The sequence below is a fragment of the Camellia sinensis genome, chromosome 3, assembly GCF_055761805.1.
Source record: "Camellia sinensis isolate YWXY chromosome 3, ASM5576180v1, whole genome shotgun sequence".
Lineage (NCBI taxonomy): Eukaryota > Viridiplantae > Streptophyta > Magnoliopsida > Ericales > Theaceae > Camellia > Camellia sinensis.
Window position 1 is genome coordinate 129355580 of NC_138963.1, and position 72089 is coordinate 129427668.

Genomic DNA, 72089 nt, shown 5'->3' on the forward strand with positions numbered 1-72089 from the left:
CCCCCAACCTCTATCATGGTTTATCAAGGGGCAAGGAATGTATGCTTAAATCTATGCAACCTAGACATGTAAGCAAGCTAATGCAACATGAACATGCAAACAAACAATGTTGCACAAGGTAATTAGCATATGACAATATGCAAAGATAAGCATGCAAACAAGCATGTGACTTCATTCAATCATATGACAACATGTGAGGCAAACATGTAACATGTTAAGCAATGTAAAACCAAATGAATGCAGGCCAAATGCACTATCGCTTAAGCATGTGTGAACGCGCCCCTGTGGGCTTTATGCTTTTCCACAGTTCGGACTCATTTGTCACGGTTCTGAATCTAATCCTGCAAAGTGCAATGCGAGACCAATAAATCACCAAAGAGTCCAAATCCGGCAAATTGTTTTGAAAAATAGATTTTTAGAAAGAAGTGCCAAACATGGACTGCTTTGCCAGATACAGAGTCACTCCCTAAATATCTTATTTAGGGGAATTTAAGAAACCCTGACTCGTGCCTAAGGCCACGTGTCCGTCATCACCAAAGTTGCCTCGGCTCGGGAACTTGGGTATGATTGGGGAAGGTCAGCTCTGAGCACCCCCGCTCGCCCGATCAAAGATCGGCCTCTACTAACCATGATATCAAGTTTTGAAAACATATGTGCTCTTATTCCGGTTATTAGCCTAGAATTACTATGTGATGCACACAACACACAAGTATAGACTAGATCGCCAAATTTGGAATGAAACATCGCATACTCATTTTTTGAGAAGTGGTTTGAAGTTTGCTACTTGCAAGTAGGCTAAAACGCAGATTTCAACAAATTATTCCAATTCAAGCAATCTAACCTTCACCCACAAGCATTCAGGCAGTTATATCACATAAGCAATTAGCCTCATGGCAAGCATACTGTCATGTTAACACTTACACACATGCAAGATGCTAAAGCATAAACATTCACAGTGTACTCCGAGCCAAAACAAGAACATGTTAGTAATCAAATGTATGATCCAAGTCCAAGTTAAGATGGCTAATGCATTGCAGGCAAAATGCAACTAGAATAGGCTTGGCTAATCTAAAGTGGCATATGAGATGCGACAATTCGATACACGTATTCAAGTTGGAATTGAAATACTATGCAGTTAGTATGATGCGACGAGCCCGGTGCATGCAATACAGATGAATGATGCAAAGATGCATAGCATGAGGATGCTAATTGAAACGTGCCCTAGAACTAACCATCGTAAGCGGTTAAGTAAAAGGGAGAAAGACGTGGGGTTGGAAGACATTCACACAAGCACGCACGCTTATTACACAATTGTGCCCTCTCGAGGGAGGGACTGAATAAATAATACAAATCAACTAAGTAATCAACTAACAAGCTAATTAATTAATTATACAATATTTAGCTAATTAAGCAAATTAATTAAGCTAAGAAAGCAGTAAAGAGGCCTCGGGAAGAGGGATGAATGCATGCACGCTCGGAAATCCATCGCCATACTCTTGCTGCCTCTGTTTATACTACTTTGCACCTTTAAAAAAAACTTTGCAAGTATCAAGGATGCTTCCGAATCACCTCTTGAGCATTACGGGATGTCACCGGCTAAAATTCAAGGCCACCGACCAAGAGGAACTGGTCACCGACCATTTGTGGGGACCTCGGCTAAAAATTAATGGCCGGTCGACATTGAAGATGGTCGACCGACCATCTATTCCTGCAGAATATTGTTTTGCTGCAGCAGAGGACAGACAGAACATGGCGATGCATTTTCAAAGCAATGTTTGCACCACCACCCTCCTTATCATGTTTGAGACTCAAAGGAGTATGGTTCTCGACCCTCGGGCCATCAATCACGCATTTCAATGCATGGTGGCACAAGGTGCCAAGTATGCATTTTAATGTCAAATGAAATGCACACAAAACATATGGGACCCCAACCTCTATCATGATTTATCAAGAGGTAAGGAAATGCACACTCAATGCGATGTAACTTAAGCATGCATGCAAGCACGCAAAGAAACCAAGCATGCAACAACATGTGAGGCAAACACGCTACTAATATGCAATAGGCATACAACCTAAACATGTAAACTAGTATGGCATGCAACAAAATGCAATGGGGTTAGCATGCAACAACATGTAATATACTAAGTATGCAACAAGCATGTTATGAGCCAAGTACACAACAAGCCACAATTGAACTAGCACTCGACAAAATGCGATTCATCAAGTATGCGACAAGTATGTGACAACATACAAGGCAAGCATGCAACAACATGCGTGGATGGACTTAAACCAAAATGGACAGCTTTCGAATAGGTCCAAATCAGCGGCCAAAATACCAAAACTAAGGCATCAAAAGGGCAAGGCACACATGCACACATATTGGTCCACAAACTTGGCAATAATGCACAATCCTCAATCATGAGCAAGGCATGGTAAACATGAGAATGTAGCAATGTGATAAGCTCTGAAATCACATGAGAAATGTTGCCAAATCAACTAAACAAGGCAAACATAGCATGTTAATGGACTTAAAGCTCAAAGCTAGCCAAGGGACTTACACCATGGCCATGTCAACCAAGCCTCAAAGGGTCAAGATGACCCAAAACAGTCCCAAGGTTGACCAAAACAAGGCTAGAACACGCATGGGATGTGGCCAAAACATGTTATAAAGGCGACCACGAAACAAGATGCATACAAGGCCCAAAAGGGCAAATGCACTACACCTACTATAAGCAATCATGGCATGAATTAAGCCAACAAAATCAGAGTTGTAATATGCCAAAATAAGCCCCAAAACCAATGAGAAGACCTCCCAAAGACCTAATCAGGGAGGCACATACAATGGAGCACAAAACAACAACTCTTCAAAGCATTGAAAGGATGGTAAATGCAAGCATACAAGCATGGAATGTGGACTGAAATATGATGACAAGTGATGCCAAATCACTGAAATAACCCAAATAAAGCATGCTAGAGGATTCAACACTGAAAGCCTGCAAGCTAGATTGCATGGTAGCTATACAAAACAAGTCATGGATGACCAAGACAACCAAAATCAGACCTCAAGCATACCAAAACATGGATAAAATCTTCTTGAAGTCGGGCCAAAATCATGCTAGAAAGACATGTTACAACATGATGCATGTTAAGTCCAAATCACGAGATTACAAGACAAGTGTATGAAGCATACATGGCATGTCTAAACCAACTCAAAACAGAGGTATATCATGGCAAAACAAATCCTAATACATACTAAAATGAAGCTAAAACAAACTAAACACATATGCTACCTCATAAGCTATTTAAGCAAGCATTAAAGACAACAACGAGAGGGGATGACCCTCTCCTTTTCAGGACCTCAAAACCACCTCTCCACCACTAAAAGTCCTATGGATTTCAGTGGTAGAGAGGTCATGCAAAGACTAAAACAATGGCCAAAGGGGATGGCCTAAAACGAGGCCTAACAAGGCCTTGGAGGGGGGAGACAACCCCAAACCTCAAAGTGACCTTAAACAAAGTTCTAAAGTACACAAAATCAAAACTTTTATCAGTTATAGTCGAAGCTTAAAACAATAAGCAAGATAGGTTAAAAGCTTGTGCAAAAATGGGGAATAAAGAAGATAGGTTCTCACCTTTGAAGAACCTCTTCAAGAACACCACTCCAGCACCTTCCTTGGATCAAAACCAGTGCAAGAACCCTAACAACAACTCCTTGGAGCCATAACAACCGAAGGATGGTGTAACACTAGGTGTTCTAGTGCAAAAATAAGACAAAAACTCACTTTTGGGCACAAAATAGGATCAAACAAGGGAGTATAGATGCAAAACTATATCTCACTCTTTAACCCTAATTTTTTTTGAACCCTGGAGGAGGGAGGAGGGGCTCCCTCTTTATAGAGGCTCAAATCCTCAAGCTTCCAAGAGAAGCTAAACAAGAGGCAAATCCCTCCGTACACGTGCATGGAGGGGAATAATTGTGCATGCCAGCTGTGCCAGCTGGCACTATATATCTGCATAAAGTAGATGAACAAGGGTCGGCCGGCAGAAATGGCCAATTGACCAACAAAAATGGCCGGTCGACCCAAAACATTGCCGACCGACCAAACAAATTGCTCGGTAAATAAAACAGGGCCGGTGACCTCAAGGCAAGGCCTGTGAGGTGTGGGGATGGCCAACAAGCCATTCCCTGCCCTCATAAGCAAAAACATAAGTGTTTGGTTTACAACCAAGCACAAAACAAACAAGTCGAGAGGTCTTGAGGCAAGGCGCGCGATCGAAACCTCTGAGAACTCAGGACGAACACGAACATGGATGATCATTGAGTGTTCAAACGATGACGTCCAAGTCTTGAGGACGGTCAAAATGGGGTGTCTATAGTTACCCCTCTTTGACAGAACTCGAAAGTCATAACAATGACGGGAGTGAGTGTCAAAGCCCAGAGATGACCCATTTTTGACAAGGCCGAAGACTTAGACAAAGCATACAAGCTAGCAAGATATGTGCCCGTAGGCAGGGGCAAGATGCAAAGAACATGCATAATGCCGAACATAACTTTTGATCATGCAAAGAGAGCTGTAACGAAGCAAATACATACAATAAATGCAACAGTATAAGCAGTCGGGTACAAATCTAACCACATTACATGCAGAAAGGATGTAAGAGAATTATTCAATTCTCGCTACGTCTCACGCGGAGAGCACAATACCTGTCTGGTTCGTCTGGTCGTGCCAGCTTCAAATGAACCGTACATACAATATCGTGCCTGAAAAAGAAAGAAAACTTAACAGGTACAATATTGTTAGAAACATGCATAACAATGAAAGTGAGAAGTGCGTAACAACGCAAGTGAAGTGTGCATAACAATGCAATGCACTAACAAGCGCAGATAGTGTGATGCACAAAATAACTCTATTGAAACGCATGCAAAATGCAATGACGTGCACAAAATAGTGCGATGCGCAAAATAGCGCGATTGAAATGCATGCAAAATGCAATGAGGTGCACAAAACAGTGCGATGCGCAAAATAACGTTATTGAAATGCATGCAAAATGCAAGTAATGTGCACAAAACGGTGCGATGAGGTGCGCAAGATAGCGCGATTGAAATGCACGCAAAATGCAAGTAATGTGCACAAAGCAGTGCGATGAGGTGTGCAATATAGCATGATAAAATGTATGCAAAATGCACATAATGTGCGCAAAACAATGCGATGAGGTGCGCAAGATAGCGTGATTGAAATGCATGCAAAATGCAAGTAATGTGCACAAAACAGTGTGATGAGGTGCGCAATATAGCGCGATAAAATGCATGCAAAATGCAAGTAATGGTCACAGCTCAAAATAGCGCGATGCGCAAAATAGCGCGATAAAATGCATGCAAAATGCAAGTAATGTGCACAAAACAGTGCGATGGGGTGCGCAAGATAGCACGATAAAATGCATGCAAAATGCAAGTAATGGTCACAGTGCAAAATAGCGCGATGCGCAAAATAGCTCGATAAAATGCAAGTAATGCGCACAAAACAGTGTGATGAGGGGAGAAAGGGGGTTAGTAAGAGTTAGTTATGTCCACACGCGGCACGTGAATGGAGAAAAAGTTAGATACGTCCACACGTGGCACGCAAGTGGAGAAAAGGTTAGATACATCCACACGCGGCACATGAGTGGAGAAAAGTTAGAGATGTCCACACGCGGCACGCGAGTGGAGAGAAGTTAGAGTATCAGAATATGTTCCGAATGCTCTTAACCAAAGAAAGGGAAACATAAGGACATATCTCGATGTTCCAAAAATAAGAAGGGGGGGAACATAGGGACGTATCTCGGTGTTTCAGAGAAGGAATGTGCAAAACAATGCAAGTTAGAGAGGTGCAAGACAATGCACATGAAATATGCAACAATGCGAGAGATTGACATGTATGATAATACAACTGGAAGGTGCATGACAATGCGAGTTGTTCGAAATGAATGACAATGCAAACAAGAGATGCATGACAATGCACGTTATTTGAAATGCATAACAATGCATATACTGAATTGCATGATAATGCATAAGAGATATGCATGACAATGCATGCTAAGGCAATGCATGATAATGCAAGAGAGATATGCATGACAATGCATGGTAAGGAAACACATGACAATGCATGGACGAGAATGCATGACAATGCATGAACTGAAATGTAGATGAAAGATGCATAACAATGCGTGTGATTGGAATGCATGACACAACATGATTTATTGAAATGCATGACAATGCGTACTATTGGGATGCACGACAATGCAAATGAACTCGAATGGCAATGTATGGACGAGAATGCATGACAATGCATGAACTCAAATGTAGATGAAAGATGCATAACAATGCGTGTGATTGGAATGCATGACGCAGCATGATTTATTGAAATGCATGACAATGCATACTATTGGGATGCACGACAATACAAATGAACTCGAATGGCAATGCATGGACGAGAATGCATGACAATGCATGAACTGAAATGTAGATTAAAGATGCATGACAACGCGTGTGATTGGAATGCATGACATAACATGATTTATTGAAATGCATGACAATGCATACTATTAGGATGCACGACAATGAAAATGAACTCGAATGGCAATGCATGGATGAGAATGCATGATAATGCATGAACTGAAATGTAGATGAAAGATGCATGACAATGCGTGTGATTGAAATGCAAGACAATGCAAATGAACTCGAATGACAATGTAAATGAGACATGCATGACAATGCATGGATGAGAATGCATGACAATGCAAATGAACTCAAATGCGTGACAACGCACATTTGTTTTTTGAAATGCATGGCAATGCAAATGAACTCAAATACGCGACAACGCATATTTGTTTTGTTTTTGAAATGCATGACAATGCGAATGAACTCAAATGCGTGACAACGCACGTTTGTTTTGTTTTTTTTTTTTTTTGAAATGCATGACAATACGAATGAACTCAAATGCGCGACAACGCACGTTTGTTTTGTTTTGTTTTTTTTTTTGAAATGCACGACAATGCAAATGAAAAGTGCATAACAATGCAAGTTGTGCGCATTACAACACGTGTAGACGTGCATAACGATGCAACCTATGTATATTTATCGTAAACAAGGCAAAACCTTATAATGCAACGCATTTTTTTGAAGCGGTTATTGAATCTCGCAAGATACCAACGGATATGAAAAGGATACACCTTGCGCGTACTGAGCATCGCATACATGAAGCATGGTTCGAGGTCAACACGAAGCCGGTTAAACTTCAAAAGTCCACTTCCTTGCACTATTTTGAGTAATGGAGCTTCCAAACCCCATAAATGACCTAACCAAGGGTGTGGGAGGTTCACCGATCACCGGGGAAGACCACCGGCCATCCATCGGCCACGAAATAAGGTCACCGGCCAAATATTTGGACGACCAGCTAACAATTTGGCTAACCGGCCAAAAATTGCTGTATCGGGGCAGTTTTGTCCTTTGGCTACGGGTCTTTAAATATGGGGTTCCAAACCCCATATTTTCACTTCTCACAAGCTCGAAAACCCTTCCTCCTTCTCTCTAGGTGATTTTCCCACATTCAATCAGAGTTTTTACCGTGTTTTAGAGCCCTTTTCGTCGTTCGATTCGCGAAAACCTCCCCGTTTCGCATATTTTGAACCGAACAAATCTTAGTTTCGGCGTACTTTTCTCGATTTCCACCACTTGGGGTTTGTTTCCCTCGAGTTTACGTCGATCATTGTGCTTTTCCACACCCCGACCTTTCTGCCCATTTTTCACCCTCTCAGGGTTGACTTTTGGGTTGACTTTTCACATTCTTGCCCGATTTTCACACTTTCGGCCATTTTTGCACTCTCTTTGAGATGGCAGACGACATACCACAGGGTGGGGCTCCCCTAGAGATGGATGCGGGTCCTGAGGTCGAGCTCTCACCTCTTTATATCCGGTCGTTCGATCCGGCGGCCTACAGGTTGGCGATACACGTGCTTCCTCCTGACAGCCTGCGCCACTTCTGGAGCCATGCGCCAGGCACGACACCGGAGCTTTTGTTGCGTGAGCCAGAGTCTCACCTGTCCTTCGGCGCTTCTGAGGTACACTCTTCTTTGTTTCATTTTCTATAATGTGGAACACATAACTGCGATAGTCGATTCTGTTCTTTAACTGCTTAACTCATGCCCACTAGTACATTACATGCTATATTTGATTGCGAGCAAACCCGCACCCGATATCTGTTTGAATCTGAACACGTGTACACACGCTGAATTTTCCACTGAACCACTCAAACACATTGACACATCATATGCTGTATTTCACTGCGAGCACACCCGCACCCGATATCTGTTTGAATCTAAACACGCGCACACACGCTGTATTCTCCACTGAACCACTCAAACACATTGTATATTGTAACACTGCTTTGCAACTATTTATTTTGATCACAGGGAGATTCCCATGCCTTCCAGGGGTATGGGAACACTGCCGCCAGAGGTTGGTACATGGAGCTACTTGACGCGGTTCGTCGTATCGTTGACCGAGCTGGCTTTGGGACTTTTTGCATTGGACTCTCGCGCCTCACTGCGAGTAGGCCCCTCCTTGTTGCTCTGGTGGAGAAGGTGGGACACCACCGACTCCTTCCACCTTTCTGCCACCGGGGAGATGACGATGAGTCCCTTCGACTTCTCCATGCTCATAGGCATCGGAGTGGGGGGTGATCCGATCCCCTTTGATACAGACATGGACGAGTGGGACGCCGCTCAGCTATACCTGCTCGGCATTTAGTCTACTATCGCTCTGGCAAGGTTCGTGCGATATTCATGGTTCGAGGATCATTTCTAGATCCAGGCGCCTACTACCCGGGAGGAGGAGGAGCAGTACGCTCGTGGTTTTATTATGTTCTTGCTGGGGACCACGCTGTTCTTTGACCGGGCGAACACCGTCGCCCTCTATTTGCTGAGTGCGCTTGTGGATGTGACACAGACCCGCCGCTACGACTAGGGTGGCGCGGTCTTGGCCACTCTTTACAGGTACATGAGCTCATCTTCCCGCCTCAGCGGGCAGTTACTTGGAGGCTAATGGCGAGCCTGGGAGGTACACATTCTCTTCCTGTCTTTTCAATTCTGCCTTTCATTATCTGTACACCATGCACACTGCGCACACGCAATCTGTTCTACACTAGCTGTACATTGCACACACTGCACAACACACCGCACACATTGTACAATACACTGCACACTGTTCTCTGATTTCTGCTTTTATCTGTATACTGCTCTGTCTGATAAACATACATATGTCTGCTCTGTTACATTCTGTAGTTGTGGGTGTATGCCTACTTCCCTAGGCTTGCCCCGGTACCAGATGAGGAGATGCCCCTTAGCGTCCCATTTTCTCATCGTTTTGACATAAGGTGCGAGTGGAGACCACGGGAGTCTCTCATGTTCTTCCGCCGCTACTTTGATACCATCACCGCAGCCGAGGTATGTCAAACATTATAGTTTATTTAAGCTTCGCTTTACATTGTTCTTTCAATATCAGTAGGTAACAAACCGTGTTTTATTTGCAAATCACCTAGCAGCCTTGGGCCCCGTTGCCTGATGCAGTTCGAGACCGGTATACCGGTGCTCGGGAGACTGCCCGATTCAGAGTTCTGCTAGAGCGCCCAATCTGCTCCGCTTGGTACTTGGGTGAGCGCTTCTTGCGGCAAACCCTTGGCTTACCGGAGCAGGTAGTTCCAACACCTCCTCCTACGACTATGAGGCAGACCGAGAGGTACACCCCGTAGGAGATGGCCGATTATACGATTGGTTAGGACCCAGAGGGCTTTAGAGACGAGGGCGTCTACACCGAGTTTATCCAGGCCTATTTGATGTCACCTCTAAGTAGTGCTCGTCAAGCTGAGAGGGAGAGGCCTGTGGCGCCAGCGGCTGGAGCAGGAGTACCAAGGGTACCTCCGGCTCGAGGCAGGAGTGGATCCCGGAGAGGGTAGGGAGCTGGGTGGTCTGAGCTGCCTACTATGATGACATGCCGAGGGCAGGGTGGGGAGACTTACCAGATCCCCATCGCTCCCCCTTCCGCCTGATCACGAGCTAGTCGGATTCCACGGCTTGCCTCCGGCATTTATTACTGCATTTTGTATCTTGTACAGTTATTTCATTTTATTTGTCTTGATATTCTGTAGAATACTAATGTTTCTAACACTCTTGCTGACTTCTGCCGAGTACACTCGCCAGTCTTTGGAGTTGGCTGTTTTCGTGATGGGGATGTTACAGCGGAGCCTCGACCTGCTGGCTATTTACAGTATCCCGGTAAGCTCTTTCAACCACAATCTGAAACTGTGCATAATCTGTTTCACGCATAATCTGATGCATCACACTGTCAACAGGGCACTTGATACGCGGTCCTCGCGGCTTTGATATACTGTAACCCACAGATTGTTCACAGTATTGCTCATGGCATTCAATGCACTGCACCCAGTCACTGCATCCTGTACTGACACACTGTCCACAACATTCATACCATGTACTCATACACTGCATTCTGTTCTAATACACTACTCACAACATTCATACCATGTATCCATACACTGCATTCTGTTCCGATACACTACTCACAGCATTCATACCATGTATTCATACATTGCAATCTGTACTGACACACTGTTCACAGCATTCATACCATGTACTCATACACTGCATTCTGTATTCATACTCTGCTTTGCGTAGCATAACTGATGTATTTACCATTTTTCCTTTTTAGCCCCCATTCCAGATATCGACTGAAGGGGGTTCCAGTAGGACCATCTGTGTCTGCCCGAGGAGAAGGGAGAGCAGGACGAGGGACCACAGCACCCCCCTGCACTAAAGTGGGGCGCACTCATGTTGAGAGCAGCTCACGGGCACCGATTCTAGATGATGATGAGTCTGAGACGGAGGCGGAGGCAGAGGCAGAGTCGTCCGAGGATGAGACTGGAGATGACCCGGGCTCGAGCTCAGATGGTGGAGCCGGCGACAATGCTCCTGGACCTTCGTCCAGGAAGAGGATGAGGACAGAGTCTCATGCCTGAGACTAGTTGACGTTGATCTAGACTTTTGCTGCTTTTCTCTCTTCTTGTTTTATTTTCCTTTTAGCTAGTAGTTTGAGCATTTTGTACTGCCTTAGGCAGCGTTTATTTTCCTCAAAACTATGTATTTGAAAAGATAATGGAATGAAACAAGCTTTTTGTTTGGAAAAGAGTTATATTTGCACATTTTATTCATCGCATCGCATCACTTTACACAACAATGTAAATGAGATTGAACTTTTGTCTGAAAATTAAACACTTGTATCGTAATAACCAGGTAGTGAACCGACTAACAAGAAAGCAACTCACACAACATATTGCTCATTCTGAACACACGGCTCATAACACAGCGCTGAGTTCCTTCGGTACACAGCTCATACACACCGCTCACACAACGCACTGCTCATTCTGAACACACGGCTCATAACATAGCATTGAGTTCCTTCGGCACATGGCTCATACACACAGCTCATACAACGCACTGCTCATTCTGAACATACAGCCCACAACACAGCGCTTAGTTTATTTGGCACACAGCTAATTCGGAACAAACAGTTCAATCCGAACAGACGGGATGCAAAGATGGGATAGGCAGAAGTTGAAACATACTCAGATGCTCCAAATGTGGAAGAACAAACGTGGAGAATGGCACAGCAGTCTGAGCACAAAACGATTCATTTTGAAAATCGAGAAATGAATTCTCAATCGGGTATTGAGCCTACGACTGAACTACAGTGAAAAAAAGACTCAGCAACAGAAAACAAAAGGTATACAATGTAAAGACAGACACCTGAAACGACTCAAGACAAGAATCGAGACAAACAAAACAAAAGACACGACACTTGGATGTGTTACAAAGTGAGAGGCCTCTCAATTCGCGAGGAGCCAGTTTCTCCGGGTATCGTTTCCCACCCTTTCTCATTTGTGATTCTCACATCACTCTGGCACTCAATCTCTGTTTTTCTTGAAAAAGCCCTTTTCTCACTTTTTGTCTCATCGCACATCTCTTTATTCCTCAATCTCTCATCTTTCATCCCTCCCCTGGGTGGTTGATAGATAGACAAGAAGTTGTGGGTTCATCCCCCAACACTACCAGCTCACGACTATTTCTTCTGGTGGCATTTAGTCGGTGTCACGGATAAGGAAGTGGAGTATCTTGATCCTTTCCAATTCGCGCTTCGCACTTGGCTTGACACCTCGCTGCTCGGAGGATACAAGAGCTTTCGACCCTTTTCTGTTAGCTTCCACTGTGCCCTTCTCTGGCAGGTAGAATGCCCATTCTGGCAAATAGAGTGCCCTTTCTGGCAAGTATGTTGACAACGGGGGAAAGACAGAACACCTGACTCAACTGTGCCCCTAGTTCATCATTTTGACCATTTTTTTGTTTTGGTTTTCTACTAAAACAATTTTGACCAATATGAAAGTTAGATTAACATACTCGTTCAACTTTCTGATTTAAAATCATGTAAGTTAGATTGTGAGCACTGAAAATTTTCCCCCTTTTTTTTGGTTCAAGAAATGGTCCGATTTTGGAAAAATGGAATAATTTTCGAGAGAATTAGTCAGCCTTAGTAAAAATTCTCAAAAACTATTTTTGCAAACGGCCACTGCTCAACGAGCACGGAACCTACTCTCAAGATGCGCAACCTCGAATCGGAAGCAATGGAAAATTGCCCCTTGTCTGAAGGACACTGCACGGCAACGGAAAGTTGCCCCTTGTTTGAATATCACCGCAGCACCCTGCATGGCAATGGAAAGTTGCCCCTTGTTTGAATAACGCCGCAACATACTGTAAACATTTCTCATAGTGATGATCACAACCGAACTCTCGGATACAGAGAAGACAAAGATGATCAAAACCATTACATGGACATAGTCGAATTGGAAGTGTTTATGGTTGGACTTCAAAATGAAGTTGCCTACGTATCCCAAACATAGGAATCAAGCCTTACGTAGTTCGGGGTTAATACCCGAGGCCGCCCTTTCGGGGTTTTCAACCTTGCGAGCTTTGTTCTTCTTTTCTTTTCATTTTCTTTTCTTCAATCTTTTCAAGATTTTTTATTTCTTTTTCTTCATCATTTTTTTTTTCATTTTTCTTTTCTTTTTTCTTACTCTAACTTTTGCCTGGGTCGCTCTTCCGGGTTTTCGGCCCAGCGAGCCTCTCAAGGGTAAAAGTGTAGCTTTGTCCATGTCAAATGGTTTTGAGATCTCGAAGCCATCTGAATCCAAGAGAGCGGCTGCTATTTGCTGGTGATGTCAGAGTCCATCCAATGGGGGCTGAATTTGCCCCTAGCTGTTGTGGATAGGAACTCGGTTGTTCTCCGGTAGTATTTTCTTCTTTCCTCCCTTCTAGGATTCGGCATTCTTGCCGATCTTCGTTTTAGACTCTTCGAGTGCATTATCTGACGTCTTTTGCCCCTTGTTCGAGAGGTGCTTCTGATCTGGCCATACAAGCCTCACATTGCGCTTGATCATTGAACATTCTAAATGCAAGTCCAATTGTTTGAAAGCAAAAGGGGGTCGAGTCTCGAGGCTGAGAGCGATCCTAAGCTGCACGATCTCAAAAGCGATTTCACACAGGACTTCGCAGGACTGCGCAAAACATTTTTTTGAAAAATTTTAAGAAAGCGACTAATCGCTCGTGCTGAAGATAGTGTATAACCAATCTGGATCAAGTCCGGATCCTTCTCAGTACCCATATTAACAAACATGATCTCAATCATTAAGGGCTTAGCATGCACCTCTTTCTCTCAATTGATCAAATTTTGCAAATCCTGAGGAATTCCTTCCTCTTTGTTTTCATCACAACGTTCAAAAAGTTTTGAAAAACGCAGGTCAATGCAATAATTTCAAGGCACAGAAGGGCAGGTGAAGTGTACTGCCATTTTATTCTAAACTTGCTGGCATAACAGGCTCAAAGTAGCAATAGGCACAAAAACATGATAGTCACAGCTGTTTTGTTCAAATTTCCTAATTACAACTAGCTCCACAGCAGAGACAGACTCAGAAGAAAGCAAAAAGACAAACACAAAACAAGCAAATGATGTCTGAGATAACATCCCCGGAATCACCTGACTTCTATGCAACAGGACTGACTCGATACAACAAGACAGACCCGACTGACATAGTACAAAAAGACTGACTATATACAAGACAACAAAACTGACTGAACTTTGCTACTCGAAAGTAGGCTAAAACACGGATTTCGACGAATTATTCCAATTCAAGCAATCCAACGTTCACCCACAGGCATTCAGGCAGTTATATCACATAAGTAATTAGCCTCATGGCAAGCATACTGTCATGTTAACACTTACACACATGCAAGATGCTAAAGCATAAACACTCACAATGTACTCCGAGCCAAAACAAGAACATGTTAGTAATCAAATGTATGATCCAAGTCCACGTTAAGATGGCTAATGCATCGCAGGCAAAATGCAGCTAGATTAGGCTCGGCTAATCTAAAGTGGCATATGATATGCGACAATTCGATACACGTATTCAAGTTGGAATTGAAATACTATGCAGTTAGTATGATGCGCTGAGCCCGGTGCATGCAATACAGATGAATGATGCAAACATGCATAGCATGAGGATGCTAATTGAAACGTGCCCTAGAACTAACCATCATAAGCTGTTAAGTAAAAGGGAGAAAGATGTGGGGTTGGAAGACATTCACACACGCATGCACGTTTATTACACAATTACGCCCTCTCGAGGGAGGGACCGAATAAATAATACAAATCAACTAACTAATCAACTAACTAGCTAATTAATTAATTACATAATATTTAGCTAATTAAGCAAATTAATTAAGCTAAGAAAGTAGTAAAGCGGCCTCGGGAAGAGGGATGAATGTGTGCACGCTCGGCTCCGCTCGAAAAATCCATCGCCATAGTCTTGCTGCCTCTGTTTATACTACTTTGCACCTTTAAAAAAAACTTTGCAAGTATCAAGGATGCTTCCGAATCACCTCTTGAGCATTACGGGATGTCACCGGCTAAAATTCAAGGCCACCGACCAAGAGGAACTGGTCACCGACCATTTGTGGGGACCTCGGCTAAAAATTAATGGCCGGTCGACATTGAAGATGGTCGACCGACCATCTATTCCTGCAGAATATTGTTTTGCTGCAGCAGAGGACAGACAGAACATGGCGATGCATTTTCAAAGCAATGTTTGCACCACCACCCTCCTTATCATGTTTGAGACTCAAAGGAGTATGGTTCTCGACCCTCGGGCCATCAATCACGCATTTCAATGCATGGTGGCACAAGGTGCCAAGTATGCATTTTAATGTCAAATGAAATGCACACAAAACATATGGGACCCCAACCTCTATCATGATTTATCAAGAGGTAAGGAAATGCACACTCAATGCGATGTAACTTAAGCATGCATGCAAGCACGCAAAGAAACCAAGCATGCAACAACATGTGAGGCAAACACGCTACTAATATGCAATAGGCATACAACCTAAACATGTAAACTAGTATGGCATGCAACAAAATGCAATGGGGTTAGCATGCAACAACATGTAATATACTAAGTATGCAACAAGCATGTTATGAGCCAAGTACACAACAAGCCACAATTGAACTAGCACTCGACAAAATGCGATTCATCAAGTATGCGACAAGTATGTGACAACATACAAGGCAAGCATGCAACAACATGCGTGGATGGACTTAAACCAAAATGGACAGCTCTTGAATAGGTCCAAATCAGCGGCCAAAATACCAAAACTAAGGCATCAAAAGGGCAAGGCACACATGCACACATATTGGTTCGCAAGCTAGGCAATAATGCACAATACTCAAACATGAGCAAGGCATGGTAAACATGAGACTGTAGCAATGTGATAAGCTCTGAAATCACATGAGAAATGATGCCAAATCAACTAAACAAGGCAAACATAGCATACTAATTGACTTAAAGCTCAAAGCTAGCCATGGGACTTACACCATGGCCATGTCAACCAGGCCTCAAAGGGCCCAGATGACCCAAAACAGTCCCAAGGCAGACCAAAACAAGGCTAGAACACGCATGGGATGGGGCCAAAGCATGTTATAAAGGCGAGCACGAAACAAGACGCATACAAGGCCCAAAAGGGCAAATACACTACACTTACTATAAACAATCATGGAATGAATTAAGCCAACAAAATTAGAGTTGTAATATGCCAAAAAAAGCCCCAAAACCCAATGAGAAGACCTCCCAAAGACCTAATCATGGAGGCACATACAATGGAGCACAAAACAACAACTCTTCAAAGCATTGAAAGGATAGTAAATGCAAGCATACAAGCATGGAATGTGGACTGAAATATGATGAAAAGGGATGCCAAATCACTAAAATAACCTATATAAAGCATGCTAGAGGATTCAACACTCAAAGCCTACAAGCTAGATTGCATGGCAGCTATACAAAACAAGTTATGGATGACCAAGACAACCAAAATCAGACCTCAAGCATACCAAAACATGGATAAAAGCTTTTTGAAGTCGAGCCAAAATCATGCTAGAAGGACATGTTACAACATGATGCATGTTAAGGCCAAATCACGAGATTACAAGGCAAGTGTATGAAGCATACATGGCATGTCTAAACCAACTCAAAATAGAGGTGTATCATGGCAAAACAAAACCTAATACATGCTGAAATGAAGCTAAAACAAACTAAACACACATGCTACCACATAAGCCATTTATGCAAGCATTAAAGACAACAAGGAGAGGGGATGACCCTCTCCATTTTAGGACCTCAAAACCACCTCTCCACCACTGGAAATCCTCTGGATTTTAGTGGTAGAGAGGTCATGCAAAGACTAAAACAATGGCCAAAAGGGATGGCCTAAAACAAGGCCTAACAAGGCCTTGGAGGGGGGAGACAACCCCAAACCTCAAAGTGACCTTAAACAAAGTTCTAAAGTACACAAAATCATAACTTTTATCAGTTTTAGTCGAAGCTTAGAACAATAAGCAAGATAGGCTAAATGCTTGTGCAAAAATGGGAAATAAAGAAGGCAGGTTCCCACCTTTGAAGAACCTCTTCAAGAACACCACTCTAGCACCTTCCTTGGATTAAAACTAGCCCAAGAACCCTAACAACAACTCCTTGGAGCCTTAACAACCCAAGGATGGTGTAACACTAGGTGTTCTAGTGCAAAAATAAGACAAAAACTCACTTTTGGGCACAAAATAGGATCAAACAAGGGAGCATAGATACAAAACTATATCTCACTCTCTAACCCTAATTTTTTTTTGAACTGTGAAGGAGGGAGGAGGGGCTCCGTCTTTATAGAGGCTCAAATCCTCAAGCTTCCAAGAGAAGCTAAACAAGAGGCAAATCCCTCCATACACATGTATGGAGGGAATAATTGTGTGTGCCAGCTGTGCCAGCTGGCACTAAATATCTGCATAAAGCAGATGGAAAGGGGTCGGCAGCAGAAATGGCCGATTGACCAACAAAAATAGCTGGCCGACCAAAAACATTGCCGACCGACCAAACCAATTGGCCGGTAGCAATAAAATAGGGCCGGTGGCCTCCAGCCAAGGCCGGTGAGGTGTGGGGATGGCCAAAAAGCCATTCCCTGCCCTCAGAAGCAAAGACACAAGTGTCTGGCGTACAACCAAGCACAAAACAAATAAGTTGAGAGGTCTTGAGGCAAGGCGCGCGACCGAAACCTCCGAGAACGCAGGACGAACATGAACATGGATAATCATCGAGTGTGCAAACGATGACGTCCAAGTCTTGAGGATAGTCAAAAATGAGGTGTCTACAGCATGCAACAACATATTAATAGGCCAAGTATGCGACAACATGCAAGGCAAGCATGCAACAACATGCGGGAATGGTCTTACACCAAGATGGACAGCTCTCTAATAGGTCCAAAACCGTGGCCAAAATGCTAAGGGATAAGGGACAAAACCACATACAAACATGCATGGTAATAACTCATCACTTTAAGCATAAAAGGGCAACCTTTAAGCACACTTAAAAGGAATGGAAAACATGCAAATGTGACAACATTATATGCTCTGAAATGAAGCTAGGAGTGATGCCAAATCACATAAACAAGTTAAGCATGGCATGCTCAAGACTGAAACCTAAGACTAGTCGAGGGACTTGAACCAAAACTACACAAAACAAAAGGCATATGGCAAGTATGACCCAAAATAGTCCTAAATCATGCTAAAGTAAGCCTAAAACATGCAATGACCAAAGCCAAAACATGTTAAGACAAAGGGGCAAAATCATGAGGCATGCAAGGCCATCAAAGAGATGTTACACTACACCTAATGCAACCAAACATGGCATGATTTAAGCAACCCAAAACAGAGTTATGACACGTCAAAATGAGCCCAAAAACCCACTTAGATGGCATCCCAATGACCTAATCATGGAGACATCCACAATGGTCCAAACATGGAACACAAAACAACAACTCTTCAAAGCATTGAAGGGATGGCAAATGATAGCATACAAGCATGGAACATGGACTGAAATAACATTCTAACTGATGCCAAACCACTGAAATGATCCACATAGAGCATGCTAGCAACTTGGACACTCAAAGCTAACAAGCTAGATTGCATGGTGGCTATACAAAATAATGCAAGCATGACCAAAACAATGAAAAATAGAGCTTAAGCATGCTACAACAAGGCTAAAAGCTTCATGGAGTTGAGCCAAAATCATGTTAGAAACACATGTTACAACATGATGCGTATTAAGGCCAAATTGTGGGATTACAAGACAAGTGTATGAAGCATACATAGCATGTCTAAACCAACTCAAAATAGAGGTGTATCATGGCAAAACAAAGCCTAATACATGCTAAAATGAAGCTAAAACAAACTAAACACACATGCTACCACATAAGCCATTTACGCAAGCATTAAAGACAACAAGGAGAGGGGATGACCCTCTCCTTTTTAGGACCTCAAAACCACCTCTCCACCACTAAAAATCCTCTCGATTTCAGTGGTAGAGAGGTCATGCAAAGACCAAAACAATGGCCAAAAGGTATGGCCTAAAACAAGGCCTAACAAGGCCTTGGAGGGGGAAGACAACCCCAAACCTCAAAATGACCTTAAACAAAATTCTAAAACACACAAAATCAAAACTTTTATCAGTTGTAGTCGAAGCTCAAAACAATAAGCAAGATAGGCTAAAAGCTTGTGCAAAATGGGGAATAAAGGAGGTAGGTTCTCACCTTTGAAGAACCTCTTCAAGAACACCACTCCAGCACCTTCCTTGGATCAAAACTAGACCAAAAACCCTAACAACAACTCCTTGGAGCCTTAACAACCCAAGGATGGTGTAACACTAGGTGTCTTAGTGCAAAACTAAGAACAAACACCCCTTTAGGGCACAAAATAAGACGAAACCAAGAAAAATAGATACAACACTATATCTATCCTCCCTAACCCTATTTTTTTGAACCCTGGAGGAGGGAGGAGGGGCTCCCTCTTTTTATAGAGGCTCAAATCCTCAAGCTTCCAAGAGAAGCTAAACAAGAGGCAAATCCCTCCATACACGTGTACGGAGGGGAATGATTGTGCGTGCCAGCTGTGCCAGCTGGCACTAAATATCTGCATAAAGTAGATGAACAGGGGTCGGTCAGCATAAATGGCTGATTGACCAACAAAAAATGGCCGGTCGACCAAAAACATTGCCGACCGACCAAAATATTTGGCCGGTAGTAAGAAAACAAGGCCGGTGGCCTCAAGCCAAGGCTGGTGAGGTGTGGGGATGGCCAACAAGCTATTCCCTACCCTCAGAAGCAAAAACACATCTGTTTGGTGTACAACCAAGCACAAAACAAACAAGTCGAGAGGTCATGAGGCGAGGCGCGCAACCGAAACCTCCAAGAACTCAGGACGAACACGAACATGGATGATCATCGAGTGTTCAAACGATGACGTTCAAGTCTTGGTGACGGTAAAAAATGGGGTGTCTACAGATAGCCTAGTGAATAATATCAAATTACAGAGTTATAGAAACGGTATATAGAACAACATGCTTCAAACGGCCTTGGGCCCAATTCATATTTCCATTTAACATATATATATACACAATTTAAGTCAAGTGACTGTGGTTCCTAACATACTGGCCTTTGGCCCATTTATCTTCCATTTGTCAAACTAGCCTTTGGCGCATTCAACTTTCATTCATGTCAAAATGGCCTCTGGCCCATTCATTCTTGTCAAATTGGCCTCTGGCCCATTCATGCATGTCAAATTGGCCTCTAGCCCATTCATTCATGTCAAACTGGCCTCTAGCCCATTCATTCATGTCAAACTGGCCTCTGGCCCATTGATGCATGTCAAACTGGCCTCTGGCCCATTCATTTATGTCAAACTGGCCTCTGGCCTATTCATGCATGTCAAATTGGCCTCTGGCCCATTCGATCATGTCAAACTGGCCTCTGGCACATTCATGCATGTCAAACTGGCCTCTGGCCCATTCATGCATGTCAAACTTTCATTTGTGTCAAAGCGGCCTTTCAAACTTTCATATCAAACTCTGTCCACCATTCAAATTAATGAACTTTGCAAAACTTTCATAGAAGTAAGCAATTGGACAATAACGTATTTCAGATATTACTCATAGTGATCGGCTTGTGGATTTGCCTTGGAGCTTGACCCTACATATCACATAACACATATGGGTCACAAATAGTTCAGTCCATTCTTTAATTCACATATTCCTCTTTAGGCTTCATTCTTATATTTTTAATTCAATTACAGTGCTCAATGTATGCCTAAGAGTACTTGGAAATGAAAGGGAACGGAAAACAGAACACCGAATGCATTTTCAAAATTCTAGAAAATAGGGACCCCACTCGAGCGTGGACTCTTAAGGCCTGCAAAAGTGCTGGTTAAGTCGAATTTATGCTCGAGCGTTCTTTCTGGCGCTCGAGCGGAAGGCCTCTCTACATGGCTCCCCGCTCGAGCGTCAACTTTCCCCGCTCGAGCGGACACCATGTCCGCAGAAAATACTGGGAGCCCGTTTTTCACGCTCCAGCGGCGGTTTCCCCGCTCGAGCGAGCACCAAATTTTTTGGGTTTTCCAGAATGTGTTCTTGAGCTTCAACTTGATATTCAAAGGTTCAAATGCATGTTTTTGGCTCAATCTTGACATATACATATACTAACATGGTATGAATACCAAATTACATCATTATGAAGCTCAATTTCTTGTATTAGTTACGTGCATGTCCCAAATTAACCCAAATTCATCACCAACACATCAATTCAAACATGCAAAGCTTACACTTTCATGATTTACACTTGCATGTGGGAGATACATATTATTCTCCACTTAATTGGTGAAGAGATGATCAAACTGTAGACGTCCCCGAACGTCCCGGGAGGGAATCCCGTTCTGTTCATTTGGGGTTCACTATAGTTCGGACTCAAATGTCACGGTTCTTAATCTGATCCCGCAATGTGCAATGTGAGACTGATAAATCACCAAAGAGTCCAAATCCGACAACTCATTTTGAAAACAGATTTTTGAAAGAAGTGCCAAACATGGACTGCTTTGCCAGATACAGAGTCGTCACCTAAATATTTATTTTGGGGGGATTTAGGAAACCCTGACTCGTGCCTAAGGCCACGTGTCCGTCATCACCAAATTTCCTCGGCTCGGGAACTTGGGTACGATTGGGGAAGGTCAGCTATGAGCACCCCCCCTCGCCCGATCAAAGATCGGCTACTACTACGATGATATTTTGTTTTTGAAAACACATGCATTCTTATTCTGATTATTAGCTAGAATTTACTTTGTGATGCTCACACCACACAAGTATAGACTAGATCGCCTAATTTGGAACAAAGCATCGCATATCCGTTTATTTGGAAAATGGTTTGAGGTTTGCTACTTGCAAGTAGGCTAAAAACACGGATTTCAATGAATTGTCCTAATTCAAGTAATACAACCTTCACCCACAGGCATTCAGGTAGTTCATCACATAAGCAGTTAGCCTCATGGTAAGCATGCTATCATGGCCGTCACTCATACACATGTAAGGATGCTAAAGCATGAAAGCTTACCTAGTACTCCGAGCCAAAACAGAAACTAGTTAGTAATCAATGCATGATCCTAGTTCATGTTAGCAATGACTGATGCAACGCATACAGAATGCAGCTAGAATAGGCTCGGCAATTCTAAGAATGGCACATGAAATGCAACAACTCGATACACGTATTCAAATTGGAATTGAAATACAATGCGGTTATCATGATGCGCCGAGCCCGGTGCGTGCAATACAAATGAATGAATGCAAACATGCGGAGCATAAGTATGCTAATTGAAACATGCCCTAAACTAACCTCAAAAGCAGGTAAGTAAAAGGGAGAAAGACGTGGGGTTGGAAGACATTCATACACTCATGCACACTTATTACAAAATTCGCCCTCTCGACGGAGGGTCCGAAAGAATAATACAAGTTGAATAAATAATTAACTACTCTAGCTAATTAATTATTACAGACCAATTAGCTAGTTAAGCAAATTAACTAAGCTAATAAAGCGGTAAAACAACCTCGGGGAGAGGGGCAAATGCACGCATGCTCAATTCTGCTCAGAAATCCATCGCCATACCATAGTTGCCTCTGTTTACACTGCTCTGTACCTCTGAAGGCTGCACAAGTCCTAGGTATGCTTTAGAATCACTCCCTGATCACTGTGGGATTCCACCGGCCAAGAGGAATGGTCACCGGCCATGTAAAAATGGTCATCGACCAGTTGTGGGGTCATCGACCAATTGTGGGGCCATCGGCCAACAATTCATGGCCAGCCAGCACTGAATGTGGTCGGTCAGCCATCTCTTCCTGCAGAACCCTATTTGACAGCAGCAGAGGACAAACAAGACATGGCAATGCATTTCAAAGCAATGTTTGCCCCACCACCCTCCTCATCATGTTTGAGACTCAACGGAGTGTAGGCCTCAACCCTCGGGCCACCAATCACGCATTTCAATACATGATGGCCAAAGGTGTCAAAGGTGCGTGTTGATGTAAAATGAATGCAACAAAACATATGAATGCCTAGAACTCTATCATGCTTGGATCAAGAGCGTCGGCGACCGAGGATTGAGGTATGTTTCGTCACTTCAAGTACGAAACATCCCTCGGTCCTCGTGTTTGGTTTGACACCCCAAACCAAACACAATGCAAAACATGCAATTAATGCAATGCAATATGAACAATGCAACTTAAAATGCAAGCAAGATGGTAATGCAATAGGCATGTGATACTACCATGCAATCTTGGTATGTAAATATATCGATGGATAAGCACGTGACAATGACACTAACTGACAAGGATGCGACAACATGCAATGCAGCAGGCTTGCAACAATGCACTAATACATGATCCATGGACTTACACTAAGGATGGATAGGCCTCAGCCATGTCCAAAACAGTGGCCAATAATGATGTAACAAAAGCACGAATCACACATGCAAGTATGCATGCACCAAGGCCCATCACTCAAGGCATAAAAGAGGCAATTCCAAGCATACTTAAAAGAGACAAACATGGGCATTTTACAAACATGCTGAGCTCTGAAATCATGCTAAAAGGAGTGCCAAATCCAAACACACAAGTGAAACATAGCATGCAAAGGGGCCTAAAGCTTGCGACTAACCAAAGGGTTCAAACCATAGCCATACCAACCAAGCCTCAAAGAGCCAAAATGACTTAAATCAGTCCTAGGGCAGACCAAAACAAGACTAGAACATGTGTGAAACATGGCCAAAACATGTTAAGAAATAGGCACCAAAACAAAGGCATTCAAGACTACAAAGAGAGCACTCCATTACAACTATCACAACCAAGCATGGCATGGACTTTTCAACAAAAAACATAGTTATAATATACCAAAAGGAGCCCTGGAACCCACTGATATGGCAGCTTGAAGACTTAAACAATGAGGCATGCACAATGACTCATTTTAAGGCACAAAAGAGCAACTCTTCAAAGCATTGAATGGATGACAAATGCAAGTATACAAGCATGAAACATGGACTGAAATAGCATGATAAGTGATCCCAAATCACTGAAATAGCCCAAATGAAGCATGTTCATGACTCACACACCCAAACCTAGCAACCTAAAATGTAAAGTGGCTATACAAAGCATGGCAAGCATGACCCAAAAGACCAAAAACAAAGCTTAAGCATGTCACAACATAGCTAAAAGGTTCATGAAGTCAAGCTAAAACATGCAAGCATGGTAGTCTAAATGCATGATGCATGCTTAGGCAAATGAGGGGATTGTAAGGCAAGTGTATGATGCATGCAATGGGCCACCAATCCGACCAAAAACAGAGATATAATATGACTAAATAACACCAAAAAAAACTCTGGAATGGAGCCAAATAAAGCTAAGCCAACATGCTACCTTTATGAGCCCTAAATGCAAGCAAATGAGACACAAAGGGAGAGGGGTGTCCCTCCCCTATACATGACCTCCAAACCACTTCTCTACCACTGAAAATCCTCTAGATTTCAGTGGTGAGAAGGCCAAAACAAAAGGGTTACAAAGCCCAAAAAAGAGGACACAAAAAGAAGCCAAATAAGGCCTAAGAGGGGGTGGATCACCCTCAACACAAAAGTAACCTTAATGAAACATCTTAAGCATGAAAATATAGAACTTTTATCAGTTATACACTAAGCTCGAAACAATATGCAAAATGGTCTAAAGCCTTAAGCAAAAATGGGAAATAAAAGGGTAAGTTCTCACCCTTGAAGAACACTTCAACAACAGCAACTTCAGCACCTCATTTTGATAAAAAAAACAACTTAAAAACTCTGAAACCAGCCTCTTAATACCTCAATAACCGAAGTATAGTGTAACACTAGGTGCTTTAGTGTAAAACTAAGAAGAAAATACCCTTTTGAGCACTATTTTTTTTTGGTGAATAAGACATAGATAAAAAAAAAAAAAAAAAAAAAAAAAAAGAAAAGAATACACAGCTACAAGGGGCATACCCCAGGACCTAACATAAACTATACAAGAACAGAGGCAAGAACCAAACACCTACCCAACAAAGCATATAAATAATGCTCAATTTGTGAAAGAAAAAAATAGCAAAGCATATAAAATCTTAACCCAAAAAAATATGTTCATGAGCCGCATACCATCGAATGAGGACCATGAACACATCCAAATAACAGCCCATAACTGTAGCGAAGCAAAAACCCACAATACCAAAATAATCCAGTAGCACACACAACCAAAAACCAAACAAAACGAACAAAAGGCATGCACAACCCACACGTATAGGCCAAAAGGAATGAGGACACAGCAAAACATCTAAATTCCAAACACATAACAATTAACATAAATAAAGGAAAGACAAGTTTTAACAAAGACGCTCCGAGCAGCCAACACACCAAACCAGTGAGCATCAAACACAATCTGCCCAGCAACGGAGTGCCATCACAGCAACAGCCATCAAACGAATAGCACATATCCCTTTCCATGCAACCACCGCAGAGCTTAAACATTGTAGTAAACCTTGTAGAAACAGTCATGAATGAGTACTTCCAGCAGTAACAACAAGGACATAACATAGTAACAGTACACTCAATGTAGGATCTCTTATCACTCGGCCCACACTTTAGGGGCTCACACCACTCAAAATTATCATCCTTAACCTGCACATAAAAATTTACAATATATAGGCATTAGCAAAAAATATGATGGCTAAAATCACTCGACCCACATGTAAACTGAAAGATATGATAATAACTCTCATCACTCAACCCTCAAAGATAGATAGCTCCACATAAACCACCGGATTACACCTGCAAAATCCAAATAAATTAGAACCCTCCTTTAAGCTCACCATCACTCAACCCACATATAGTGAACTCACATCACTCAGCAGCCCTCTCATATCTGATGCTATGGGGCTTCAAAATTGTCTCTGGCAAATTCCATTGAGCTAGAAACCAGCGGTCACTAGTGGATCTAGGAATATTCTTAATAGATAACATTTTATTTCTAACCATTTGGATAACAGATTTAATGACCACCTCTTTCGGTTTAAATTCTTTGTTAAAAATTCTGTTATTTCTTTCAATCCAGATTAAGTAAACAGAACATAAGAATGAATTACTAATGATGTTGACCCTCAATGAGTTACCCTTGGTCTCCTTAGTAGCATAAGTGACAATGTCAGGCCAACCTAAAACAGGCCACTTAATGTTACAAACAGCGTCAGTGGCACACCAAACTCTGCTAGAGAAGATGCACTTAAAGAATAGATGCGAATGGCTTTCCTCAGGGATGAGGCAAAAAGGGCATTGAGAGCTTGTGGCCAGGCCAAACATATGAAGTCTATCACCAGTATAAAGTCTATTGTGAAGAGCAACCCAGACAATAAAACTGACTTTAGGAATTCTATGAGGGCCCCACACAAGCTTATGCCAAACCACTTTATCAAATTTCTTTCGCCAATGATTCCAAGCTGATTGAATGGAAAACTGACCATCAGTAGTAAGTTTCCAAAGAGCTGTATCACTACTAGAAGGATTGGGTTTACAGCCCACAGGAGTAGAGGAGATTAACTCCTAAATTTCCCAAGAATTGGGAATAGGCCACTTCTAGGAAGAACCATCAATGATTTGACTGACTTTTGTTTCACTGTTAAGGGCAGAATCATAAATAATTCTATCCCCAAATTTGTTCCACAGCGGACCAAGAGGGTGCCAATTATCATACCAAAGGAAAGTAGCATCCCCACAACCAATTTTATGCTTAATCAAAGGGGAAACCCAATCTCTAAGAGACAATAATTTCCTCCACACCCAAGAAGGATCATTAGGAACCTTAACTTTCCAAAAACTCTTCCCCTTTAATAAGTAGGATTTGACCCATTGACACCACATCGATCCCTCACCCCCAGAGAACAAAAACCAAATGTGTTTAGCAATGGTCGCTCTATCTAAAGATTTAAAGCCCAAAGCCCCCTCATTTTTAGGAGCACACACAGAATCCCAAGCAATCTTGGGACTATGTGTTTTAAGATCAGTACCAGACCAAAGAAAGGATCTAAGAATACTATCAATCTCCCTAATAACCTTCTTGGGAAGAATGAAGAGAGAGGACCAATACACTTGCGTAGAAAAGAGAATGGATTGAATGAGCTGGCTTCTACCAGCATAAGACAATGCTCTATTGGTCCAATTCTTCACTTTTTTGGTGATCCTATCAATGAGAGGGACACAATCAGAGGCCCTCAACTTAGTGGTAATCAAGCGGACACCAAGATACTTAACAGGAAGAGTACCTTCAGTAATTTAGCAATCTCAAGAATAGAAGCTCTCAACCCCATATCACAACCAGAAAAGTAGATGTTACTTTTGCTGGGATTAGGAATTAGGCCAGACAGGGATGAAAATTCCTCAAGGCCTTCCATAATAAGCTTAACAGTAGAGGCATCTCCTCTGCTAAAGATCATGAGATCATCAGCAAAGCAAAGATTGATGATTTTCGTCTTCTCACACTTCCAATGAAACTTAAAGAGTGGATGCTTAACTTTCTCCGCCAAGATTTTGGCCAGAATTTCCATGGCCAAAACGAATAAATAAGGGGACATAGGATCACCTTGTCTTAATCCTCTAGCCCCTTTAAAATAGCCATGAAGGCTCCTATTGATACAATTGAAAATGAAGGGCTGGTGACGCAGGCCTTGATCCAAGAAACCATGACTGGAGGAAAGGCCATAGCCTTGAGAATATCGATAATAAATTCCCATCTCACACTATCATAAGCTTTCATGATATCCACTTTCATGGCACACTTCGGATTAGGGGACTTTCTATGATACCCCCTCATAAGCTCTTGGGATAGGAAAATATTGTCAGAAATTCTCCTACACTGAACAAAAGCTGACTGAACAGGGTCTATAAGATTAGGGTGAACAGATTTAATCCTGCTTGCAATGATCTTGGCAATGCGTTTGTAAATAGTGTTGCAGCAAGAAATGGGTCTGAAATCACCTACTCTGACAGGGTTAGGGACTTTGGGGATTAGAGCAATAATGGTACTATGGACTTCAGACAGAAGCTTACCAGACTTAAAGAAAGTTCTAATGGCTTGAATGACATCTCTCCCCACAATATCTCAGGATGTCTTAAAAAAACCAGCAGAGAAGCCATCAGGGCTAGGGGCCTTATTGGCTTTAAGAGACCAAAAGGTATCCTTGATCTCTTTATCAGTTAAAGGGCTAGCAAGCACTAAAGATTGGTCAGGAGAGATTCTGGACTTAACAAGCGACTGAATTCCATCATAACCATTATACTGGTCATCAAAAGGGGTACCAAATAAGCCTGAGAAAAAGTTGGTAAAAGCATTCTGGATGTCCTCGGATTTAGAAGATTTTTGGCCATCCATCATCTCAAGATTTAAAATTTTGCCCTGTAGACACCCCATTTTTGACCGTCCTCAAGACTTGGACGTCACCGTTTAAACACTCGATGATCATCCCTGTTTGTGTTCGTCTTGAGTTCCCGGAGGTCTCGGCTACGCACCTTGCCTCAGGATCTCTTGACTCGACTGTTTTGTGTTTGGGTTTGCACCAAACACTTGTGTTTTTGCTTTGGAGGGTAGGGAATGGGTTGTTGGCCATCCCCACACCCCACCGGCCATGGCTTGAGGCCACCGGCTGTGTTTTGTTGCCATCGGCCAAATGTTTGGCCGACCGGCACTCTAGATGGTCGACCGGCCATCTATTTTGGTCAAATTGCATTTTTGGCTGGCCGACCACTGTTCATCTGCTTTTGCAGATATTTTTATGCCAGCTGTGCTAGCTGGCATACACTTGGCTCCCCTTCATACACATGTATGGAGGGATCCCCCTCTTGACTAGCTTGTTTGGAAAGCTTTAAGAGAGGGATTGTCTATAAGAAGGAGGCACTTCTCCCTCCATTAGGGTTACAACAATTTTCCAGAGAGCTCTGATATTAGGGTTAGAGTTTGTATATATTCCATCTCTGTATCTCTTTCTCTTTTTTCCTTGTGTGCGTGTTTAGTCTTACTATTGCATAAAAACACCTAGTCTTACACCTTTCCATAGTTGCTGAGGCATTGGAGGGTTGATCTTGGACTTTTTGAGCTGGTTTTAATCCAAGAAGAGGTCTGGTCTTGTGATCTTGGGAGTGTTCTTCAAGGGTGAGTGTTCTCGCCCTTTATTCCTCATTTTTGCATCGCTTTTTTGACTATCTTGCAACTATTTTTAGGCTTTGCATATAACAATTAAAAGTTCTGTTTTTACCTACTTAAAATAGTTGTTTAAGGTTGCTTTGGGCTTTGGGGTTGTTTGACCCCTCTTAGGGCTTGTTTGGCCCCATTTTGTGCCATTTTGGTTGAGCTCCGGGACCACCTTGTTTGGGCCTCCTCACCACTGAAATCTTGAGAGATTTTAGTGGTGAGGATGGTGCCTTGAGGTCCTAGGAAAGAGAGAGCCACCCCCTCTCCTTGTTGTCTTCAAAATGTGCCATTTAAGCCTCATGTGTGAGCACCATTTTTGAACTCATGTTGGCCATGTTTCCGTAGGTATTTGTTAGTATTTTGCCATGCTTTACCTCTGTTTTTACTTGGTTTAGACACACCATGCTTGCTTAGCATACATGTCTTGTAATGCCATGAATTGCCTTAACATGCCTTGTGCTTTGAGCCTTGTTTCTAGCATGCTTTTGGCTTAGCTTTGTGAAGCTTTTATGCTTGTTTTAGCATGCTAAAGGTTTGTTTTTGGTCATTTGGGTTGTCCATGCCTTGCTTTGTATAGCTACCATGTAACCTCTCCTGTATGCCTTAAGCGTTGACCCCTCTAGTATGCCATCCTTGCATCATTTCAGTGGTTTGGAACCACTTGCCATGTCATTTCAGTCCCTGTGGTGTGCTTGTATTCTTGCATTTGATATCCTTTTAATGTGTTAGAAGTTTGGTGTTTCATGCCCCATGTTTGTGCTATTGTGTATGCCTCTAGGATTAGATCATTTAGATGCCATCTAAGTGGTTTTTGGGGCCTACTTTTGCATGATTTGAGACTATTTTGATTCACTTTGATCATTTGTTTCATGTGTCACATGATCATGGTTTAAGTCATTGGGCTAATCCCAAGCTTTTATGCATGCTTTGCTTGTTTTGATTAGTTGGTTTGGCACCTCTTTTTCATGATTTTCAGAGCTTATATTGCTTGCCATATGCCCATGTTTAGCCTCTTTTAAGTGTGCTTAGAAGTTGCTTCTTTATGCCAAAGTGATGAACCATGTTTGCATGCATGATTGTATGTTTAGATACTTGGTTCATGACATTTTGTTGCATGCTTGAATGATGTTGCATTTGGCATTCATTTCTTGCGAAGTTGTCTAACATGATATATGCCTTGCATGTGTGCCTGTTGACATTAAACTTTGCATGCTTGTTAGTTGCATCCTTGCATCTTCATTTACATGCTCATGTTGCATACTAGCTCACATGCCTAGGTTGCATTGCATTGAGCATGCATGCCTTGTCTCTTGATCAAGTGATAGAGGTTGGGCCTTATGTGTTTGTTTGCATTTCATTTGAAATCAAAATGCACAACTTGGCCTCTTTGGCCATCACGCATTGAAATGCGCGATTGGTGGTCCGAGGGTCAAGCACCGCCCTCCTTTTGAGTCATAAACATGATAAGGAGTGTGGTTGGTGTAAACATTGCTTGAAATACATTGCCACGCCATGTTTTGCCCTCTGCTGCTGTCAAAACAGGTTGCTGCAGGAAGCTTCGGCCGGCCGGCCATCTATACTGCCGATCGACCAATTATTGATGGCCGAGAGCTCAACAAATGGTCGATGACCATCCAGACATGGTCGGTGGGGTTTCCACTTGGTCGGTGGTGATCCACAGTGTCCATGGAGTATACCTTGGGATTTGTGCAATTTTCAGAGGAGCAGAGCAGGGGAAACAGAGACAACTTGTGCATGGCGGTGGACTTCCGAGAGGAACCGAGCGCGCACGCATTGGGCCCTCTTCCTGAGGCTGCTTTTAATGCTTAATTAGCTTAGTTAATTTGCTTAACTAGTTAATTGTTTGTAATATTTAATTAGCTTGATAGTTAGTTAAGTTGTATTATTCTATCGGTCCCTTTGAGTGATGGCAAATTTGTAATAAGTGTGGGTGCGTGTGTGCATGTCTTCCAACCCCCACTTCTTTCTCCCTTTTACTTACTTGCTTTGATGGTTAGTATTAGGGCATATTTAAATTAGCATACCTTATGCTATGCATGCGTGCATCCATACATTTATCTTGCATGTACCGGGCTCGGCGCATCATACTAACTGCATTGTATTTCAATTCCAAGTTGAATACGTGTTAGTGGTAACATCTCACATGTCATTCTTAGAATAGCTGAGCCTATTTCTAATTGCATTTTGCATGTGTTGCATTAGTGATCTTAAGCATTAACTAGGGTCATGCATGATTACTAACTAGTTCCTTGTTTTGGCTTGGAGTACTCGGTAAGCTTTTATGCTTTAGCATCTCTCATGAGTGTGAATGTTAACATGATAGCATACTTACCATGTGGCTAGATGCTTATGTGATATGAACTGCCTGAATGCTTGTGGGTGAAGGTTGGATTGTTTGAGTTCGGATAATTTATTGAAATTCGTATTTTAGCCTACTCGCGAGTAGCAAAATTCGAACCATTTTCCAAACAAACGAAAATGTGATGCTTCGTTCCGACTTAGGCAATTTAGTCTATACTTGTCTTACCGTATGCATCACATAGTAATTCTAGGTTAATAACCGGTATAAGAACACATAACGTTTTCAAAATTGGATATCATGGTTAGTAGAGGCCGATCTTCAGATCGGGCGAGAGGGGGGTGCTCATAGCTGACCTTCCCCAATCGTACCCAAGTTCCCGAGCCGAGGCAACTTTGGTAATGACGGACACGTGGCCTTAGGCAAACGAGTCAGGGTTTCCTAAATTCTGCCATTAAAAAATATTTTGGTGGCGACTCTGTCTCTGGCAAAGCAGCCCATGTTTGGCACTTCTTTTCTAAAATTCTGTTTTCTCAATATGATTTGCCGGATTTGGACTCTTTGGTTCAGACTAAGAACCGTGACACAAGAGGAAGTCCGAACTGTGGTGGCATAAAGCCCGAGGGCACGTCCATAGTTTCTGGTGACTCTGTTGGGGACTTAGAAAGCTTGACTCGAACTCGTGATATCCTGTTTTGATTTCACTTATGTGTTTCTTTGCATTGCATGTACATTGGTGCGCCTAGGACACAGTGTTTGCCATCTGCCATTCCTGAACGGTTTGCCGGAGGCTTGTCTTGTCAAGACATGACCATAAGGCTGACCGGTTATGGGCTCTGACAGTATGGAAACACAAACCCCGGTTTTACCGGAGCACCCTTTTGACCATTCGACCTAGTGTATATTCGGAATCCATAGTGACCATTCCAAACTAAGACAGGTTGCTTACCCGATTATAGGTTGTTTGAAACCGCTGTGTGCATAGTGAAACCCTAGCTCCTGACAAAATAGGATAGGGAAACCCTACCCCAACATAGGGTTGTTTTGACTCTCACTTATCTGCTATGTGCTTTAGAGTGTATCTCTACAGGGAATGTGCATATCAGTTTGCAAGTTTGAGTACCAGGCTTGAGGGCATCAGTATCAGTGTTTTGGGGAATCAGTTACATCTACGGGTATCAGACTCAGTTTTGGGACAGCGATTTTTGAGGAACAGTGATCAGTAGTAGAGTACAGTTATTCAGTCATGTCTGTGTCTGTTCTGTCTGGGCTGAACTACTGCTTGTTTTCCCTTTCAGTTTAGAGATTTGGGTTCAGAAACTTGGTGTTCTCCTTCGCTGAGACAAGACAGATATCTAATCCGTCAATCATCGTTCAATTCGGCGGACTTATGATGACCCAAAGTTCAGAGGAAATTATGGTTATGGCAGCCGCGTTAGACCAAGGGATCATCTTGCAGGATGAGACCAATGTTGATGTACCGCATCCGCCCAGTTCGCCTGCTGCACACCCGATCTGGACCCCCCAGTTGTATCAGGCTCGTGAGCCCACCACGTTTCAGTTAATGGGAATGATCGGTGACCTCCAGAGATTTGTGGCCGATCTGGTCTATGGAATGTCGGCTTCGCCACCAGCCACATCATATGCCGGGAATTTTGTACCACAGGAGCCCCTGCTACTGGGGTGGATTGTGATCGAGCTCAGCCAACCAGAGGTTGCCTCCAGCTACAGCAGCGACGTGTCAACAATAACCGGGTTTCGCTCTGATATAGTAACCCAAACCCCTGATGAGGCTGAGGCTACTTGTAAGAATAAAGTGGGAACAGATGCTGATCCCGTTGAATAAATACTGTGGGCAGTCAAGGCTTTGAAAGCTGCGGGGATGAATAAGCAGCAAGTATTTGCAGTCATGACTAAGATTGTGGATGATGCTTTCCCTACTCCAACCGAATGCAGTTCAAGCCAGGCGAAAAATCGGGATAGGCCCCGTCAGGCCAGGACAGTTCCTTCCGCTCCCAACCCTGCACCAGCAAAAGGTCAGAAAGCCAAGGCAGTGCCTGCCGACCCTTTTGCTAGTGCGTCTAACAAGAACCCTCAGACTTCGAAGTACCTGCCTCGAGGGCGCAGAGTCTTTCATGCCCTCTACATGCCTTTGTCAAGGGCATTTCAAATTTTGGCTAAAAAGGGGCATCTTAAACCCCTCGAACCCCGACCTCTCCCAAAGAATCTCCCTCTTACACATGACGCCGCCTTGTATTACGCGTACCACCAGCAAACCGGTCACAGCACCGACGGTTGTTTCCGCTATCGCCATGAAGTACAAGATTTGATCGACAATGAGGTCATCCTCCCACCTACCTCAGCAAAGTTTGTTACCACTGCGTTGTTGGACTTCGAGGATATTGCAAGTATGTGATCAGGGGTTGGACAACCTGCGGGCAGCGCTCAGTGTACTTCAGATGTGGTGTTTGGCACGCACTGTCGGGAGCATTTGCGAATGCAGTTTTGTAATTTCTGGCTTGGGTGTCGAGTCAGTTCTATGTTTTGTTTTGGGTCTGTCTCATTGTCTTGAGTCATCCTTTTTGCTTAAGGGTCTGTCTTGTTGCGTCGAGTCAGTCCCAATGTATAGAATGTCTAGTGATTTCGGGGTTGTCGTCTTGAACACCCTTTTGTTTTGTGATTACCCTTTTGCTTTCTTTTAAGTCTGCCTCTGCTGTGGAGCCAGTTGCAACCAGGGAATCTGAATGAAACAACTGCGGCTGTCATGTTTCTGTGCTTACTTCTATTTTGAGCTAGTTGTGCCAGAGGATTTGAATTGAATAGCAGTACATTCCACCTGCTCTCTTGTGCCCTGAAAATCATTGCATTGACCTAAGTTTTTCAAAACCTTTTTGAACACTGCGGTGAAAACAAAGGGGAAGGAATTCCTCGGGATTTGCAAAACTTTGATCAAATTGAGAGAAAGAGAGGCGTGCTAAGCCCTTAATGATTGAAATCATGCTTTTCAGCGTGAGTACTGAGAAGGACCCTGGCTTGATCCAGACTGGTTCCACACTATCTTCAGCGTGAGCGATTTGTCGCTTCTTTAAAAACTTTCAAAAACAAAATGTTTTGCGCGGTCTTGCGAGGACCTGTGTGGAATCTCTCTTAAGATTGTGCAACTTAGGATCGCTCTCAGTCTCAAGACTTGAGCCCTTTCTTTAAAACCTTGAACCACAATTCAGAGTGTTCAACGATCGACCATCAAGAGAGGCCTGTGTGGCCAGATTGGAAGCAGCCCTCGAGCAAGAGGCACCAAAGTCAGATCAAGAAGATCAGATCTCATCAGAAGAACCTTGTGAAGCTAGAACAGAAGCACCCCTCCAACTAGGGGCAAAAATGTCTGATGTGCTCGAAGAGTCGAAGATGGGCCCTTCAGTAAATCAACACAGCAGTCATTTTCCTAGATTCAGATGACTTCAGAATCTCAAAACCATGTGGCATGGACTTGTTACACTTTTACCCTTTGAGAGGCTCGCTGGGCCGAAAACCCAGAAGGGCGACCCAGGCAAAAGTTAGTGCAAGAGAAAATACAAAAAAAAAAGAAACAAAAATGCAAAAGAAATGAAAAGAGAAAAATAAAAAAAAATTAAAAAAAAGAAAAGAAAAGAATTGAAAAAGGAAAGAAGAACAAAGCTTGCAAGGTCGAAAACCCACAACGGGCGCCTTGGCAAAAGTTAGAGCCTAAAAAGTAAAGGTTAATACCCGAGTGTACCTTAATCAGAACTACGTAAGGCTTGATTCCCATGTTTGGGATACATAGGCAACTCCATCCTGAAGTCCAGCCCCCAACACTTTCATAGTGATTAAGTCCATGTAATGGTTTTGATCATCCTTGATTCTCATGTTTGGGGTACGTAGGCAACTTCATCCTGAAGTCTAGCCACCAACACTTTCAAAGTGACTGTGTCCATATATTGGTTTTGACCATCTTCATCTTCTCTGTGTCCGAGAGTTCGGTTACGATCATCACTAATAAGGACTGACTACAGTTCGCTGCGGCGATTATCCAGACAAGGGGCAACTTTCCGTTGCCATGAGTCGCCATTCAAACAATGGGCAACTTTCCGTTGCCATGCAGCTCTCTTCAAGCAGAGGGGCAATTTTCCATTGCCTCCGATCCGAGGTTGCGCATCTCAAGAGTAAGTTTCGAGCTCGCTGAGCATTGACCGTTTGCAAAAATAGTTTTTGAAAATTTTTACTGAGGTTGACCATTTTCTCGAAAATTATTTTATTTTCCAAAACTAGACCATTTTCTTGGACCCAAAAAGGAAAATTTTCAGTGCTCATAGCCTGACTTGCATGATTTTCAAATCAAAAATCGAACAAGTATGTTGATCTAACTCTCATCTTGGTCAAGACTGTTTTAGTAGAAAACCAAAAAATGGTCAAAATGATGAGCTAGGGGCACAGTTGAGTCAGGTGCTCTGTCTTTCCCCCATAGTCAACATACTTGCCAGAAGGGCACTCTATTCGCCAGAAGAAGGCACAACTGAAGCTGTCAATAAAAGGGCTGAAAGCCCTCAACCTCCTCCAAGCAACGAGGTATTAAACCAAGTGCGAAGCACAAATTGGGGTGGGTCAAGATACTCCTTTCCCTTGTCTAGGGCATCGACCAAACGCCACCAGAAGAAACAGCCGCGAGCTAACCGTATCGGGTGTGAACCCACAACTTCCTATTCATTCATCAAACCCTCCGGGGAGGGATAAAAAAATGAGAGAATAAAGAATAGAGAGGTGTAAGTTGAGAGAAAAAGTGAGCCAAAGGGTTTTGAGAGAAAAACCGAGCCTGAGAGCCGAGTGATATGAGAATCACGCAAATAAGGAAGGGTGGGAAACAATACCCAGAGAAACTGGCTCCTCGGGATCTGAGGTCCCCCGTCTTCGTTAACACGTCTGTATGTCGTGTCTTTTGTTTTGTTTACCTCAACTTTTGGTTTGAGTCTTTTCCGAGTGTGTCTCGTTGTGTTTAGGTTGTTTGCCTTTTTATTTCCGTTATTGAGTCGTTCTCGCTATGTCCAGTTGTAGGTTCGCTACCCCAGTTTGAAAAACCCTTATTCAATTTCAAAAATTAATCGTTTTGTGCTCAGAGTGCTGTGCCATTTTCCACATTTGTGCAAAAACATGATTTGGTTCTTTTATACAACTGCAGGGCCCACCCCCGATAAGTGTGAATAGAAAAACCCAGGCCTCTCTGATGCTTTTGGGTTTCAGATTGCATCTGAGTGTGTTTCAACTTCGGCCGATCCCACTTTTTGTATTCCGTCTTTTCAGATTGGACTGTTTGTTCAAGATTCGCTACATGCAGATTAAGCCCCAGCAAAGCATGAGCCAAGGGTTCGGACTGAGCAGTGGGTTGTTTAAGTTGTTTTGCTGTTAGCTGGTTCATTACCTGGTTATTACGATACAAATGTTTGATTTTTCAGACAGGAGATCAATCTCATTTACATAGAGGTGTAATATGATGTAATGCGATGCAGTGTATGAAATGTATCAATGTAACACTATTTCAGATAAAAGTTTGTGTTATTTCATCATCTTTTCAAGTACATAGTTTTGGAGAAAACAAAAACCAGCCTGTGGCAGTACAAGGTACTCTAGTTACCAGTCAAAAGGAAAAGCAAAAAAAAAGAGAAGAAGAAGAAAAGCAGCAAAAATCTGGATCAATGTCAAGCGGCCTCAGGCCTAGGGGTCTGTCCTCGTCCTCTTCCTGGACGAAGGTCCAGGAGCATCGTCATCAGCACCGTCATCTGAGCCTGAGTCAGTGCCATCTCCGGTCTCCTCCTCAGATGACTCCGCCTCTGCCTCCGCCTCCGTCTCCGCCTCGAACTCATCATCGTCAGGAACTGGTGTCCGTGAGCTACTCCCAACATGAGTGCGCCCCGCCTTGGTATGGGGGTATACTCTGCCCTCTCCATCTCCCTCTCGAATAGGAACGGATGGTCCAGACGGAACACCTCCTGCAGTAGGAATCTGGAAGGGATGCTGAAAAGTACAAATGGCAAACGCATCAGTATGCTGCAGAATGCAGTGTATGAATACAGTGTGAATACTGTGAGCAGTGTATCAGTGCAGAATGCAGTGTATGAATACAGTGTGAATACTGTGAGCAGTGTATCAGTGTAGAATATAGTGTATGAATATAGTGTGAATACTGTGAGCAATGTATTATTGCAGGATGCGGTGTATGAATGTAGTGTGTGAATACCGTGAGCAGTGTATCAGTGCAGGATGTGGTGTATGAGTACAGTGTATGAATGCCATGAGCAGTGCTGTGAACAGTCTATGGGCTATAGTGTGTTAGATACCGTAACGGCCGTGTATCAAGTGTTGTGTCGTGCATCAGATTGTGTGAAACAATTTATGTATGGTTTGAGACCGTGGTCAGAAGAACATACCGGAATACTGTAAATGGCCAGAAGGTCGAGGCTCTATTGAAGCATCCCTATCACCGAGGCGATCAACTCCAGGGATTGGTGATTGTACTCGGAGGAAGCCTGCAAAAGTGTTAGAAGCATCAGTATTCTACGGAATATCAAATGAATTGAAATGAACTAACGGTGCAAAATGCAAAATGCAGAAGTACATACCGGAGGCAAGTCGTAGAAACCGACTAACTCGTGATCAACCGGAGGAGGAGCGATAGGGATCTGGTAAGTCCCCCACCACGCCCTCGGCATGTCATCGTCACGGGCAGTGCTGGCCAACTAGCCCCCCGTCCTCTCCGAGCTCCACTCCTGCCACGGACTCGAGCCATCCTCGATGTCCCTGCCCTTGCTCCAGATGCTGGCGCCCCCGGCCTCTCTCTCTCAGCTCGACGGTCGCTGCTCAAAGGCCAATTGATATATGTCTGAACGTACTCTGAGTAGTCGCCTATGCCTCTGAGGCGTGTCGCATCCCAGCCGATCGTATAGTCGGCCATCTGCTCAGGAGTGAACCTCTCGGTATCCCTCATATGCTCAGGAGGGTGAACTGGGACTATCTGCTCTGGCAAACCCAGGGTGTGGCGTAGGAAACGCTCACCCAGATACCAGGCCCGACAGACCGGCCCCTCCAGCAAAATCCTGAAGCGTGTAGTCTCCTCAGCACCGGCAAATCGCTCCCGCATCGCAGCTGGCAATGAAGCCCAAGGCTGCCAGGTGATCTGTATGTGGCATGCAGTTTGTTATCTACTATTATTGAAAATATAGTGTAAAGCGAAGTTTAAATAAACTCTAAAGTTGAACATACCTCCGCGGGGGTGATGGTGTCAAAGTAGCGGTGGAAGAAGACGAATGTCTCCCGTGGTCTCCGCACGCATCTCACGTCGAAGCGTCGGGAGAATGGAACGACAGGAGGGGTCTCCTCGTCAGGCATTGACGCAAGCCTCAGAAAGTAGGCGTAGACCCACAACTGCAGAGTAAGTATCAGTATGCTTATCAGATAAAGCGAAATGCAAAATAAAGCAGAAATCACAGAGCCGTATATTGTGCAGTGTATTGAGCAGAGTGTACAGTGTGTGCAGTGTACAGTCAGTGTAAAACAGAGTATATGTGTGCCGTGTGTGCAGTATACAGTCAGCGTGAAGCAGACCGCAGTGTGCGCTGTGTACAGAGTACAGAAAATGTAGAGCAGAAATGAAAAACAAAAGAAGAAGACATACCTCCCAAGCCCGCCAATAGCCCCCGAGCAACTGCTTGCTGCAACGAGAGGCTGAGCTCATGTATCCATACAAAGTGGCCAAGGCAGCGCCGCCCCAGTCGTAGCGCAGGATCCGTATGACATCCACTAGCGCACTCAACAAACAGAGAGGCACGGTGTTCTCTCAATCGGCAAAAATGGTCGTCCCCAGCAGAAACATCAGGAAGCCACGGGCGTACTGCTCCACCTCCTCCTGGGTCATCAGTGCCTCCACAGCCAAGGCTGGCTGAACCCTAAACTGGACCTCGAACCATGAATATCTGACGAAGCCAGGGCATGCGAGAGGCGGCATCTCGCCCAGCAAGTAAATCTGAGCGGTCTCCCACTCGTCCTTGTAGGTGTCGAAGGGGATCGGATCACCCCCTACCCCGATGCCGGTGAGCATCGAGAAGTCATAGGGAGTCATCGTCATGTCTCCCGCAACCGAGAAGTGGAATGAGTCGGTGGTGTCCCACCACCTCTCCACCAGAGCGGCGAGAAGAGGCCTGCTCGCAGTAAGCTGGGAGAGTCCTCTGCAGAAGGCGCCGAAGCAGGCCGAGTCTACGATGTGACGGACCGCACCTGGCAGCTCCATGTACCAGTCCCGAGCGGCAACGTTCCCATATCCCCAGAAGGCATGGGAATCTCCCTGTGTTCAAGTAAAACAGTTACGAAGCAATATAAAATGTACGGTTTTGAAGAGCATTCATAATTGGTGACAATATAGCGTGTGTGCACGTTTCAAGTTCAAACAAACATCGGGTGCCGGTGTGCTTACAGTGAACTACAACATGTGATGTGCCAATGTGTTTGGGTGGTTTAGTGACAATACAACATGTATGCACGTGTTCAGATTCAAACAGATATCAAGTGCAAATGTGTTCACAGTCAACTACAGCATACAGTGTATCGGTGTATCTGAGTTAAACAATTAAAGAACAGGATCAACTATGGCAGTTAATTGTTCTACATTGCGGAAAATGAAACAGGGAAGAATATACCTCGGAAGCGCCGTATGATAGATGCAACTCCGGCCCGCGCAGGAGAAGCTTTGAAGGCACCGTCCTGCCAAAACTCCTGAACTGGCGAAGTCCGTCAGGAGGAAGCACATGAATCGCCGGTCGGTAGGTCGCCGGATCGAACGGGCGGACGCTTAAGGGGAGGAGCTCGACCTCTGGATCCATCTCATGCTCTGGGGGAGCCCCACTGCTTGGAATATCATCTGTCATCTCAGAAAGAGTGTGAAAATGACCGGGACTGTGAAAATCAGGTGAGAACACGAAAAGTCAACGGAAAGTCAACCCCGAGAGAGCAGAAAATGGCCAGAAAAGCCGAAGGGTGGAAAAGGCACAGAAATCAAGAAAAACTGGAGGGAAACAAGCCCCGAGTGGTGAAAATAAAAAAAGAGACACTGAAACAAAGTTTTGTTCTGTTCAAAACGTTCGAAACGCGATGGTATACGCGAATCGAATGACAAAACGGGCCCTAAAATCGAGAAAAAACGGTGAATAGAAGGGAGAAAAATGCTCTAGAGAGAGAGGGGAAGGATTTTTGCACAAATGGGAAGTGACAAAATAGGGTTTGAGGCCTTATTTTAAAAGACCCGAGGCCAAAAGACCAAACTGCCCCGATTCAGGCATGTTTGGCCGGTCGGCCACACTGTTGGCCGGTCGGCCAAATTTTTGGCCGGTGAACCTTTTTGGTGGCCAATGGATAGCCGGTGACCTCCTACAATGGCCGGTGAGCTTCCCACACCCTTGCTTGGGTCAGATGTGTGGTTTGGGGCCTTCATTGCTCAAGACAGTGCAAGAAAGCGCATTTTCGAAGCTCAACCGGTCTCCGTTTTGACCTCGGACCGTGTCTTCTGTGCGTGGCACTCGAGTACGGGTGCGATTTATCCTTTTGTATTCATCTGTCTTTTACAAGATTCGAAAGTTGCCCTACATGTGTTGCTTTACAACGCTTTGATATGAACGCGCGTTGGGACATATGTCGTTTCATTCACATCGTCATGCACATATCTCGCATTGTCATGCACGTCATCATACTTGCATTAGTATGCATATTCTTTGGGTCGGGTCGTCAAGCGTACCTCGTTTTCATTATCATGCATCAAAAGCCGCTTGTTGTCGCGCATTCAAGTTCACATGCATCATCATGCATTTGCATTTCAAAAAAAACACATGCGTCATTTTCATTCCAAAAAAATGCATCGTCATGCATTTTCCCTTTCATGCATTTGTCATGCATTTCAAAAATTTTCAAAAAAATACAACAAAACAAAAACATGCATTATTGTATATATTGCATATGTCATGCATTATTGTATATGTTGCATATCTCATGCATCATTGTAAATAAGTGCATGTGTCATGCATCATTGTATACAATGCATATGTGATGCAATCCATTGTATGGACTGCATATGTCATGCATCCACTGTATATATTCCATCCATTGCATATTGTAAATATTGCATTGTAGTCTGCATGCATTCACTGCATCACCCCCACCTATGGCTTGCGCCTTTCCATGTTGAGCTTGGTCTGGTATGTGCCCGTACTTTTTGCGTTGAAACATAGATCTAAGACTTTCGTGTACGCGCCTATTCTACGCTGGTACGTTGGTTTGAGGGTTGCGGCACCGTTTCAGTGTTAAACGTTGGCTTGTATGTGTCCATGCCTTTCCTAGGCGAAATACGGTTTGGCCTCGTGCCTTATCCGCTGTGAATACTACATTTGCATCCATTGCATTTCTCCCCAGCAGATTGCATTTAACATACATACATTCCATTGCATATTGTAAATATTGCATTGTAGTCTGCATGTATTCACTGTATCACCCCCTCCATATATGACTTGCGCCTTTCCATGTTGAGCTTGGTCTGGTATGTGCCCGTACTTTTCGCGTTGAAACACAGATCTGAGACTTTCATGTACGCGCCTATTCCACGCTGGTATATTGGTTTGAGGGTTGCGGCAACGTTTCTGTGTTAAACGTTGGCTTGTATGTGTCCATGCCTTTCCTAGGCAAGATTTGGTTCGGCTGCATGCCGTATCCATTGTATATATTACATTGTAGTATAATTTTTGCATCCAGCATTAGGATCATTGGTCTTTCCTCAGCGGGTCATTTCCCCACTTATGTCATTCCACCCAATTACTTGTTCTTGTGTCTGTCTACATCACTCATAGTTCTGCATGTGTACGCGCCTATTCCACGCTGGTATGTTGGTTTGAGGGTTGCGGCACCTTTTCTGTGGTTGACGGACTTTGCATCTCCATTATCTCTTTGACATTTGTGTGGTTTTGTACCGCTCGTGATTCGATTATGATTCAGTTGTATTGCATTTTCATTTGCATTGTTTATACGTAGTTTTGTATATACTGCATATCATTTCGTATTCATATTGCATTGTCACGCATGTTGCTAACAATATTGTACCTGTTGAGTTTTCATTCTCTTTCAGGCACGATATTGTATGTACGGTTCATTTGAAGCTGGTGCAACCAGACGAGCCGCACAGGTATTGTATCCTCTGAGTGAGACGTATCGAGAATTGCACAATTCTCTTACATCCTTTCTGCATTGTAGTGTAGTTGGATTGATGTATGCTAGCTTAAAACCATTGCATGTTATGCTTCATTACAGCTTTTCTATGCATGATCATAAGTTATGCTCGGCTTCTTGCATTATCAGTTGCATTTTGCCCCGGCCTTCGGGCGCATATCTTTATTGTCTTGCATGCTTTGTCTAAGTCTTTGGCCTTGTCAAAAATGGGTCGTCTCTGGGCTTTGACACTCACTCCCGTCATTCTTATGACTTTAGAGTTCTGTCAAAGAGGGGCAACTGTAGACACCCCATTTTTGACCGTCCTCAAGACTTGGACGTCACCGTTTAAACACTCGATGATCATCCCTGTTTGTGTTCGTCTTGAGTTCCCGGAGGTCTCGGCTACGCACCTTGCCTCAGGATCTCTCGACTCGACTGTTTTGTGTTTGGGTTTGCACCAAACACTTGCGTTTTTGCTTTGGAGGGCAGGAAATGGGTTGTTGGCCATCCCCACACCCCACCGGCCATGGCTTGAGGCCACCGACTGTGTTTTGTTGCCATCGGCCAAATGTTTGGCCGACCGGCACTCTAGATGGTCGACTGGCCATCTATTTTGGTCAAATTGCATTTTTGGCTGGCCGACCACTGTTCATCTGCTTTTGCAGATATTTTTATGCCAGTTGTGCTAGCTGGCATACACTTTGCTCCCCTCCATACACGTGTATGGAGGGATCTCCCTCTTGACTAGCTTGTTTGGAAAGCTTTACAAGATGGATTGTCTATATGAAGGAGGCTCTTCTCCCTCCATTAGGGTTACAACATTTTTCCAGAGGGCTCTGATATTAGGGTTAGAGTTTGTATCTATTCCATCTCTATATCTCTCTCTCTTTTTGCCTTGTGTGTGTGTTTAGTCTTGCTATTGGAAACAAACACCTAGTCTTACACCTTTCCTTAGTTGCTGAGGCATTGGAGGGTTGATCTTGGACTTTTTCAGCTGGTTTTGATCCAAGAAGAGGTCTGGTCTTGTGATCTTGGGAGTGATCTTCAAGGGTGAGTGTTCTGGCCCTTTATTCCCCATTTTTGCATCGCATTTTTGACTATCTTGAAACTATTTTTAGGCTTTGCATATAACATATAAAATTTCTATTTTTACCTACTTAAAATAGTTGTTTAGGTTGCTTTGAGCTTTGGGGTTGTTTGACCCCTCTTAGGGCTTGTTTGGCCCCATTTTGGGCCATTTTGGTTGAGCTCCGGGACCACCTTGTTTGGGCCTTCTCACCACTGAAATCTTGAGCGATTTTAGTGGTGAGGATGGTGCCTTGATGTCCTAGGAAGGAGAGGGCCACCCCCTCTCCTTGTTGTCTTCAAAATGTGCCATTTAAGCCTCATGTGTGAGCACCATTTTTGAACTCATGTTGGCCATGTTTCAGTAGGTATTTGGTAGTATTTTTCCATGCTTTACCTCTATTTTTACTTGGTTTAGACACACCATGCTTGCTTAGCATACATGTCTTGTAATGCCATGAATTGCCTTAACATGCCTTGTGCTTTGAGCCTTGTTTTTAGCATGTTTTTGGCTTAGCTTTGTGAAGCTTTTATGCTTGTTTTAGCATGAGCATGCCATCCTTGCATCATTTCAGTGGTTTGGAACCACTTTCCATGCCATTTCTGTCCTTGTGGTGTGCTTGTATGCTTGCATTTGATATCCTTTTAATGTGTTGGAAGTTTGGTGTTTCATGCCCCATGTTTGTGCTATTATGTATGCCTCAAGGATTAGATCATTTAGATGCCATCTAAGTGGTTTTTTGGGCCTACTTTTGCATGATTTGAGACTGTTTTGATTCACTTTGATCATTTGTTTCATGTGTCACATGATCATGGTTTAAGTCATTGGGCTAATCCCAAGCTTTTATGCATGCTTTGCTTGTTTTGATTAGTTGGTTTGACACCTCTTTTTCATGATTTTCAGAGCTTATATTGCTTGCCATATGCCCATGTTTAGACTCTTTTAAGTGTGCTTAGAAGTTGCTTCTTTATGCCTAAGTGATGAACCATGTTTGCATGCATGATTGTATGTTTAGATACTTGGTTCAGGACATTTTGTTACATGCTTGAATGATGTTGCATTTGGCATGCATTTCTTGCTAAGTTGTCCAACATGATATATGCCTTGCATGTGTGCATATTGACATTAAACTTTGCATGCTTGTTAGTTGCATCCTTGCATCTTCATTTACATGCTCATGTTGCATACTAGCTCACATGGCTAGGTTGCATTGCATTGAGCATGCATGCCTTGTCTCTTGATCAAGTGATAGAGGTTGGGCCTTATGTGTTTGTTTGCATTTCATTTGAAATCAAAATGCACAACTTGGCCTCTTTGGCCATCACGCATTGAAATATGAGATTGGTGGTCCGAGGGTCAAGCACCGCCCTCCTTTTGAGTCATAAACATGATAAGGAGTGTGGTTGGTGCAAACATTGCTTGAAATACATTGCCACGCCATGTTTTGCCCTCTGCTGCTGTCAAAACAGGTTGCTGCAGGAAGCTTCGGCCGGCCGGCCATCTATACTACCGACCGACCAATTATTGATGGCCGAGAGCTCAACAAATGGTCGATGACCATCCAGACATGGTCGGTGGGGTTTCCACTTCGTCGGTGGTGATCCACAGTGTCCATGGGGCATACCTTGGGATTTGTCTAATTTTCAGAGGAGCAGTGCAGGCGAAACAGAGGCAACTTGTGCATGGCAGTGGACTTCCGAGCGGAACCGAGCGCGCACGCATTGGGCCCTCTTCCGGAGGCTGCTTTTAATGCTTAATTTGCTTAACTAGTTAATTGTCTATAATACTTAATTAGCTTGATAGTTAGTTAAATTGTAATATTCTTTCGGTGCTTTCGAGCGAGGGCAAATTTGTAATAAGTGTGGGTGCGTGTGTGCATGTCTTCCAACCCCCACTTCTTTCTCCCTTTTACTTACCTGCTTTGATGGTTAGTATTAGGGCATATTTAAATTAGCATACCTTATGCTATGCATACGTGCATCCATACATTTATCTTCCATGCACCGGGCTCGGCGCATCATACTGACTGCATTGTATTTCAATTCCAAGTTGAATACGTGTCAGTTGTAACATCTCACATGTCATTCTTAGAATAGCCAAGCCTATTTCTAATTGCATTTTGCATGTGTTGCATTAGCCATCTTAAGCATTAACTAGGGTCATGCATGATTACTAACTAGTTCCTTGTTTTGGCTTGGAGTACTCGGTAAGCTTTTATGCTTTAGCATCTCGCATGAGTGTGAATGTTAACATGATAGCATACTTACCATGTGGATAGATGCTTATGTGATATGAACTGCCTGAATGCCTGTGGGTGAAGGTTGGATTGTTTGAGTTGGGATAATTCATCGAAGTCTGTATTTTAGCCTACTCGCAAGTAGCAAAATTCAAACCATTTTCCAAACAAACGAAAATGCAATGCTTCGTTCCGACTTTGGCAATTTAGTCTATACTTGTCTTGCCGTATGCATCACATAGTAATTCTAGGTTAATAACCGGTATAAGAACACATAATGTTTTCAAAATTGGATATAATGGTTTGTAGAGGCCGATCTTCGGATCGGGCGAGAAGGGATGCTCATAATTGACCTTCCCCAATCGTACCCAAGTTCCCGAGCCGAGGCAACTTTGGTAATGACGGACACGTAGCCTTAGGCAAACGAGTTAGGGTTTCCAAAATTCTCCCATTAAAAAATATTTAGGTGGCGACTCTGTATCTGGCAAAGCAGTCCATGTTTGGCACTTCTTTTCTAAAAATCTGTTTTCTCAAAACGATTTGCCGGATTTGGACTCTTTGGTTCAGACTAAGAACCATGACACAAGAGGGAGTCCGAACTGTGGTGGCATAAAGCCCGAGGGCACGTCCACATGCCCCTATTGATATTACGCTTAATAGTTTTGAAGAAGAAACTACTATTTCTATCCCCCTAACTAAGGCACTGGACTCTAGATTTCTGGTGAGCCAAACTCTCTTCAACAGCCAGGAGGTCAACATGTTGCTTATAGATATTGCGCTCAAGTTTTTGCAGATCACTATTACTAAGATCCTTGTCCAACTTACACTGAGCAGAGAAGAGCTCAGATTTTGAAGTTTGGACTCTAGTAGTAATATCACTAAAGTCTTTCTTGTTCAGAGCCTTTAATTCAGGCTTCAAATATTTCAATTTTTGACACACCCTGAACATAGGAAGACCATGAATATACTGATTCCACACTATAGAAACCACAGAGCTAAAGTCCTTATGGTCAACCCAAAAGTCAAAATATTTAAAAGGTTTTTTAAAAGAAGTCACCTTGTCAGAGACATTAACCACAGCAGGAGAGTGATCAGATATACCAGAGGGTAAAAAAGTAGCAAAAGAGGCAGGAAAGGTGTCCAGCCAAGCTTCATTAACCAACACTCTATCTATTTTGGTTCCAATGTAATCCCCACTAGTTCTCTTGTTAGCCCAAGTAAATTGGCAACCCCCATAGGAGAGATCAACCAGTTCAGATTTCAAAATGTATGAATTGAACTCCTCTTTGTCCTTAGACCAGCTTACAGAACCCCCAAATTTCTCATAAGGGTATCTGATAGCATTAAAGTCCCCAAGTATCACAATAGGAGTTTTGGACTGCAAATGGGATATAGCAGCCATGTACTAAAAAAGGCCTTTTCGAATATCAGGTTTATTATCAGCATAAACAAAACAGACTTTGAACATATTATCAGAAGAAAGGTCATGAACTTCACAAAAAATATATTGATCAGAGGCAGATAATAAAGTAACCTTGCAAAAAGCTAGGTCCCAGCAGACACAGATCCGCCCAGATTTAGAAGGTTGTGAGTTTGTCAAAAAGGGCCAATTGTTTATACCGGAAAAAATCTGCTGTTCATTTAAAGCTTTTATTTTCGTTTCCAAAATGCCCAAAATTTTAATGTCTTCAGTCAGCAAAAATTTCCGAACTTCTTTATGTCTCTGAGGATTATAAAAACCTCTGGCATTCCAAGATGCCATTTTTAAAGACATTAGAAAGAACAAAAATTTTGAAACCCACAAGCTAGCTAAACTGGGATTTACCTGCGTTTCTTCCTCTGGCTTTTGTTACCTTTGCCAGAGGAGTTACCTTTTGCCTTAGTACCAAGTTTAGCCTGCTTGGTAGCTGAACTACTACGAGTGGTTTCCACTAGTTTCTCCACTTTAGCCAGCAATTCTGCATCATTGGGAAGAACCAAACTGGTAATTTCCAACAATCCCTTCAGCAAAGCCTCTAAACCATCCATTTTGGGGACCTCTATCTCCCCCCCCCCCTCTCCAGTTGGACTAGACACTGCTATTAGGACTTGATTAGCCAAGTTTTCATCAGGCTCCTCCTAAAGAGGCTCTTGTTGTTGACTCTGCCCCACATCAGGCTCCTGCAAACCAGCCTCCTTCGAAGTTGCAAAATTTTCTGTCACTGTAGGAGTTTCTAGGACATCCACCTTCCTCTTGCCCTTGGCCTTGACAGTTTCCCATCCAGGATATGGGTTGTCTTCTGTTTGTTTCTAGAGGTTGATCAAGGCAGCCACTTGAGTCTTAACGCATTTGGTAGTGTCATGCCCAAAGATTACACGATGGTCACACTTTGGGGGTAAACCTTGATATCCAACCCCAACTACAACATCTTCATCCTCACAATTGGCACTGAACACCAATGGGAGGTTGGATGTTGCTTCAACCTCCACACAGACCCGGGCAAAGGACACTCTACTACCCTGTTCTGTGAGTTGGTCCATAAATAACGGAGTACCTATAGCACTTGCAATCCGGCTCCGGCCATCACTATCCCAATACTTGAAAGGCACATTGAAAAACTTAGCCCATACAGGAATCGTAGTTGCCTTTTCGTTTGACAGCTTCATCATCCGAGTCCATTTTTTCAGAAATAGGTTTGAACCACCAATATACCAGGGCCCTCCTTCAAGGACGAAACTGTAACAATCAGGGCTCTCAAAAATGAAGAAGCTAAAGCCTTCTCCATTTGCTAGGACTTCCTTCAAACCCTTGTTTTTCCATAAAGCAAAAGCACTATTTTTCAGGTAGTTATAAGATAACCCCGTTATCCAGAAAATACCCTACCAAACATGAGTCCCACTTCTCTAAGGGGTTGGGCCTTGGGGGAAGACTCACGCTAACATAGCCATCACTACGATTAGGGGGAACATACCTCAAAGGAATGGTAGATCGAGATGAGGACGCAGCCACATCAGCCCAGGATTTCGTATTGCCTTGACCTCTACCTCCCCCTGACCCTCTACCTTCTCTACCACCTCTGAAATTTGAAAGCCCTCCCCTTCGAGAAGCTATATCCTCGCGACCAACATCACCGAAGTCAGACGTCTGCAAAGGGGTCTCTTCAGTACCTTGAGCAACCTCTACAGAGACAGGATTCGCTTCCTTCTCTGTTTCTATAGGTAGATCTAACGGGTTATCGCCATGGCCCTTACCATCAAACCTGTTTCGAGCAACTAGGATACTATCAGGGAGGTTTTAAAACATAGGAGTTTCAAAATCCGTACGCTCAGACCATCGCGCTGAGGATATAGAACCATCGATAGATGGCGATGTCATTATCGATGAAGATAGGTCTTTCATTCTCGCCAAACGATCTGCTACTCTCTGAAGATCTGAGGGTTATACCATTAGAGCCCTTCGTTCTACCTAATTCAAGGCTTTCCCCACAACATCAGTGTCATTAGGGTGCCCTAGATTCAAAACAACCTCGTCGATGTTATCCGTAGTCAGATCCATGTTAGCTTCACTCAAAATTCCAAATCTATTGCTCACAAACCCTAACTTATCATTCACTTTTCCCACCTTAGGAAGTATCTCATCTGTAACCCTTTCCCGTAAACACAAAGGACTCTCAGAATTAGGCAACGCATTAACTCCTAACATCATAATCAATGAGGAATTGAAACCCTAGAAACACAGGTTTCTAGAGAGATGCGGGAGCTTCCCACTCTAACCCATGTTAGAAAGGGAATTTTCAAAGTTTTTTGAGCACTATTACACACACAATCTAGAGAGAGATGGAGATATAGAGAGAGAGTGATATATATGTTGTATATCAGACTTGTTCAACCTCTGGAAAGCGAGGGGAGGCCCTCCCTTTATAGAAAAATCAATTTACAAAGCTTCCAAAGGAAGCTAACTAAGGATGAAATCCCTCTATACACGTGTATAGAGGGCAGAGTTTGTGCTCACCAGCTGGCACAACACAATGCATGAAAAAGGCAAAGAAAAGGTGCCGGCCAGAAAAGGAGTCGATCGACCAAGACAAAGGCCGGTCGGCCACAAAAGGGGGCTAGTCGGCCAAACATTTGTCCGATAAGGGCAAAACATGGCCGGTGGCATCATGCCACAGCTGGTGGGTTTCAGTGATGGCTAACAGGCCACTTCCCACACTCAGAAGTACAAAACACAAGTGTTTGGTCCACAACCAAGCACAAAACAGGCAAATTAAGAGATCCTGAGGCAAGGCGCATGGCTGAGACCTCCGGGAACTCAAAACGAATGCAAGCATGGATGATCACCGAGTGTTCAAACGGTGACGTCCAAGTCTTGAGGACAGTCAAAAATGGGGTGTCTATAGTTGCCCCTCTTTGACAGAACTCGAAAGTCATAACAATGACGGGAGCGAATGTCAAAGCCCAGAGACGACCCATTTTTGACAAGGCCGAAGACTCAGACAAAGCATACAAGCTAGAGACGAAGATATGCGCCCGAAGGCAGGGGCAACATGCAAGAACAATGCACAAAGCCGAGCATAACTTATGATCATGCAAAGAAAGCTGTAACGAAGCCTAATATGCAACAGTTTTAAGCAAGCTAAAAACCAAACTACATTACAATGCAAAAAGGATGTAAAAGAATTATGTAATTCTCGCTACGTTTGACGTGGAGAATACAATACCTGTGCGGTTCGTCTGGTCGTGCCAGCTTCAAATGAACGGTACATACAATATTGTGCCTGAAAGAGAAAGAAAACTTAACAGATACAACATCGTTAGAAGTATGCATAACAATGCAATTGAAAGGTGCGTGACAACGCAAGTGAAGTTGTGCATAACAATGCAATGCACTAACAAGTGCTGGTAGAGTGCGCAAGATAGCGCGATTGAAATGCATGCAAAATGCAATGGGATGTAATGCACTAACAAGTGCATGTATGCAGTGCGCAAGATAGCGCGATGCACAAAATAGCAACATTGAAATGCACAAGATAGTGCGATTGAATGCATGCGAAATGCAAAGGGGATGCACAAAACAATGCGATGCGCAAAATAGAGCGATTGAATGCATGCAAAATGCAAAGGGATGCACAAAACAGTGTGATGCGCAAAATAGCGCGATTGAATGCATGTAAAATGCAAAGGGATGCACAAAACAATGCGATGTGCAAAATAGCGTGATTGAATGCATGCAAAATGCAAAGGGATGCACAAAACAGTGCGATGCACAAAATAGCGCGATTGAATGCATGCAAAATGCAAGGGGATGCACAAAACAGTGCGATGCGCAAAATAGCGCGATTGAATGCATGCAAAATGCAAGGGGATTTACAAAACAGTGCGATGCGCAAGATAGCACGATTGAAATGCATGCAAAATGCAATGTGAAATGTAATGCACTAACAAGTGCAGGTATGCAGTGCGCAAGATAGCGCGATGCGCAAAATAGCGCGATTGAAATGCACAAGATAGTGCGATGCACAAAATAGCGCGAATAAAATGTATGCAAAATGCAATGAGATGCGCAAAACAGTGCGATAAGGTGATAATGTAGTAGATACAAAAGGGTGTATAAACACATGTAAGTAAAACACACGCGAAAACGTATGCAATGTGTATAGGAACTTGAACACATATAAGTAAAGCATAACACGACAACGCATGCAATGTGTATAGGAACTTGAACACATATAAGTAAAGCATAACGCAACAACGCATGCAATGTGTATAGAAACTTGAACACATATAAGTAAAGCACGACGTGACAACGCATGCAATGTGTATAAGAACTTGAACACATATAAGAAAAGCGTAACGCGACAAGGCATGCAATGTGTATAGGAACTTGAATGGAAGGGTACAAGACAATGCAACCTAAGAATGCGAAACAATGCGGGTGGGAAGGTGCAAGACAATGCAACCTAAGAATGAAATAATGTGGGTGGAAGGATACAAGACAATGCAACCTAAGAATGCGAAACAACGCAGGTGGAAGGGTGCAAGACAATGCAACCTAACAATGAAATAATGTGGGTGGAAGGATGCAAGACAATGCAACCTAAGAATGCGAAACAACGCGGGTGGAAGGGTGCAAGACAATGCAACCTAAGAATGAAATGATGTGGGTGGAAGGATGCAAGACAATGCAACCTAAGAATGCGAAACAATGTGGGTGGAAGGGTGCAAGACAATGCAACCTAAAAATGAAATGATGTGGGTGGAAGGATGCAAGACAATGCAACCTATATTCTGTATGCAATGAATGCATGTGATGTATGCCATGTACAATGCAATAGGCATACTAGATGATGCAGTAGATAGATACATGATAATGCAAATGAAACACGCATAACAATGCAAGATAGAGAAATGCATGACAATGCAAGTGTGGCGTGCATGACAACGCATAACATATGTGCATAATAACGCGAGTAGGAGTGCATGACAATGCATGTGAGGTACGCATGACAATGCTACCTAAACAAGATGCATAACAATGCAAGCATGGCGTATGAGACAACGCACAAAAAGTGTGCATAACAATGCGAGTGAAATGACGTATAATCCACGCGCATTCATGACAAAACGTTGTAACGTAACACATGTGGAGAAACTTCCGAATCTCGCAAGAGACAAAAGGATACCAAAAGGATACACCGCATACGTATCAAGTACCACGCACAAAAGGCACGGCTCAAGGTCAACACGAAGGCCAGTCAAGCTTCGGAAATGCACTCTCTTGCACTGTGTTGAGCAAAGAAGGTCCCAAACCACATTAATGACCCAAACAAGGGTGTAGGAGGTTCACCGGCCACTGGGGAAGACCACTGGCCATGCATCAACCACAAAACAAGGCCATCGGCCATCTATTTGGCCGACCGGCCAAAAATGCCTGTATCGGGGCTGCTTTGTCCTTTGGCCACGGGTCTTTAAATATAGGGCTTCTAGCCCTTAATTCTTCACTTGCCCAAACTCGAAAACTTCCCCCCTTCTCTCTAGGTGATTTTCCTCCTCTCGATCCCCTTCTTTCCTTGGTTTTCGGGCCCATTTCGTTGTTTGCTTCGCAAAATCCTTCCGATTTCGCACATTTTGAACCGAACAAAACTTGATTTCGGTGTAGTTTTCTTGATTTTCATCACCTAAGTTTTGTTTCTCCCAAGTTTTGCCCGGTCTTCATGCCCTTTTCCGCACTTCGACATTTTCTCCCAGTTTCCACCCTCCCGGGGTTGACCTTAGGGTTGACTTTTCACATTCGTGCTCGGTTTTCACATTTTTGGCCATTTTCACACTATTCTTGAGATGGCAGACGATCTCCCACAGGGCGGGGCTACCCTGCAGATGGACGTGGATCCCCAGGTCGAGCTCCTTTCTCTCTACATCCGACCGTTCGACCCGGCGACCTATCGGCCGTCGATACATGTGCTTCTTCCTGACAGCCTTCGTCACTTCAGGAGCTATGAGCGACGCGTGCCACTAGAGCTTCTGCTGCGCGAGCTAGAGTCACATCTGTCCTATGGTGCTTCTGAGGTACACTCTTCCCTGTTTCATTTTCTGCAAAGTAGAATACCTAACTGCAATAGTTAATTCTGTTCTTTAACTGTTTGGCCTGGATACACCGATACATCGCATGCTGTAGTTCACTACGAGCACACCCGCACCTGATATCTGTTTGAATCTGAACACTGAACCACTCAAACACACTGATACATCACATGCTGTAGTTCACTGCAAGCACACTCGCACTCGATATCTGTTTGAATCTGAACATGTGCACATACGCTGTATTTTCCACTGAACCACTCAAACACACTAATACATCACATGTTGTAGTTCACTGCGAGCACATCCACACCCGATATCTGTCTGAATGTGAACACGCGCACACACGCTGTATTTTCATCAATTCTGAGTGCTTTCAACGTTGTATTTGTAACACTGCTTCGCCAATGTTTGTTTTGACCACAGGGGGATTCCCATCCCTTCCGGGGGTATGGAAATGTTGCCGCCAGAGCTTGGTACATGGAGTTGCCTGATGCGGTTCGTCGTATTGTCGATAGGGCCGGATTTGGGACTTTTTGCATGGGACTCTCGGGTCTCACTACGAGCAGGCCCCTTCTTGCTGCTCTAGTGGAGAGGTGGTGGGACACCACCAAATCCTTCCACCTTTTTGCCACCGGGGAGATGACGATGACTCCCTTCGACTTCTCCATGCTCACAGGCATCGGAGTGGGGGTGATCCGATCCCCTTCGATACAGACATGGACGAGTGGGACGCCGCTCAAATGTACCTGCTCGGTGCTCAGCCACCTCTCGCTCGAGCAGGGTTCGTGCGATACTCATGGTTCGAGGATCATTTTCGGATCTAGGCGCCCACTACCCAGGAGGAGGAGGAGCAGTACGCTCGTGGCTTTATCATGTTTCTGCTAGGGACGACACTTTTCGCTGACCGGGTGAACACCATGGCCCTCTACTTGCTGAGCGCACTGGTGGATGTGACACAGATCCGCTGCTATGACTAGGGTGGTGCCGGCTTGGCCACTCTTTACGGGTACATGAGCTCAAGTTCCCGCCTCAGTAGGCAGTTACTCGGAGGCTACTAGCGAGCTTGGGAGGTACATGTTCCCTTTCCTGTCTTTTTAGTTCTGTTTTAATTATCTGCACTCTATACATTCTGCGCACACGCAATCTGTTGTACATTGACTGTACATTGCACACACTACACAACACACTGCACACATTGCACAATACACTGTACACTATTTTCTGATTTTTGCTTTTATCTGTACACTGCTTTATCTGATAAGCCTACTGGTGTTTGCTCTATTTCATTTTGTAGTTGTGCGTGTATGCCTACTTTCCGAGGCTTTCCCCAGTACCGGACGAGGAGATGCCCCCCACAGTCCCATTTTCTCACCGCTTCGACGTGAGGTGCGAGTGGAGGCCACGGGAGCCCTTTATGTTCTTTCGCCGCTACGTTGACACTATCACCGCAGCCGAGGTATGTCCAACATTTCAGTTTATTGGCTTTTCTTTGCCATGTACCCTAAACATCAGATAACAAACTGTATTTACTACTATTTGCAGAGATCACTTGGCAGCCATGGGGCTCGTTGCCCATTGCAGTTCGGGAGTGGTATGCCGGCGCTCAGGAGACTGCCAGATTCAGAGTCTTATTCGAGGGTCCGGTTTGTCGTGCCCGGGACTTTGGGGAGCCCTTCTTGCGGCAGACCTTGGGCGTGCCAGAGCAGCCGATTCCAGCACCTCCTCCTACCCATGCGAGGGACACTGAGAGGTATTCCTTAGCAGAAATGATGAGTTACACCATCGACGGGAGCCATGAGCGCTATGTAGACGAGGGCGACTACGCGGAGTTCGTCCAGACCTATATCATGTGACCTCTGGCCGGTACCAGCCGAGTTGAGAGAGAGAGAGACCAGCGGCGCCAGCTGCGAGAGCAAAAGCATCGCAGGCACCTCGGGCCCGAGGTAGGAGTGGGCCCCGGAGAGGGCAGAGAGCTGGGTGGCCCGAGCTGCCTACTATGATGACTTGCCGAGGGTAGGATGGGGAGACTTACCAGATCCCCATCGCTCCCTCTCCACCTGATCACGAGCTAGTCAGATTCTACGGCTTGCCTCCGGTATGTACTACGGCATTTTGCATCTTATACAGTCATTTCATTTTATTTCTCTTGATGTTCTGCAGAATACTGATGTTTCTAACACTCTTGCAGACTTCTGCCGAGTACACTCACCAATCTTTGGAGTTGACTGCCTCCGTGATGGGGATGCTACAGCAGAGCCTCGACCTGCTGGCTGTCTACAGTATCCCGGTAAGCTCTTTCAACCACAGCATCGAACTGTGCATAATCTGTTTCACACATAATCTGATGCATCGCACTGTCAACATGGCACTTGATACACGGCCCTCACGGCGTTGATACATTGTAACCCGCATACTGCTCATAGCATTGCTCACGGCATTCGTACACTGCACTCAGTCACTTTACTCTGTACCAATATACTGCTCACAACACTCATACACTGTACTCATACACTGTATTCTGTTCTGATATATTGTTCATAGCATCCATACACTGCACTCACACACTGTATTCTGTTCTAATATACTACTCACGGCATTCATACACTGTATTCACACACTGTATTCTGTTTTATCTGCAACTGATGCATTTGCCATTTGTCCTTTTCAAGCCCCGTTCCAGATGTCGACTGCAGGGGGTGCTCCAGCAGGATCGTCTGCATCTGCCTGAGGAGGAGGGAGAGCAGGGCGACGAACCGCAGTACACCCCCGCACCAAGGCGAGGCGCACTCATGTTGGGAGCAGCTCATGAGCACCGATTTCGGACGATGATGAGTCCGAGACAGAGGCAGAGGCAGAGTCATCGGAGGATGAGAGTGGAGATGATTCACGCTCGAGCTCAGATGGTGGAGTCGGCGACGATGCTCTTGGACCTTCGTCCAGGAAGAGGATGAGGACAAACTCTTATGCTTGAGACCATTTGACATTGATCTAGACTTTCGTTTTCCTTGTCTTGTTCAGACTTTTTTGTTGCTTTTCCCTTCTTTTTTGCTTTTCTTTTTGCTGGTAGCTTGAGCACATTGTACTACCGCAGGCAGGTTTTGTTTTCTTCAAAACTATGTACTTGAAAGGATGATGGAATGAAACAAACTTTTTCCTAAAAAAGTGTTGCATCGCATATTTCATACAACACACCACATCATATTACATAACAATGTAATTGAATTGGAAATTGAGTAAGCATGTATCATCAGGTCAGGTAGACCAACGTAACAACTTAACTCAATAAGCAACCATAAAACCTTGACAAGTTTACAACTCGATAAGTAAAGAGCAACAACTCGATAAATAAAATTGCGACAACTTGGTAATCGAGTGAGAAACAACTCGATAGACGAATGAGCAACAATTTGATGAGTAACAACTCGATAAGCAAATAAGCAACAACTCAATAAACAAAATTGAAGTAATACAAGTGTGACTTTGCAAAATCAGCACCGGAAGGCACTGGCAGTGGAACTAATCACAAGTTCCCAACATGTTCAACACAAAGTGTTCGCTTTGAACACACCGCTCGCAACACAGTACTCTGTTCATTTTGGTCATACGGCCCATGCAAGACACTGCTGATTCTGAATACACAGCCCATTCTGAATATTGCTCATTCTGAACTCACAGCCCATAACACAACATTCGATTTATTCGGCATGTATCTAATTCTGAACAAAACAAACAGTTCGATTCAAACAAACGGGATGCAAAGATGGGATTGGCAGAAGTTGAAACATACTCAGATGCTCCAAATGTGGAAGAACAAATGTGGAGAATGGCACAGCACTCTAAGTACAAAGTGATTCATTTTGAAAATCGAGAAATGAATTCTCAATCGGGTATTGAGCCTACTACTGAACACAGCGAAAACGGACTCAACAACAAAAACGAAAAGGTATGCAACCTAAAAACACAAACACTTGAAACGACTCAAGACAAGAATCGAGACAAACAAAAGACACGACATTCAGATGTGTTACAAAAGCGAGAGGCCAGTTTCTCCAGGTATTGTTTCCCACTCTTTCTCATTTGTGATTCTCACATCACTCGGCCCTCGGCTCTTTTTTCTCTGAAAAAGCCATTTTCCTCACTTTTTCTCTCAGCGCACATCTCTCTATTCTTCAATCTCTCATTTTTTTTTTATCCCTCCCCGGGGTGGTTTGATGGATAAACAAAAGGTTGTGGGTTCATGCCCAACACTATTAGCTCACGGCTATCTCCTCCGGTGTTATTTAGTCAAGGCCCCAGAAGAGGGAATTGAGTAACTTGATCCACTCGAGTTCGTGCTTCGCACTTAGCTTGATACCTCGTTGCTTGGAGGGTATGTGCGCTTTCAGCCCTTTGTTGTTAACCTCAGTTGTGACCTTTTCTGGCAAATAGAGTGCCCTTCTTGGCAAGTATGTTGACAATGGGGAAAAGACAGAACACCTGACTCAACTGTGCCCCTAGTTCATCATTTTGACCATCTTTTTGTATTGGTTCTCTACTAAAACAATTTTGACCAATATAAGAGTTAGATCAACAAACTTGTTTCAACTTTTCTGATTCAAAATCATGTGAGTTAGGTTATGAGCACTGAAAATTTTCCTGTTTTAGGTCCAAAGAAAGGTCTAATTTTTTGGAAACATGGAATAATTTTCGAGAAAATTAGTCAACCTCAATAAAAATTCTGAAAAACTATTTTTGCAAACGACCACTGCTCTATGAGCACGGAACCTACTCTTGAGATGTACAACCTCAAATCGGAAGTAATGGAAAATTGCCCCTTGTCTGAATGGCATCGCAGCACACTGAATGGTAACGAAAAGTTGCCCCTTGTTTGAATGGTATTGCGGCGCATGGGCAACGGAAAGTTGCCTCTTATTTGGATGGGCACCGCAGTGCATTGTAATCAATTCTCATAGCGATGGTCACAACCGAACTCTCGGATACAGAGAAGACAACGATGATCAGAACCATTAGATGGACATAGTCATTTTTAGAAGTGTTTATGGCTGGAATTCAGGATGAAGTTGCCTACGTATCCCAAACATGGGAATCAAGCCTTACGTAGTTCCGGTTAAGGTACACTCGGGTATTAACCTCTCCTTTTGCACTCTAACTTTTGCCAAGGCCACCTTTCTGGGTTTTCAACCTTGCGAGCTTTGTTTTTCTTTTCATTTCTTTTCATCTTTTTTTTTTCATTTTCTTCATTTTTCTCTTCTTTTCTTTTTTGTTCTTCTTTTTTCTTTGCTCTAACTTTTGCCAGGGTCGCCCTTCTGGGTTTTCGGCCCAGCGAGCCTCTCAAGGGTAAAAGTGCAGCTTTGTCCATGTCAAATGGTTTTTGAGATCTCGAAGTCATCTGAATCCATTTTCTCCTATTCTGGGATTTGGCATTCTTGCCACTCTTTGTTGATTTGCAGAATGATCCATCTTCAGCCCTTCGAGCACATTTGACATTTTTGCCCCTAGTTCGAGGGGCGGTTTTGATCTAGCTTTGCAAGCTTCTTTTGACGACATCTGATCTTCTTGATTTGACTTTCTTGCCCTTAGTTCGAGGGTAGCTTCAAATCTGGCCACACAGGCCTCACATTGTGGTTGACCGTTGAACATTCTAAATCTAAGTTCAAGGTTTGAAAGTGAGGGGTTGAGTCTTGAGGCTGAGAGCGATCCTAAGCTGCACAATCTCAAGAGCGATTCCACACAAGTCTTCGCAGGACCGCGCAAAACATTTTCTTGAAATCTTTTAAGAAAGCGACTAGTCGCTCGTGCTGAAGACAGTGCGGAATCAATCTGGATCAAGCCAGGATCCTTCTCAGTACTCACATTAACAAACATGATCTCAATCATTAAGGGCTTAGCATGCCTCTCTTTCTCTCAATTGATCAAATTTTGCAAAACCCAAGGAATTCCTTCCTCTTTGTTTTCATCACAATGTTCAAAAAGGTTTTGAAAAACTTAGGTCAATACAATGAGTTCAAAGCACAAGAAAGGAGGCAAAAAACACTGCCGTTTCATTCTAGACTTGCTGGCACAACAGGCTCGAAGTAGCAATAGGCACAAAAACATGACAGCCACAGCTGTTTCGTTCAGATTTCTTGGTCGCAACTGGCTCCACAGTAGAGACAGACTCAAAAGAAAGGAAAAGACAAGCACAAAATATGACAATGGTGTCCGAGGTAACAACTACGGGATCCAACTCCTATACAGCAGGACTGACTCGATACAACAAGACAGACCTTTAAGTAAAAAGGCTGACTCAAAAAAAGAGACAGACTCAAAACAAAGCCATAGAATTGACTCAATACCCAAGTCAGAGTGTACAAAAGTCATCATTCACACAATGCTCAAAACAGTGTGTGCAAAACGCCACATCTGAAATAAACCGAGTGTCGCCCGCAGGCGGTCCAACCCCTGATCACATACTTGTACCATCTTCGAAGTCCAAAAACTCAGTGTTGACAGAATTTGCTGAGCTTGGCGGGAGGACAACCCCGTTGTCAAACAGATCCTGTACTTCGTGACGAAGACGGAAACAACTGTCGGTGGTGTGACCGGTCTGTTGGTGGTACGCACAGTACTTGGTAACATCATGACCCGGTGGAAGATGAGCAGGGAGAGGTTGAGGCTCAAGGGGTTTAAGATGTCCCTTTTCAGCAAGGATTTGAAGCGCCTAAGACAAAGGCATGTAGAGGGCATGAAAAACCTTGCGCCTTCGGGGCAGGTACTTCAAAGTCTGTGGATTTTTACTGGGCGCACTAGCAAAAGGATCAGCAGGTGCTGTCTTGGCTCTCTAATCTTTCCCAGGTGTAGGGTTAGAATGGAAAAGAATTTTTTGGCTATGACAAGCCCTATCCCGATTTTCCCTTTCGCTTGTACTGCTCTCAGCCTGAGTGGGGAAGATATCATCCACAGTCTTAGCCACGACCGAGAGTACTTGCTGCTTATTCAATCCCCCAGCTTTCAGAGCCTCAACGGCTTGCTAGAGTTGTGCATAGGGATCTGCGTCTGCCTTCATTTTGTCCTTTTCACTAGCCTCAGCTTGGTGGACAATTTGGGTTGCTTGATCAAAGTGAGGCCTTGTTGTTGTTGACATATCATTGCCAGAGCTCAAGACAGCTTTCGGTTGGCTGAGCTCAATTACAATTCGCCCCAGTAGCGGAGGCTCCTGCGGCATGAAATTTCCGGCATACGATGCAGTTGGTGGCGGAGCTGACATCCCATAGGCTAGGTCAGCCACAGATCTCTGGAGGTCGCCGATCATTTCCATTAACTCAAATATGGTGGGTTCACGAGCTTGAAACAACTGGGGTTCCCAGATCGGGCACGCAACAGGCGATCTGGGTGGGTGTGATATCTCAACATTGGTCTCACCTTGTAAGATGATCCCTTGGTTTAGTGCGGCATCCATAACCACATCTTCCTCTAAATTCTGTGACATCATAGACCCGCTGAACTGAACGGAGGTAATGTGACTGGTGACTTGATTGATCAGATACCTGCCTTGCTTTGGCGAAGGAGAACACTGGCTATTCTAAACTCAGATCTCTAAAATTCCCCCCCTCCTCTTTGAAAGAGAAAACAGGCAGCGTCTTAGCCCAATTTTACCCAAACAATCATAAGCACAACTGAATAATGGTATTTGATCACTGATCACTGTTCCCCAAAACTACTGCCCCAAAACTGTGCCTGATACCCGCAGGTATAACTAATTCTCAATACACTGAACTGATGCCCAGAGGCCTGATGCCCAGACTTGCAAACGGATATGTGTGTTCCCTATAGAGGTCAACTCTAAAAGCACATATAACAAGCAAATGAGAGTCAAAACACCCCTATGTTGGGGTAGGGTTTCCCTGTCCTATTTTGTCAAGAGCTAGGGTTTCACTACGCACACAGCGGTTCCAAACAACCTACAATCGGTTAAGCAACCTGTCCTAGTTTGAAATGGTCAATATGGATTCCGATATGCACTAGGTCGAATGGTCAAAAAGGGTGGCCCGGTAAAAATCGGGGTTTGTGTTCCCATCGTGGCAAAGCCCGTAACCGGTCAGCCGTATGGCACGCTTCTCAAAGCGAGCCTCTGGCAAATCGTTCAGGAATAGCATATGGCAAACACGGTGTCCTAGGCGCACCAATGCAAATGCAATGCAAAAAAAAAAACACATAAGTGTAATCCAAACAAGATATCATGAGTTTGAGTCAAGTTCTCTAAATCCCCAGCAGAGTCGCCAGAAACTATAGACGTCCCTGAACATCCCGGGAGGGAATCCCATTCTGTTAATTTGGGGTTCACTACAGTTCAGACTCAAATGTCACGGTTCTTAATCTGATCCCGCAATGTGCAATGTGAGACTAATAAATCACCAAAGAGTCCAAATCCGGCAAATCGTTTTGAAAACAAATTTTTGAAAGAAGTGCCAAACATGGACTGTTTTGCCAGATACAGAGTCGTCACCTAAATATATATTTTGGGGGGATTTAGGAAACCCTGACTCGTGCCTAAGGCCACGTGTCCGTCATCACCAAAGTTGCCTCGGCTCGAGAACTTGGGTACGATTGGGGACGGTCAGCTATGAGCACCCCCGCTCGCCCGATCAAAGATCAGCCACTACTAAAATGATATCTTGTTTTTGAAAACACATGAATTCTTATTTCGATTATTAGCTAGAATTTACTATGTGATGCACACACCACACAAGTATAGACTAGATCGCCTAATTTGGAATAAAGCATCGCATATCCGTTTATTTGGAAAATGGTTTGAGGTTTGCTACTCGCAAGTAGGCTAAAAATATGGATTTCAATGAATTGTCCCAATTCAAGTAATCCAACCTTCAGCCACAGGCATTCTGGCAGTTAATCACATAAGCAGTTAGCGTCATGGTAAGCATGCTATCATGGCCGTCACTCACACACATGCAAGGATGCTAAAGCATGAAAGCTTACCTAGTACTCCGAGCCAAAATAGAAACTAGTTAGTAATCAATGCATGATCCTAGTTCATGTTAGCAATGGCTAATGCAACGCATATAGAATGCAGCTAGAATAGGCTCGGCTATTCTAAGAATGGCATGTGAAATGCAACAACTCGATGCACATATTCAAATTGGAATTGAAATACAATGCGGTTATCATGATGCGCCGAGCCCGGTGTGTGCAATACAAATGAATGAATGAAAACATGCAGAGCATAAGTATGCTAATTGAAACATGCCCTAAACTAACCATCAAAAGCAGGTAAGTAAAAAGGAGAAAGACGTGGGGTTGGAAGACATTCACACACTCACGCACACTTATTACAAAATCCGCCCTCTCGACGGAGGGTCCGAAAGAATAATACAAATTGAATAAATAATTAACTATTCTAGCTAATTAATTATTATAGACCACTTAGCTAGTTAAGCAAATTAACTAAGCTAATAAAGCGGTAAAACAACCTCGAGGAGAGGGGCAAATGCACGCATGCTCGACTCCGCTCGGAAATCTATCGCCATGCCATAGTTGCCTCTGTTTACACTGCTCTGTACCTCTGAAGACTGCACAAGTCCTAGGTATGCTTCAGAATCACTCAATGATCACTGTGGGATTCCACCGGCCAAGAGGAATGGTCACCGGCCATGTAAAAGTGGTCATCGACCAGTTGTGGGGCCATCGGCCAACAATTCATGGCCGGCCAGCATTGAATGTGGTCGGTCGGCCATCTCTTCCTGCAGAACCCTATTTGGCAACAGCAGAGGACAGACAAGACATGCCAATGCATTTCAAAGCAATGTTTTCCCTACCACCCTCCTCATCATGTTTGAGACTCAAAGGAGTGTAGGCCTCGACTCTCGAGCCACCAATCACGCATTTCAATGCATGATGGCCAAAGGTGTCAGAGGTGCATGTTGATGTAAAATGAATGCAACAAAACATATGAATGCCTAGAACTCTATCATGCTTGGATCAAGAGCGTCGGCGACCGAGGATTGAGGTACGTTTCGTCACTTCAAGTACAAAACGTCCCTCGGTCCTCGTGTTTGGTTTGACACCCTAAACCTCCTCGTGTTTGGTTTGACACCCCAAACCAAACACAATGCAATGCATGCGAGCATGTATACAAAATGCAATGCGAAACATGCAATTAAGGCAATGTAATATGAACAATGCAACTTAAAATGCAAGCAGTATGGTAATGTAATAGGCATGTGATACTACCATGCAATCTAGGTATGTAAATATATCGATGGATAAGCATGTGACAATGACACTAACCGACAAGGATGCGACAACATGCAATGCGGTAGGCTCGCAACAATGCACTAATACATGATCCATGGACTTACACTAAGGATGGATAGGCCTCAGCCATGTCCAAAGCAGTGGCCAATAATGATGTAACAAAAGCACGAATCACACATGCAAGCATGCATGCACCAAGGCCCATCACTTAAGGCATAAAAGAGGCAATTCCAAGCATACTTAAAAGAGACAAACATGGGCCTTTTACAAACATGCTGAGCTCTGAAATCATGCTAAAAGGAGTGCCAAATCCAAACACACAAGTGAAACATAGCATGCAAAGGGGCCCAAAGCTTGAGACTAACCAAAGGGTTCAAACCATAGCCATACCAACCAAGCCTTAAAGGGCCAAAATGACTTAAATCAGTCCTAGGGTAGACCAAAACAAGACTAGAACATGTGTGAAACATGGCCAAAACATGTTAAGAAATAGGCACCAAAACAAAGGCATTCAAGACTACAAAGAGAGCACTCCATTACAACTATCACAACCAAATATGGCATGGACTTTTCAACAAAAAACAGAGTTATAATATACCAAAATGAGCCCTGGAACCCACTGATATGGCAGCTTGAAGACTTAAACAGAGAGGCATGCACAATGACTCATTTTAAGGCACAAAAGAGCAACTCTTCAAAGCATTGAATGGATGACAAATGCAAGTATACAAGCATGAAACATGGACTGAAATAGCATGATAAGTGATCCCAAATCACTGAAATAGCCCAAATGAAGCATGTTCATGACTCACACACCCAAACCTAGCAAGCTAAAATGCAAAGTGGCTATAGAAAGCATGGCAAGCATGACCCAAAAGACCAAAAACAGAGCTTAAGCATGTCACAACATAGCTAAAAGCTTCATGAAGTCAAGCTAAAACATGCAAGCATGGTGGTCTAAATGCATGATGCATGCTTAGGCAAATGAGGGGATTGTAAGGCAAGTGTATGATGCATGCAATGGGCCACCAATCCGACTAAAAACAGAGATATAATATGACTAAATAACACCAAAAAAAACTCTAGAATGGAGCCAAATAAAGCTAAGCCAACATGCTACCTTTATGAGCCCTAAATGCAAGCAAATGAGACACAAAGGGAGAGGGGTGTCCCTCCCCTATACATGACCTCAAAACCACTTCTGTACCACTAAAAATCCTCTGGATTTCAGTGGTAAGAAGGCCAAAACAAAAGGGTTACAAAGCCCAAAAAAGAGGACACAAAAAGAAGCCAAACAAGGCCTAAGAGGGGGTGGATCACCCCCAACACAAAAGTAACCTTAATGAAACATCTTAAGCATGAAAATAAAATACTTTTATCAGTTATACACTAAGCTCGAAACAATATGCAAAATGGTCTAAAGCCTTAAGAAAAAATGGGGAATAAAAGGGTAAGTTCACACCCTTGAAGAACACTTCAAGAACAGCAACTTCAGCACCTCCTTTCGATCAAAAATAACTTAAAAACTCTGAAACCAGCCTCTCAATACCTCAATAGGTGTTTTAGTGTAAAACTAAGAACAAAATACCCTTTTGAGCACTATTACACACACAATCTAGAGAGAGGGGGAGATATAGAGAGAGAGTGATATATATGTTGTATATTAGAGTTGTTCAACCTTTGGAAAGGGAGGGGAGGCCCTCCTTTTATAGAAAAATCAATTTACAAAGCTTCTAAAGGAAGCTAACCAAGGATGAAATCCCTCCATATACGTGTATGGAGGGCAGAGTTTGTGCTCACCAGCTGGCACAGCTGGCATGCACAATGCCTGAAAAAGGCAAAGAAAACGTGCAGGCCAGAAAAGGAGTCGATCGACCAAAACAGAGGCCAGTCGGCCACAAAAGGGGGCCGGTCAGCCAAACATTTGGCCAATAAGGGCAAAACATGGCCGGTGGCATCATGCCACAGCCGGTGGAATTTAGTGATGGCTAACAAGCCACTTCCCACACTCAGAAGTACAAAACACAAGTGTTTGCTCCACAACCAAGCACAAAATAAGCAAGTTAAGAGATCCTGAGGCAAGGCGCGCGGCCTAGACCTCCGGGAACTCAAAACAAATGCAAGCATGGATGATCACCGAGTGTTCAAACGGTGACGTCCAAGTCTTGAGGACGGTCAAAAATGGGGTGTCTACACAAGCACGTGGATTTCAAACAAGATTCAACATGTATTACACACTTTATGTCCAAACATGGAAATTTATAGCAATTTCCTACATGCATGCATCTATTGGCTTCAAATACAACAACATCAACTCAATTTCCTCATAATCAATTTAAGCCATGCTCTTGACCATTATTCAAACTTGAATTCACAAGATTACAAACTAGGATCCATAAATTACACACCTAGAGGCTTAATTCTCCCAATCTATAGCAAAATCTTGAGTTTAATCTTCAAGAGGTTCAAGTCTTGAACCAAAATTGCACAACTCTCCCTTTTCTCTTCTATAGCCGACCCTCTCCCCTTTCTTAGAGTTCTCTTCAGCCAAATGAGAATTAAAGAGAGAATTTGAGTGAAAGTGGCCCACTATAAACCCCTACTCAACACAATATTTTAATATACGGTATTTGGGCACTTAATCCATTAATTTAATCAATTTAATCTGATCCGAATCAATTTTCAATCAAATTTCACCATAAGGTCAAAAAATTATGCCAATCACGATGGCGCAATCAATTTCGGGTTCTGTGGCCGATAAGGCCTTCAATTTAAATTCCAAGACAGATAATCAAACAGATATTCCTACGGTGAACATATAGAAATTCAAAACCACATATTTTCACATAGTGGCACACAAAATCATATCAAACACATAATCACATTCATAATAAGGACCAATTAGAATAATACGGAGCAAGGTTATCACAGGTTGAATAACTATTAAACATTACAGCAAACCGTGGCTGACTCTCTCTAACTCTCTCTGTCGTTCTCCGCCTTCTCATTTTTGTTCTAGGAACTAATTAGGTTAGGCAACTAATAGCTTGATTAGTTTAAGTGGCCAAGTTTAACTAAAACAAATCTTGCTTAGCCTCAAAGCAAGAGAATTCACTGAGTAATTGTAGATCACCCAAGTGTTAAACTCTCAAGTCCGAAAGGATGAAGTTTAATTCACTTTAGTTTTCAAATCCCATTCTTTTCCCTAACGTTAACGTCTATATCTCTAGGAGACAGTTTCTCTCTAACTCTCTCCGTTTTTCTGTAACTTCTCTCTAACGTTCTAGGCAACTAATAGTTTCATCAGCTTAAGTGGCCAAGTTTAACCTAAACTAATCTTGCTTAGCCTCCAAGAAAGAGATTTTACCGAGTAATTGTAGCCTGACGATATTAGTTTGACTTAAGCACCTGATTTAAACTTTTCTAAATCATCTAAGTGTTAAATACTGAAGTCCAAAATGATGAATTTAGAATTCAATTTAATTTTAATCGTATTTCCTTTTCTTTTCTCTAACTTTCTCTTCTAGCTCTCAAGAAGAAAGTTTCTCTCTAACTCCCTCCGTCCTTCTCCACCCTTCTCTGTTTTGTTTGAGGAACTAATTAGGTTTGGCAACTTATAGCTTCATTCTCTTAAGTGACCATGTTTAACTCAAACTAATCTTGCTTAGCTTCCAAGAAATAGAATTCACTGAGTAATTGTAGCTTGGCGATGCAGGATAACTGAAGGAACTAATTTAATGTTTTGTAAATCACTTAAGTGTTCAATTCTCAAGTTCAAAAGCGTGAATCTGAATTCACTTAGATTTTAAACCTATTTCCTTTTCTTTTTTCTAACTTTCTCTTCCAGCTCTTAAGAAGAAAGCTCCTCTCTAACTCGCTCCGTCGTTCCCAACCCTTCTCTCTTTTGTTCTAGGAACTAATTAGGTTAGGCAGCTAGTAGCTTCATTAGCTTAAGTGACCGAGTTTAACTCGAACTAATCTTGCTTGGCCTCCAAGAAAGAGAATCTACAGAGTAATTGTAGCTTAACGATAACTTTTTAACTTAAGCAACTCATTTAATGTTTTCTAAATCACCCAAGTGTTCAATTATCAAGTCCAGATGTGGGAATTTGAATTCGCTTTAATTTGCATCCTATTTTCGTTTCTTTTCTCTAACTTTCTCTTCTAGATCTCATGGAGAAAGTTTCTCTCTAACTCTCTCTGTCCGTCTCCAACTTCTCTCTTTTGTTCTAGGACTAATAGTTTCACTAGCTTAAGTGGCTAAGTTTAACTCAAACTGATCTCGCTTAGCCACCAAGAAAGAGATTTTACAGATTAATTGTAACTTAACGATATTAGTTTGACTTGAGCGCATCATTAAAGGCTTTCTAAATCGCCCAAGTGTTTGATTCTCAAGTCCAACAGGATCAATTGGAATTCCCTTTAATTTTCATTCTATTTCCTTTCTTCTCTCTAATTTTCTCTTCTTGTTTTGAAGAAGAATGTTTCTCTCTAACTCTCTCCGTCCTTCTCCATCCTTCTCTCTTTTGTTCTATGAACTAATTAGCTTATCCAACTATTAGTTTCTTTAGCTTAAGTGGCCATGTTTAACTCAAATTAATCAAGCTTATCCACGAAGAAAGAGAATTTACTGAGTAATTGTAGTTTAACGATATTAGTTTCACTGAAGCAAATGACTTAATGTTTTCTAAATCACCTAAGTGTATATATCTCAAGTCCAAAATGATGAATTGGAACTCACTTTAATTTTCATCATATTTCCCTTTCTTTTCTCTAACTTTCTCTTCTAGCTCCCAATAAGAAAGTTTCTCTCCAACTTTCTCTGTCCTTCTCCAGTCCTCTCCTTCTTCTTCTAGGAACTAATTACCTTAGGCAACCAACAGTTGCATTAGCTTAAGCGACCAAGTTTAACACAAACTAATCCTGCTTAGCATTCAAAAAAGAGAATTTACTGGGTAATTGTAGCTGAATGATATTCGTTTAACTTAAGCAACTCATTTAATGTTTTCAAAATCACCTAAGTATTTGATTCTCAAGTCCAAAATGCTGAATTTCAATTCGCTTTAATTTTAATACTATTTCCTTTTCTTTTCTCTAACTTTCTTCTCTAGATCTCAAAAAAGAAAGTTTATCTCTAACTCTCTCCGTCCTCCTCCACCCTTCTCTCTTTTGTTATAGGAACTAATAATTAGGTTAGGTAACTAATAGCTTCATTAGCTTAAGTGGCCAAGTTTAACTAAAACTAATCTTGCTTAGCCTCCAAGAAAGAAAATTTACTGAGTAATTGTAACTTAACGTTAACAGTTTAACTTAAGCAACTCATTTAATGTTTTCTAAATCACCTAAGTGCCCAATTCGCAAGCCCAAAATAATGAGTTTGAACTCCCTTCAAATTTCATTCTAATTCCCTTTCTGTTCTCTAACTTTCACTTCTAGATCTCAAGGAGAAAGTTTTTCTCTAACTCTCTACGTCCGTCTCCAACTTCTCTCTTTTATTCTAGGAACTAATTGGCTTGGGCAACTAGTCGTTTTATTAAGTTAAGTGGCCAAATTTAACAGAAACTAATCTTGCTTAACCGATAAGAAAGAGAATTTTCTTAGTAATTTAGCTTAACGATATTAGTTTAACTTAACTTACTCATTTAATGTTTTCTACATCATCTAATTCTTCAATTCTCAAGTCCAAAAGGATGAATTTTGATTCGCTTTAATTTAAATCCTATTTCCTTTCCTTTTTTCCCTAACTTTCTCTTCTAGCTCTCTAGAAGAAAGTTTCTTTTTTTCGGGTAGGTAAGTCATAAATTATAGACAAAATCTAAACATTTACAACGGGCATACCCCGGGAAATACAACAAATCTCATACCACCAAAAAATGGGGGAAACTAGTAAATAATAAAAACACTCCCGCATCTGCCAGGCACCCAATAAGTGAAAGCATAAATAAATCCAAAATTGTCCATATATCAATTTTTATGCCCATGTATCTTCTACCGTAAAAAAAATAGTAGATGGATACTTGGGAAAGATATATGGACAATTATACAAAACTGGTAGAATAACCTATTAAACATTACAGCAAACCGTCGCTGACTCTCTCTAACTCTCTTTGTCGTTCTCCGCCTTCTCATTTTTGTTCTAGGAACTAATTAGGTTAGGCAACTAATAGCTTGATTATTTTCAGTGGCCAAGTTTAACTAAATCAAATCTTGCTTAGCCTTAAAGCAAGAGAATTCACTGAGTAATTGTAGATCACGCAAGTGTTAAACTCTCAAGTCCAAAAGGATGAAGTTTAATTCACTTTAGTTTTCAAATCCCCTTCTTTTCGCTAACGTTATCTTCTATATCTCTACGAGAATGTTTCTATCTAACTCTCTCCGTTTTTCTATAACTTCTCTCTAACGTTCTAGGGAACTAATAGTTTCATCCGCTTAAGTGCCCAAGTTTAACTTAAACTAATCTTGCTTAGCCTCCAAGAAAGAGATTTTACCGACTAATTGTAGCTTCACAATATTAGTTTGACTTAAGCACCTGATTTAAGGTTTTCTAAATCACCTAAGTGCTAAATTCTCAAGTCCAAAATGATGAATTAGAATTCAACTTAATTTCAATCCTATTACCTTTTCTTTTTTCTAACTTTCTCTTCTGGCTCTCAAGAAGAAGTTTTTCTCTAACTCCCCCCGTCCTTCTCCACCCATCTCTGTTTTGTTCGAGGAACTAATTAGGTTTGGCAACTTATAGCTTCATTCTCTTAAGTGACCATGTTTAACTCCAACTAATCTTGCTTAGCCTCCAAAAAATAGAATTCACTGAGTAATTGTAGCTTGACGATGTAGGATAACTAAAGGAACTAATTTAATATTTTGTAAATCACCTAAGTGTTCAATTCTCAAGTCCAAAAGCATTAATTTGAATTCGCTATGATTTTAAACCTATTTCCTTTTCGTTTCTCAAACATTCTCTTCTAGCTCTCAAGAAGAAAATTCCTCTCTAACTCGCTCTGTCGTTCCCCACCCTTCTTTCTTTTGTTCTAGGAACTAATTAGGTTAGGCAGCTAATAGCTTCATTAGCTTAAGTGGCCGAGTTTAACTCGAACTAATCTTGGTTGGCCTCCAAGAAACAGAAGCTACACAACAATTGTAGCTTAACGATAACAGTTTAACTTAAGTAACTCATTTAATGTTTTCTAAATCACCCAAGTGTTCAATTATCAAGTCTAGAAGGGGGAATTTAAATTCTCTTTAATTTGCATCCTATTTCTCTTTCTTTTCTCTAACTTTCTCTTCTAGATCTCATGGAGAAAGTTTTTCTCTAACTCCCTCTGTCCGTCTCCAACTTCTCTCTGTTGTTCTAGGAATAATAGTTTCACTAGCTTAAGTGGGTAAGTTTATCTCAAACTGATCTCGCTTAGCCACCAAGAAAGAGATTTTACAGAGTAATTGTAGCTTAACGATATTAGTTTAACTTGAGCACATCATTTAAGGATTTCTAAATCACCCAAGTGGTTGATTCTCAAGTCCAAAAGGATCAATTGGAATTCCCTTTAATTTTCGTTCTATTTCCTTTCTTCTCTCTAATTTTCTCTTCTACTTATGAAGAAGAATGTTTCCCTCTATCTCTCTCCGCCATTCTCCATCATTCTCGCTTTTGTTCTATGAACTAATTAGCTTATCCAACCGTTTGTCTCTTTAGCTTAAGTGGCCATGTTTAACTCAAATTAATCATGCTTATCCACGAAGAAAGAGAATTTACTAAATAATTGTAGTTGAACGATATTAGTTTTACTTAAGCAAATGACTTAATGTGTTCTAAATCACCTAAGTGTATATATCTCAAGTCCAAAATGATGAATTGGAACTCACTTTAATCTTCATCTTATTTCCCTTTGTTTTCTCTAACTTTCTCTGCTAGCTCCCAAGAAGAAAGATTCTCTCCAACTCTCTCCGTCTTTCTCCAGTCCTCTCCCTCATCTTCTAGGAACTAATTACCTTAGGCAACCAACAGTTGCATTAGTTTAAGTGGCCAAGTTTAACACAAACAAATCTTGCTTAGCCTCCAAAAAAGAGAATTTACTGAGTAATTGCAACTGAAAGATATTCGTTTAACTTAAG

The 72089-nt window shown here is 43.0% G+C and overlaps 1 protein-coding gene across 1 annotated transcript; it reads right to left on the minus strand.

Moving 5' to 3' along the window:
- Positions 1–46860: 46860 nt before the first annotated feature.
- LOC114276918 (uncharacterized) lies at positions 46861–47571 on the minus strand. Its single transcript, XM_028218756.2, has one exon. It carries the CDS (start codon positions 47569–47571, stop codon positions 46861–46863), a length of 711 nt encoding a protein of 236 aa, XP_028074557.2.
- Positions 47572–72089: the final 24518 nt, after the last annotated feature.

What these genes read in the sequence shown, in the direction of transcription:
- LOC114276918 (XM_028218756.2), bottom strand. Translation starts at nt 47,571, where the DNA reads ATGGCTGCTATATCCCATTTGCAGTCCAAAACTCCTATTGTGATACTT.